We start from the raw sequence: 70,122 nt of genomic DNA on the forward strand, positions 1-70,122 counted from the left end.
TCTGCTCCAAAACCTAGTGAGGAAACTATACTTTGTTTAGTGTTGAATGAACTATGGCCACTTTTACTTCATCCAACATCCTGGATATATATATTTTGACCAAGCCAATCACAATGCATTGTGGGATTGTAAATGATCTCAATAAATCTTGCATTTGTACATTTGAAGAATAAGAGTCCTACAAAATTTGTACAGAGTTTGTACAAAATCCTACAAACTCCAATCTTCTGAATGGTGGTGTATGCACCATGATTATTATTATAATAGAATTATTAAGATAAAATAGTGTGTAGTGTATTTTAAGTGTATTTAAATTTCAATTGTTAGCTGTCAATTGCTGTCTCGTCATGTAGGAGGGTCAAAGAAGATGATAAATAGTATTTAGGGGGCCTCTTCTCTCACTGTTAAAGTTACTAACGACCGGTAAACTAAGATAGTTCTAGGTTTCTGAGACTGAGACAGGCAAGATGGATTTATCTTCAGAAGAATACGATCCCACTGAGTTTTGTTTTCCTGCAGTGAACAACTCTTGTCTTAAAGGCACACACCTTGTGTCCACTCAGACTGTGTTGTATCTCATATTGGTGTCGGCAATGACTGTGACTATTCTAGGAAATTCTGTGGTCATCATCTCCATAGCGCACTTCAAACAGCTCCAGACTCCCACTAACATCCTGGTGATGTCTCTGGCTTTTGCGGACCTGCTGCTTGGATTGGTGGTCATGCCTTTCAGTATGATCCGTTCTGTCGATGGCTGCTGGTACTATGGAGATGCCTTCTGTTTGCTCCACTCCACTTTTGACTTATTTCTCACATCTGTGTCTATTTTTCATCTCATTTTTATTGCTATTGATCGACATCAAGCTGTGTGTTATCCACTTCAATACCCTACAAGAATAACCATACCTGTCGCATGGGTCATGGTGCTGATAAGCTGGAGCATGGCTGCGTTATATTCATATGGTTTAGTGTACTCAAAAGCTAATGTGGAAGGACTGGAGGAGTTTATTGAATCCTTATACTGTATGGGAAGTTGCACTCTGTATTTCAATGCATTGTGGGGGGCTTTAGACACATTAATAGGTTTTTTCTTACCTTGTTCTGTCATGGTTGGACTGTATGCAAGAATTTTTGTGATTGCAAAAAAACATGCCAGAAAACTTGACGATGCAAACCAGCATGAAAAGGACAATGTGTTTAAAAGCTCTCGAAGATCTGAGCGCAAAGCAGCAAAAACTCTCGGTATTGTAGTGGGTGCCTTTATTATTTGCTGGCTGCCATTTTTTATTAACTCTATGATGGATCCCTACATCAACTTTTCCACCCCAGTTGCTCTTTTTGAAGTGTTTGTCTGGTTAGGGTACATTAACTCAACCATAAACCCCATCATATATGGCCTTTTCTATCCATGGTTTAGAAAAACCCTTTCTCTCATTATAACAATGAGAATATTTGAACCAGACTCATCTGATATCAGTGTTTTCACAGTTTGATTACATTTCTGATCTCACTGTGCAGCTCACTGATGCTTCCTTTATCCTTTTGCAAATCACATAAAGAACAGTGCAAAATCAAATGTATTTTGATTAAAAGGTGATCTAAAAAGTACAATACTGTGCATTATGCATGATATTAAATACACATTGTATCCTGAATGATGAAAAACATATTTAATATTTCAAACTTTTATTAAATGTGGATTTTAATCAGTTTTCAAATCACATTCAAAAGTGGTATGTTTGTGTGAAGCTTAGGGCATATTTCTTTAGTTGGTTTCAATAATTGTTTTTAACCCAAGTAGATCTATTAATGCCTTCCAGGAGAAAGGTAGCCTTTTGCGTATTTATTCAGCTCAATGGCATTTGCTCTGCTGGCCAGGATTCAAACACTTTGTATTGCTTAAATTATGAATTGCATCCTAGAGGGTAAGAATATAAAGCTTTTGCCTTCTTGTGCAGTTAACCAGTGATGTCTACTAAAAATGGGGTGATATGTTATGATCCGTGGCACTGCATTTTAATTCATAGGATTTATTTTTCTTTTTGGGAGACCACTAAACAGATCAGTACCATTATCAATTATGCTACTAACAGATGGATGGAATTTTAGATTTGCAATTGGATAAAATGGCATAGCTTTCATTAATACTGTAATTTACGCTTTATATTAAGTCATGGTTTTTAAAGTTAACTAAAACACTAAAGCTAAAAACTTTAGTATTACTTCCACTACTTAAATAAATTTAAAATAAATGTATCTGAAATAAAATATATACATTTAAAGCAAAATTTCGAATTTTCATTTAGTTTAACTTAAAGTTTTAGTTTTGAAATGTATGTAATTAATGACTCGTAAGACCTGTAAGATGTCCAAAAATATGTAAGATGTCCTCTTCCAGGTTTGTTTTCAGTCCTCCAATAAAGTTTCAAACGGTTATGAATCAGTGGATTGATTCATGATTCGGATCGCGTGTCAACAGTGTTGGGAGTAACGCATTACAAAAGTAATACATTACAGTAACTTATTACTTTATGCTCTACCGCAGTAGTGTACGGCATTACTAATCAATTTTCAGTAATATTTTACTCTGTACATACATGTTATGAAGGGACGAGGCGCATGCACGCAGTTAGCGGAGGCTCACGCTGTTGAGCCAAACTAAAGTATAAACAACACTTAATGGGTGAAGATGGCAGAAAAAGACTACTGTATATTAGGCTTGCTACGATAGTCGGTGTTGCCGGTGTTACCAGTGTTCAGACTCAACGCCGGTCACATCACATGCACCTTGACATCGTTGTTTTGATTTTTTATAGTAATAAAGTAATTTAGTTCAGTTAGAGAACTGATCGTTCAAATAAAAACAACGTGTCTGCTTAATAAAGCATGATCTGAACGAGTGTCGCAACACAAATGCAGCAGGACTTAGATCTCGAGCTGACAGACAAGATGATCGCGGGAGATTTGGTTTCAAAGTGAAATGCGGCAGTGCGAATGTTCGTTTCGGTTAGATAGAATTTGTGATTTAAAAGCCCAGATACCGTTATTACCGGTGTTTTCACATCAGACTTTTATTAACCGGTGGGAAAATTTTCACACCGTCACATTCGCAAGATGGACGCATTGCTTAAAGTTTGTCAGAGATATGGGCAAGAACGTAGGCTAAAAATCAAATGCAAATGCAGTCAAATGCAAACTTTGTCTAAAACCAAAATAAATCAATGTCGCAACAATAAGTAAAGAACGAATGCGCATATTGTCATGACATTAGAGTTTAATAATAACAATAATAATAGATTTTATTTATAATGCACTTTTCATTCAGAAGAATCTTAAAGTGCAACAAAGGGAAACAATAAAAAAATGACTAACAAGTAAAAATAAAGAATAATACAAAACAATCAACCAACACATAAAAGTTAAAAGCTTTTTTGAACAGAAAACAGAGCTGATGGTGGAAGTCTCTGTAAGCTCCGGAGCACACTGAGGTCCACTCCACTCCGTCCGTCTTTCGGATGAGACGTTAAATCGAGGTCCTGACTCTCTGTGGTCTTTAAAAATCCCAGCCATCCTGGCCATATTTGCCCACTGGCCTCTGTCCATCATGGCCTCCTAATAATCCCCATATCCTGATTGGCTTCACCTCTCGGCCTTCTCTCCACCAATCTGCTGGTGTCATGCCCTCACAGCCATCAGACACTGCCACACCCACTCGTTCCCCATTACTGGCATCATCAGCAACACTACTTAAGCACTCCTCACCTTCACACTCACGGTCTGGTCTTGCACCGATCCACCCATGACTACCTGTCCTTTATAGAAGCCTTCACCTGTAACCCTCTTCGTCTTCATCGTCATCTTCGTCTTCACCATCATCATCGTCTTCACCTACATCGTCCTTCGTTTGAGTGTCACCATCCAAGTATCACCTTTGTCCGTTACCTCTGATAATAAACTTTGCACTTGCACTAATCCATCTGTGTCCTCGTTTGTGTCTGACAGAAGACCAGACTGCATGCAGAGCTCTTCGGATACAGGCGGGGACCGCACAGCAGACCACTTCACCACGCTGGTTCACACTGTATGGTCCTCACTGGTTCACGACACTCCCTCCACCGCTATGCAAGTTAGCGTGTCATCACCTGCACCACCGGCACCCGTTACTTCGTCAGCTGCCTGTGTAAGTCCTTATTTATATGTATATGTATATGTATTTGGTCAACAAACTGCCAAATTATCTGTCCATGATCAACTGTTTTCTATTCGCTAAGGCAAAAAAGAGACAATGAGTTTCTATGCATTGCGTTTCCGCACGCTGGCCTGCATGAGCGGATGGAATGAATCAGCCCTCGTCACCACCTTTCACCACGGCCTCCTCACTGAAGTCAAGCAACTCATTGTGGTCTACAAGGACGCCATGAGCTTGGAGGCCCTCATCCAGAAAGCCATCCACATGTCTCAACGGTTATTTGCCTGTGGCCTCTCCTCACCCGCTGTAGATCCTCCGCCCGCTCAACCATCTGTCACACCTCCAGCACCTGAACCCATGCAGATCGACTCATACCATCTCACCACCACTGAACGCCAACACAGGATATCACAAGATCTGTGCCTGTATTGTGGGGGAGATGGACATGGTATTACGACCTGCCCCGTGCGACCCACTCGGCCAGCGGTGAGTACCATCCAATTACCTCCTTTAACGGCAAACCTTACCAAGACGCCAGTATTCCTTTAAAAATTCTTACTCATCTGTTGCAGCACAAGCCCTCATCGACTCCGGGTTGGCAGGAAACTTCATCAGTCAGCAAACCCTCGAAAAGCTAACCGCCCAATGTCAACGTTGTTCCGTCGACCTCAGAATCACCCCCATTCAGGGAAAACCACTGGGCCGAGGTCATGTCCGCCATTTCTTCCCCACACTTACACTACACGTTGGTCATCTGCATGAGGAAACCATCACGTTCATGGTGCTGGAGAAGTCTGCGGACATCATCCTGGGACGCCTCTGGCATATTTTACATCAGCCGCATATCCACTGGTCCACCGGAGAGATCCTGCAATGGGGTGAGAACTGCTTTGATCGTTGTATTCATCTTCCTTGCCAAAAAGGTCCATCATCGTCAGTTCCTTCATCATTACCTGTCCAGTCCACCTCAGTAGAGAGTCCCGGAATTACTGGGCGTTCCAGGATGAATTCAGTAAGCGGTTGGCTACCAAACTACCACCCCATCGACCATGGGACTGCGCCATCGACCTCCTGCCTGGGACTACTCTACCAAAGGGCCGTGTCTATCCTCTGTCCATCCCGGAACAGAAGGCTATGGAGGAGTACGTGCATGAAGCGCTACAACAAGGGTTCATCCGTCCATCGACCTTCGCTGCTGCTTCAAGCTTTTTCTTCGTGGCCAAGAAGGACGCAGGCTTGCGGCCGTGTATCGACCACCGTCACCTTAATTCTCAGACTGTCAAATTTAGTTATCCTCTTCCTCTGGTCCCATTCGCCCTAGAACAGCTCTGTGGGGCCACCATCTTCTCCAAGCTCGATCTGAGAAGTTCCTACAACCTCATTCGAAGACAGCCTTCATCACTCCCTCAGGTCACTATGAATATCGGGTGATGCCGTATGGGCTGTCCAACTCACCCTCCGTCTTCCAAAATTACATGAATGAGGTATTTCGTGAATTCTTAAACAAGTTCGTCATTGTCTATGTCAACGATATCCTCATCTATTCTAGTGACCTGAGGGAGCATGAGGAGCATGTTACTGGTGGCCCTCCATGCCTCGGGATGTCTCCCAATTCGTCAAGGAATGTTCAGTCTGCGCCATTGCCAACACCCCTAGGAGACTCCCCGAGGACAAGCTGGTCCCTCTTACGATCCCAGAGCGTCCCTGGAGCCATCTGGGGATCAACTTCATGACCAACCTGCCATCATCCCATGGATTCACTTGTATCCTAGTCATTATCGACCGATTTGAACCTGTCCCTTCTTCACCCACAGATCCTGGTGATGGTGCCATACCTCCTCCTCCTACCATCAACGAGGACCCATCTATCTACCGGGTGAGAGCCATCCTCGACTCGCGGCAACGGGGTTCCTGGATGGAATACCGGGTAGATTGGGAGGACTACGGTCCTGAGGAGCGGAGCTGGATCTCCAGGAACGATGTGCTGGACCCTAATCTTCTCACTCGGTTTCACCAAGACCACCCTGATCGACCCACTCCTCTGAGCCGTGATAGACCCCGTCACCACCCGTCCCAGCCGTCAGGAGCCGCCCGTGGAGGAGGGGGTACTGTCACGCCCTCAAAGCCATAAGACACTGCCACTCGTTCCCCATCACTGGCATTCTGATCCCCTGTGCACCATCACCAGCAAACCTTAAGCACTCCTCACCTTCACACTCACGGTCTGGTCTTGCACCGATCCACCCGTGACTACCTGTCCTGCATAGAAGCCTTCACCTGTAACCCTATTCGTCTTCATCGTCATCTTTGTCTTCACCATCATCGTCTTCACCTCCATCGTCCTTCGTCTGAGTGTCACCATACATCTAAGTATCACCTGTGTCCGTTACCTCTGATAATAAACTTTGCACTTGCACTTATCCATCTGTGTCCTCGTCTGTGTCTGACAGCTGGTGTGTGGTGAGGTATGTTGTGTGGTGAGGCGTCGCTGAGGCATGACAGCTGAAGACCAGATGATGGGGATCGCTGCAGCATAATGCAGGAGGCAAACAAAGTGTTCTGGGCACTTCTGTGAACACACCAGGGCCGGCGCAGAAGTCCAAGCTGTTCCACAGCCGCAGTGCAAGACGGAACAGCAGTGCAGCCGAGAAGCGGAACATACCAACATCATGCCGGACGCTGATGACACTGGCCCGGTGCAAACTTCAGTCAACATGCAGCTCAAGCACGAGGGAGACCACCAGTGAGCAGCCGACACCCAGAAGAGAGAGCAGCTGCAGCGAGCAACATCAAATGTCCTTCAAACAAGAAGCAACCGCAACAATTCATACAAAAACAGCAGAAAAGCGGAGAAAAACGGCGAACGGCAAACAACGTCCTCTCAGTTGCTGCCAGCAATCAGCAACTGTCCCAAATGTAGCTCTGACTTTTAGACTAGTCACAAACATATGAAAATAAAATAAAATCTACAGTTACAACGATTTGTGAGTGGAGAAGCGGCAAACAGACAACGCCAGCGTCCTATCCCCCATGTTGCCTAGTAAACTCAAGTTTGCACACAGTTCTGTTGTGTCTATGAACAGACCTAAGCTAGTCCTAGATAAGGCCAGATAATCACTTTAGCTCTACAATACTCATAACAGAATTGGATCGTTTGTGATTCTGTCTGTCATGATTTCTTACATTGTCTTGAACCTCACTTTCCCAATTCTCTATTGTTAGCCTGGATAGCCCACAGTCATTATGCTTCATCATATCGCCTTCTAGATGTAAAATGCTCTCTGGTAGCCAACATTTTAGAATGTTAAGAGCTACTTCTGTAGTTTTTTGGTGAAAGTAACTCAAAAGAAATACAGGAGTAATGTAACTAGGGATGTCCCGATCCGATCACGTGATCGGAAATTGGGCCTGATCATGTGATTTCAGATCGGAATCATATGTTATACCTCCCAATCAGGACTCGGATATATATGTATATTCTCATTATTTTTTTAACACATCCATAGTTATGTGGTGGCACAGAGTTAGACCCTTTTAACTCCACACAGAAACACCAACGCGTGGGCATGACGTCCCTTTTTGTTGTTAAATCAAGCCTGCAGCACCGGCAGCACCCCTCTCAGAAACTGAAGCCTCCACGCCTCTATCGCCCCCAGGTGACCGGTCCCAGTATAGCCGCACCTCCATGTTTTCTAATGGACGCGAGGTAAACTAAACAATCAAATTACACTTCAAATATTTTCCCCAAAGTTAGTTTATGTCATTGTAGGCAGTTCTCATAACGATGGTTTAATTTCAAGTGTTCGTTTTTTAAAACAAGTTTAGTTTTAGTTAGTTATTTGATGCAATAAAAATGGGTGTGTGATGTGATTGACAGCTGAGATCGACGTCTTCTCTGACTGAAGTTGTCACTGAGGCACTAACAGACTTTTTTTTGTTATAACATAGTATGTGACAGTCTAACTGGAAGCTACAAAGGGACACCGGCACATAGCACAGATAGCTCTTCGCAATGAAGCAAGCGCTCTGCCCGTGATAGGTGTGGCGACGAGACGCAGTGTCTCATTCCCTTTCTCAGGAAACATAGGGTTATAGTTTTCAAAATATTAATGAAAACTATGAAACTACATCCGTGGCAAAAAGTAACCATACTTTTAAATGGATAAAAATTAAGAATTATTAATACACAAATAGAAAATTCAAACAATGCCATGTCAGTCTGCATATTTATTTTTAACTCTTCATTTTTAATAAGTGCTTGATTGTAATTTGTTGGTCTGCTGATGTGGGAGGGTCAGAGATGAACATGATGTGTATTTAAAGCCCTAACTAGAATAATTGAATAGGTTCTTGTTTTCTGAGACAGGCAAGATGGATTTATCTTCACAAGAATACGATCCCACTGAGTTTTGTTTTCCTGCAGTGAACAACTCTTGTCTTAAAGGCACACACCTTGTGTCCACCCAGACTGTGTTGTATCTCATATTGGTGTCGGCAATGACTGTGACTATTCTAGGAAATTCTGTGGTCATCATCTCCATAGCGCACTTCAAACAGCTCCAGACTCCCACTAACATCCTGGTGATGTCTCTGGCTTTTGCGGACCTGCTGCTTGGATTGGTGGTCATGCCTTTCAGTATGATCCGTTCTGTCGATGGCTGCTGGTACTATGGAGATGCCTTCTGTTTGCTCCACTCCACTTTTGACTTATTTCTCACATCTGTGTCTATTTTGCATCTTGTTTGTATTGCTATTGATCGACATCAGGCTGTGTGTTATCCACTTCAATACCCTACAAGAATAACCATACCTGTTGCATGGGCCATGGTGCTGATAAGCTGGAGCATGGTTGCTTTATATTCATATGGTTTATTGTACTCAAAAGGTAATGTGGAAGGACTGGAGGAATATATTAAATCAAGATACTGTATAGGAAGTTGCAGTCTACTTTTCAGTAAATTGTGGTCAGTTTTAGACACATTAATAACTTTTTTCTTGCCTTCCTCGGTCATGGTTGGACTTTATCTGAGTATTTTTGTAGTTGCAAAAAAACATGTAAGAACAATCGGTGAGGCAAACCAGCATGAAAAGGATAATGTGTTTAAAAGCTCTCGACGATCTGAGCGCAAAGCAGCAAAAACTCTTGGTATTGTACTGGGTGCCTTTATTATTTGCTGGCTGCCATTTTTTATTTCTTCTCTGATGGACCCCTATATCAACTTTTCCACCCCAGTTGCTCTTTTTGAAGTGTTTGTCTGGTTAGGCTACATTAACTCAACCATAAACCCCATCATATATGGCTTTTTCTATCCATGGTTTAGAAAAACCCTTTCTCTCATTATAACAATGAGAATATGTGAACCAGACTCATCGGACATTACTGTTTTCACTGTTTGACTTTATTTAATTGCGATCTGACCTCACATAAATAAAAATCCCATGTGTTATATCTGTGAAAAAGATCAAAACATTGACCTATATAAAACTTTTACTTTTTCAATATTTTGAAGGGTGAAAAAAGCAGTCCATCTTAGTTCAGTAAGTTGTGAAGCAGGCATGACTGTATTTTAAACATAAACATACATATGTCATATGTCAAACATACATATATAAACATATCATGTCCAAAAACTCAATAATTGTGTACGCCCACTAATTAAGTAGGCCTATACAAAAGAAATGGGAAGCAAAGATTCTCACAGACTTATAAACCATATTTGCATAGAGTGTTGCAGTAATGATGTATTTTTGTAGGCAAACCCGGAAGTTAGCATCACCCTAGTTCCCTTGACAAAAAAAAAAAAAGTATGATTTTAAACTCATTTTGAGATATTACATACTTCTCTGAAATATACTTAAAAATAAAAATATACTTGCACTATAGAGTATCTTAATCAGTCTTATCAATTTTTTACAGCTAAAAATAGGATATAGGACATCCATAATTTTATGAAAGAAGTGGCATGTTTGGGGCTTTAACGTCACTCACCTCAATTCTGAGCACGTCTTATTCCTCAGAATCAAACCGCTAAAGCATCTGGTTCTCCACACGGGGCAATGAGCCACAGCGCGGGCTTCCGCACGGTGAAGGAGAACACCGGCAGCACCGAAAGCTGCCCAAGCTCCTGTACTTTATGAATGAAGCAGCGTGTTTGGGGCTTTAACTTCCTCCGCCTCGATTCCTCAGAATCAGACAGCTCAATCATCGGGTTCTCCACCAGGGGGAAGGAGCCACAGGGTGGGATTCCACACAGGGAAGGAGAACATCTGAAGTGTCAGACGAGGACTGAGAAGGTGCCTCAGCAGTCCCAGGACCTGCTGACATGTCCATCTGCAAGCCAACTGATCTACCCCACCTCGCTGCCTCAACAGACACGAGACAGAACCACGGGGCTCGCAAGCCTGCTGGCTTCACAAAATACTCTTTTTGGACAAACAACACCAAATAGACAAACAATTCATACACAGAGTGCCTTGCTGAAGAGTGAAACGCTATCTGCGCTATGTGCCGGTGTCCCTTTGTGGCTTCCGGGTATGCCATCACATACTACATTATGACACAGCATCAAGAACAGGAACATGAAGCAAAAAGGAAGCACATGACAGGAACTGAAACAACAATCCACCAGAGTTTAGCAAACACAAGGAGACTAAATAGGGAACAAACAAGTTAGGTAATGAAGGAGAACAGGTGGGGCAAATACAGTAAATAATCAATCAGATAACAAGAGGGGTGGGGTCAAGACAATAGACAGGAGAGCACATGGCACAAGGAACTCATGATAAGCCATGTGCTCACACCAAACATGTCAAACACAAGCACATGGCCAGCAATGACAAATACAAGCCATGTTCTCACACAAAGACAAGTGAATTGTGAAATCTTGGTTACTGAAGCTGTAGCAGGGTTGAGCCTGGTCAATACCTGGATGGGAAACCTCCTGGGAAACTAGCGGTGTGTCTGAGTAGGTACTATGTTTGAATATTAACTTACTTTGTGACCTTTAAAGGGTTATTCCAATGATTTAGCATTAAGCTTTGTATTTAAACTTGGTCATTTATGTAGTAGAAATGTGACATTTTTCATGAATTTGGTGCCTTCTAGACTGATTAACAAACAGACCATTTCTTTTTGTCTCATGGGAATAAAAGACAACAACTCCCAGAATGCACTTGCTTTGCTGCCCTATGAAACCACACTGTAAAAAAAATGGCAAATTTTGAACTTTTGCAGTACAATCGACTTGGATGTTTAAGTTATTTCAACTTAAATTATGTTAAACTGACTTTAAAAAATGAGTTACATCTTGTGTAACTAATAAAATCAAGTTTAACATTTCTTACCTTATTTTGATGAGTTAAAACAATGTAAAAACATATGTTGTCATAACTTATTGAACATATATTTTTTTTTACAGTGCACTCCCAAAGCCACCGCTACTGGATTACTGGATCAACTGCCCACTGCCCACTGCGTTCATTTTCATAAAATTATATAAGTTAGAGAACAGACACTACAACTAAAAACTGAAAATGTCTGTTCAATATAATGTGAGAGAGCCGCCAAGTGAGTGTCATGGCAGCAGGAGTCGAATTACTCCTGGGTTTCTGCTGATACAAAGCCATATGCTAAATCGCTGAAGTAACCCTTTTAAAAAGTATGATCTGTATAGTTTGAGTGTTTGTAGTATGAATTAAATCCGGACAAATACATCTGCCATGCTCTCATTATCATGTGATCTACCAGCGTCAGTTTTGTCACTTTACCTCCATTCATAAATCCACTCCCGTCGCCTTATCGGGCAGTAAAATCCATCGAAATGCACACTTCAGAATCTCACCGGAAGTAGCAGGTCTTTTTGCCTACTTTTTTTCACATACTATGTATTTGGACATACACTCACCTAAAGGATTATTAGGAACACCATACTAATACTGTGTTTGACCCACTTTCGCCTTCAGAACTGCCTTATTTCTATGTGGCATTGATTCAAAAAAGGTGCTGAAAGCATTCTTTAGAAATGTTGGCCCATATTGATAGGATAGCATCTTACAGTTGATGGAGATTTGTGGGATGCACATCCAGGGCACGAAGCTCCCGTTCCACCACATCCCAAAGATGCTCTATTGGGTTGAGATCTGGTGACTGTGGGGGCCATTTTAGTACAGTGAACTCATTGTCATGTTCATTTCCTTGCGGAGCTTTGTGACATGGCGCATTATCCTGCTGGAAGTAGCCATCAGAGGATGGATACATGGTGGTCATGAAGGGATGGACATGGTCAGAAACAATGCTCAGGTAGGCCGTGGCATTTAAACGATGCCATATTGGCACTAAGGGGCCTAAAGTGTGCCAAGAAAACATGGATCCATGTTCTCATTCTGTTTACGTCAAATTCTGACTCTACCATCTGAATCAACAGAAATCGAGACTCATCAGACCAGGCAATATTTTTCCCGTCTTCAACTGTCCAATTTTGGTGAGCTCGTGCAAATTGTAGCCTGTTTTTTCTATTTTTAGTGGAGATGAGTGGTACCCGGTGGGGTCTTCTGCTGTTGTAGCCAAACCGCTTCAAGGTTGTGCATGTTATGGCTTCAAAAATGCTTTGCTGCATACCTCGGTTGTAACGAGTGGTTATTTCAGTCAAAGTTGCTCTTCTATCAGCTTGAATCAGTCGGCCCATTCTCCTCTGACCTCTAGCATCAACAAGGCATTTTCGCCCACAGGACTGCTGCATACTGGATGTTTTTCCTGCACACCATTCTTTGTAAACCCTAGAAATGGTTGTGCGTAAAAATCCCAGTAACTGAGCAGATTGTGCAATACTCAGACCGTCCCGTCTGGCACCAACAGCCATGCCACCCTCAAAATTGATTAAATCACCTTTCTTTCCCATTCTGACATTGTGTTTGGAGTTCAGGAGATGGTCTTGAACTGGATCACACCCCTAAATGCATTAAAGCAACTGCCATGTGATTGGTTGATTAGATTATTGCAATAATGATAAATTGAACAGGTGTTCCTAATAATCCTTTAGGTGAGTGTACTTCTCTGTTGGTGTACACAGAATAGTTTGCTGCTGGAAGAGGTGTTAGTGAGGCCAGGAGAGGGTGCTCACCTGTGGTCTATGCTGCACATCAAGTGGATGCTGCACACTGGTGCTGCTTAAGGAGAGACCCCTGATATGAATCTAAAGCGCTTTTGGTGTACAGTAAGAAAAGCATTATATAAATGCCTCATTCATTCATCTATTCATTCCGATGATGTTTTTACTGACGCAAACGTGGAACAACCTGTCAGACAAATGAGATTACATTGTATCATAACATAACCTCCATTTCATGCAGACATATAAAAATATGAAAATAACAACTAATTCAAAATATTAATGAAAACTATGACACTATAAGTGGCAAAAAGTAACTGATTAAAACCATACTTTTAAATGTATGAACATGAAGAATTATTAATACACAAATAGAAAATTCAAATAATGTCAGTCAGTCTGCATATTTATTTTTAACTCTTCATTTTTAATAAGTGCTTGATTGTAATTTGTTGGTCTGCTGATGTGGGAGGGTCAGAGAAGAGCATGACGTGTATTTAAAGCCCTAACTAGAATAATTTAATAGGTTCTTGTTTTCAGAGGAAGGCAGGATGGATTTATCTTCAGAAGAATACGATCCCACTGAGTTTTGTTTTCCTGCAGTGAACAACTCTTGTCTTAAAGGCACACACCTTGTGTCCACTCAGACTGTGTTGTATCTCATATTGGTGTCGGCAATGACTGTGACTATTCTAGGAAATTCTGTGGTCATCATCTCCATAGCGCACTTCAAACAGCTCCAGACTCCCACTAACATCCTGGTGATGTCTCTGGCTTTTGCGGACCTGCTGCTTGGATTGGTGGTCATGCCTTTCAGTATGATCCGTTCTGTCGATGGCTGCTGGTACTATGGAGATGCCTTCTGTTTGCTCCACTCCACTTTTGACTTATTTCTCACATCTGTGTCTATTTTGCATCTTGTTTGTATTGCTATTGATCGACATCAGGCTGTGTGCTATCCACTTCAATACCCTACAAGAATAACCATACCTGTTGCATGGGCCATGGTGCTGATAAGCTGGAGCATGGTTGCTTTATATTCATATGGCTTATTGTACTCAAAAGCTAATGTGGAAGGACTGGAGGAATATATTAAATCAAGATACTGTATAGGAAGTTGCAGTCTACTGTTCAGTAAATTGTGGTCAGTTTTAGACTCATTAATAACTTTTTTCTTGCCTTCCTCGGTCATGGTTGGACTTTATCTGAGTATTTTTGTAGTTGCAAAAAAACATGTAAGAACAATCGGTGAGGCCAACCAGCATGAAAAGGACAATGTGTTTAAAAGCTCTCGACGATCTGAGCGCAAAGCAGCAAAAACTCTTGGTATTGTAGTGGGTGCCTTTATTATTTGCTGGCTGCCATTTTTTATTACTTTTGTGATGGATCCAATCAGCTTTTCCACCCCAGTTGCTCTTTTTGAAGTGTTTGTCTGGTTAGGCTACATTAACTCAACCATAAACCCCATCATATATGGCTTTTTCTATCCATGGTTTAGAAAAACCCTGTCTCTCATTATAACAATGAGAATATTTGAACCAGACTCATCGGACATTACTGTTTTCACTGTTTGACTTTATTTAATTGCAATCTGACCTCACATAAATAAAAACTGTGTAAAATCCCATGTGTTTTATCTGTGAAAAAGATCCAAACATTGAAATATATAAAACTTTTACTTTTTCAATATTTTAAGGGGGAAAAAGCAGTCCATCTTAGTTCAGTAAGTTGTGAATTAGGCATGACTGTATTTTAAACATAAACTTACATAAATACCATGTCCAAAAACTTAATAATTTAGTAAGCCCACTCATTTAGTAGGCATATAAAAAAAGAAAGGTCAACCAAAGAAGAGGAAAAAAGATTCTCACACACTTATAAACTGTATATGCATAGAGTGCCGCAGTAATTGTGTATTTTTGTAGGCTAACCTGGAGGTTAGTATCACCCAGGTTTCCTCGACAAAAACTCAATAGGATTTTTTCTTTTGGCTTTTGAATTATTGCAGACAATAAGCTCTGTGACTAAAGAAAGTTTATGGTTCTCACTTTTTTTCATCATGATAATCTTCACAATTGAACCTGACTTATACATTTTCATGTGTAAAGACAGTCGGCAGAAGTTAAAACAGTAACACTTTACAATACCGGTGCACTAATATGCATTAATTCATGCTTAATTAATGCACAGATGATCATGAGTTAATGTGTTACTAATGGTGAACTAAACCACTTATTTATGATCACTGCATCAGCAACTAATGAAGAATCTACATGATTAATAGATGAAGTAATCATTAAATTGTTATTAGTTAAATGTGTCATAATGTATTAATTCCTTACTAACATATTATATTAACTAATCATTTTAATTAACACATTAATTTACATTATTAGTTAATATAATTTGTTATTAAGGAATTCATAGATTATGACATATTTAACTTATAACAATTTAATGATTACTTAATCTATTAATCATGTAGATTCTTCATTAGTTTCTGATGCAGTAATTATTAATAAATGGGTTAGTTCATACATTAACTCATGATTATCTGTGCATTAATTAGGCATGAATTAATGCATATTAGTGCACCCGTTTTGTAAAGTGTTACTGTTAAAACCTAAACTACACCATGGTCGCATGACTTCAACATCAGTTTCTCATTTAGAGTTATAATGGGAAAATGGGTGTATAAAGTTATAATGGGTGCACGATTATAAACACATCTCGAGACTGCACTGAGTATACTTACATTTACGCATTTGGCAGATGCTTTTATCCAAAGCGACTTACATTGCATTCAAGCTGCACATTTTACATTGTTGTCAGTTCTTGCTTTCCCTGGGAATCGAACCCATGACCTTGGCGTTGCTAGCACCACGCTCTACTGGTTGAGCTACAGGAAAGCTAATACTTGGCAATACTTGACTTATACAGACAGAAATGTCTAAGTATATTTGGCCTATACTTGTACTCAGTCTTTTAATATGTACTTAAAGGTATAATTAATTATTCTATGTATAATTGGCTTGTAGTTGTTTACTTTTTTGATTGAGTAATCTAATAAATATTTTTTAGATAGTTTTACATCTTATAAACTTGCATTGTTTAAAAATATCGATTTATAAAGAAAACAGATATGTTCCTAATTATAGAGTATCTTAATCAGTCTTATCAATGTTTTTACTGTATGAGGCACTCTTATACATCTTCTGAAATAGTAAGGCAAGGCAAGTATGCTGAGGGTATCCATGATGAAGCTCTGCTCTGTATTCCATCTGGTTTGATAGTCCCTCAAGTAACTTTGTTTTAAGAACTGCAATCCTTTGTAAACATATTTGGCAGTCTGCACAGCAAGTAGATGTCACATGCCTGTCCTGTCTTGTGTGCCAATGTGGGTTTTGTTATTCATTTTCCTTTGTGTGTAACGTGACATAAGGATACGACAATACTAGGAGGACTCAGTAGGAGGTGTTTGTTTGTTTTTCTGGGGACTATGGATCTTAACAGACATTTACAGGTGATGCGGCAGGTGAACTCTAAGTACATCCATCAACAGGGGGCGGGTGTAAAAGAGTTTGCAATTCCTCAAGGAGATGCGTCACTTGTACCTAAATAAGACCGAGAAGGCAGAGGTTTTTAACTTCCGACGGAAGTTGAGAGAATGGGACGCCTGACTTTTGGGAGTTTGGGGACCGGCTGGACTCCAGCTAGCAGACCAATGTTTATATAAGCTTGAAGCCGAGTAACAGCCTCTACAACAAAACTCTCTATGTGAGGAAAGTCTGTATTTCCCTTATCGAGGGAACTCGGGCTGCGCCGGAACGCTGCGGGAACACCTCTGCGTGATTGTGTCATGAAGCACTTGTGAAATCTGTCCAATAGCGTGGCGATACATCATAGGCGGCTGACGTCATTGACCAGGAAGCTATAAAGCATCCCAGCACCAAACAGTGGCCTGGTGGCCACGAAGAGGCATTTATGGTTGGACTTATCTGATATAAAAGATTGCGATGAGAAGTACCTAATGGATGCTCCTATCACCACGGCCGGCCTCTTCGGCAACTCAGTCAATAGTCGTCGAGAGGTTCCAAGAGGCGAAGAAACAAGTGGCCGCATTCCAACGGTTTCTCCTCCGTAAATCTCATCCCTCTGGGGCTGCTGGGCGGGAGCAGACCCAGCCGAGTGCATCCTCCTCGCCCAGGGCGCAGCAGAAAGAGAGCGTGGCGGCCCAGGCTCCCCCACAGAGAGACTGGGGGTCAGGGCAGTGCTCTCAGCCAAAGTCTTCCTGAGGTAGGGCAGACCTAAGGTCTGTCATCATCTCCAGGAAGGCTTCGGGGAAGAAGCCCTGACGCCAGAAGCACAGGGCTTCCAATGACAGTCCCTCCGAGAGGGGGTGGTGCGCCGAGCTGCCCATACTCTCTCGGTGCCATCAGGGGGCCATTCTGCCAACCCTGCCATCTGGTGCTTCAGGGCGCAGCGGTCCCCAGCGAACACAAATCTCCATGTCCGTCCGTAAACGAAGTGCCGTGGGGATGTTCAGGCCCTCCAAGGGGGGCTCTCGGGAGGTCAGTTTGGTTGCTCTCTGCCGGTGCACCGTTTCAGGACACCTGAAACAGAGCAGTAATGAGATTAAAATTCAAGATGCTCACGCTGAAGCAGATCGTGTGTCAAATCAGGTCCGAGGACTGGTGTGTCACAATAGACTTGATAGACGCATACTTCCACGTCTCCATCCTTCTGCAGCACCAGAAGTTCCTCAGGTTTGCTTTTGGGGGCGAAGCTTACCAATATCGGGTTCTTCCGTTCTGCCTAGCTTTATCGCCCCGCACTTTCATGAAGTGCATGGATGAAGCCTTGGCTCCTCTGCGACTCCAGGGCATCCGCGTACTAAATTATATAGACGACTGGCTCGTCTTGGCGCAGTCGGAACAGCTGGCAATCCAGCATTCGAGATGCTGTCCTCGCCCACATGAATATGTTGGGGCTAAGGTTAAATTTAAAGGAAAGTGTTTTGGTACCTCAACAGAGCACTACTTTTCTGGGGGTAGTTTGGAACATGAGACTAATGAGAGCTCAGCTATCTCCACCAGGATAAGAGCAATCCTGGAAGCCGTAAACAGGGTAAAGGTAGGTCAGTCACTCACTGTGAAACAGTTTCAAAGACTTCCGGGTCTGATGGCAGCAGCGTTCAACGTGATACCTTTTGGCCTGCTGTACATGAGGCCTTTGCAGTGGTGGCTCAGGACCAAGGGCTTCTACCCGAAGGGGAATCCTTTTCGCTTAATCAAGGTCACACGGCAATGCCTACGTGCCTTGGTGATTTGGAAGGATCCTTAGTTCCTATCCCAAGGTCCCAAGGTCCCAAAAAAATGCTCCGGTCAGACAACACATCAGTGGTCTCCTTCATAAATCGCCAGGGGGGTGTAAGATCGGTTGTGGAAGCTGGCGCATCGGATGTTGCTCTGGGCCCAGGGGAAATTGTTATCAGTTTGAGCGATATGCATTCCAGGTTACCTGAAAGAGATGGCAGACTCCCTGTCGAGGCAGGGAGTGGTGCCGGGGGAATGGTGACTCCACCCCGAGGTGGTGGGGCTCCTCTGGGATCGCTTTGGGCGAGCGCAGGTGGATCTGTTTGCGTCTCGAGAGACAACTCATTGTCCCCTGTATTATTCCTTCACGCATCCGGCCCAGCTGGGGTTGGAGTCCATGGTACAGACATGGCTGAGGCTATGTCTGTATGCCTTTCCCCCTCTGGCGCTGCTCCCAGGAGTGCTGGAGAGAGTCCGCCGGTACGGAGCCCAGCTTCTATTAATAGCCCTGTTCTGGCCAGGCCGAGTATGGCTTTCGGACATTGTGTCTCTCCTCGAAGGTCCTCCGTGGGAGATCCCGGTCAGGAGGGACCTTCTCTCACCCTTGTCCGGAGATATGGAAACTGTGGGCTTAGCCGCTGAAGGGGCCCAGCTCGTAGATTCAGGTCTATCTACTGAAGTAATAGAAACCATGCTGCACTCCAGAGCACCTTCTACAAGGAGGTTGTATGCCCTAAAATGGAGAGTTTTTGTCGCCTGGTGCACAGGCCGTTCTTTAAATCCAGTTGACTGCCCGGTTGGTTCAGTACTCGATTTTATGCAAGAAAGTTCTCTTCAGGGTTATCCCCTTCCACTTTAAAGTTATATGTGGTGGCAATATCTGCTTACCACATTCCTGTAGATAATGCATCGGTGCGGAGACACCCATGGGTAACCCACTTCCTCCGTGGGACACTGAGGCTGATGCCTGCGGCACGATCGAGGGTACCGACCTGGGACTTGGTCATAGTATTAGAATGCCTAACGTTAGCCCCTGTTGAGCCTATTGAAGAGGTGCCAGAGAAGTTTCTCACACTAAAGACGGTATTTCTCCTGACCATTTCATCCCTAAAGAGAATAAGGGATTTGCAGACTTTGTCTGTCACGGTTCATCAATCCATCATCTCATTCTCTTTAGCTGCGTTTCCATTACAGATTTGCGAAAAACATTTGCGATATTTCTTAAATGTCGATAAAAAACTGTTGCGAAATGACAGCGTTTCCATAGCTGCAGTTATGCGACTAAAACATAGGCTATTACTTTTCTCTCGCGATAGGTCATTCCAAAATGATGGCACTTGGTAGGTTTGTATATCCCATCCACCACACTAGCCATTATTATTATTGGAAGGAGACGTGTGTGTTATCCAAGCATTAATGGCAAGGAAAGCCCCTTAGGTTACTTAAGCGGCACGGATATGAGGTGTGTGTGTGTGTGTGTGTGTGTGTGTGTGTGTGTGTGTGTGTGTGTGTGTGTGTGTGTGTGTATGTCAGATCTGCTTCAAGGTCTTCATGATAATGTAGCATTTCTGTATTTAGCATCCAGTATTACTGTAATCATACTGTCTTTTATGAGATTAATAAAAAACTCCTTGTCTTCTCTCCAAACAAACCGAACCCATCATCTGTAAAGAATGATCGACTTTTACGCGCGCCAGGTTGACGCATATAGAGTAGAGCAAAATGTTTGAATTTGCATGGTAACTCAAATGTTTTTTTGTTTTTTTTTTACCACTTTCGTTATTTTGGCTAGATATTTCGTTTGATGGGCATGTGAATTGAATTTAGAAATGCTTTGGAAAAGAAAAAAATGTCATTTAATAAACGAAATAATTTTTTTTAAATGAAGACAGCATTTGGAGTGAGTGCATGCAAAATAATTAGTTCCCTGAGTCCACAAATAAAAATAGACAGTTTATAGTTTATAATTATGTCTTGAACTCATCTGTATAGCTAAAAATGACAAGAGTATTGTGAATTGTTTCATCTCTCTTAAAGGAAGAAGGAAAAAATGAGAACGTCGGCGCTTTTATCGGCCGTGGGTTAAAGAAAACAGCCTACGGAACTAAATAGGCTACGTTTAGGCCTAAACATTAGCCTGTAATATTATTATTTTAATTTATATGTTGATTATGAAAAGTGAGCACCATGAGTAAGAATCGCAATATGTTTGAGACCTGGGGAGTCACATGATTTTGATCACTTCGAGTTTTATTTTCTAGAAAGTCTTTCTTAAAAAAATTTTTTCGTTTTGTATAAATTGTATTTTTATTTTTATCGATGTTTCATCAATTAATTGCCTGTTTATTAAATAAGAAGCAAACTAAGATCGTATGGAATGGATTGACGTGCGTAACTGGCCTGTGTCCTCGGCCTTTGAGTAAGGCTGAAACTATAGGCTAGCTCTTTCTGTTTTAATACATTTCTTGAATATATGTCTTAATTACAGTATATATAGCCTGTAGTCCTTATTAGGAGAAAATATATGTCCTTTTAACTACATTATCTTGTTATTATGACACAATTGAGTGGAAAATATAATAAATTGGCCCTATGTTGCAGCAATGCGTCACCGCAACAGGTGACATGTAAATGCGAAAAAAACCGTTTCCATTGCAGTTTTGCGAAAATGTCCTTTTTCGAATTGCCTGAAAAACCACCTCATGAGAGCGTAAAAACTTTTTTGCGATATATGGGAGTTTTTGCGAAATTGCCGCGTTTACATTGGGCGTGTTTTCGATTCGCAATTTCAATTTGCGCAATTTGAAGGGTAATGGAAACGCGCCTTTTGTGTTGTGAGGTTGTGTTGGGGGCGTGGTTTCTGATTATTGTCTGAGCACCATCACCTGCTGCACTCATCACCGCTGCCTTCATATACGTGTCACTGACAGCATTCATTGTCAGATCGTTGCTGGCTTCTGTGGTCCTTGGTGTCGGCCCTTGTTTCTCCCGGGAGATCGCCTCTGTTCTGGATTTCTGGATTCCTAGCATTCATCTGCCCACTGCTTCCCTGCATCACAAGCCCGCTGACCTGTTAACCGCCTGTTCACCATCTCCTTGGACTGCCTGATTGCTCTGTACTTTTCCTGCCTCTGTTCTTTGAGTATTCCCTGTGGTCTTTGGACTTTTTGTGAACATTGGGCAGTTCTGTCGAATAATAATAATAATAATAATTTATTTATTTTGTATAGCGCCTTTAAAAGCAGGTTTCTCAAAGCACTTTACAGACAAGCATAACAGCAAATGAATAAACACAATGTAAGTACAAGAAAATAAACGCATAAAATCAAGTTCATGTAAAAGCAATCCTAAAATAAAATGTTTTAAGAAGAGATTTAAAAGTCACTAATGAATTTGCTTCCTTGATATCGGCCGGGAGTGAATTCCAGAGCTTAGGAGCATAGACAGAAAATGCTCGGTCACCCCACGTATGAAGCCGTGTCTTCGGGACAACCAAAAGACCACTCTGAGAGGAGCGCAAATTGCGACGTGGTGTGTACGGGATTAATAAATCGCATTTGGATCTCTCAGTGTCCTTTTAGCACCTGACATTGTCGGTGTCTCCCTCTTGTCTCAAGTTCGTACCTGGGGTGGTGAAAGCTTTCTTATTCCTGAGGGAAGGTTATGTGCCTAATGTCCCCACTAACGTGGTGGGCCCTGTAATGTTGCAGGCCTTCTCCTCGCCTCCGTTCTACAACCCAGACCAGGAGAGATTGAATCTGCTTTGTATTGTAAGGGCTTTGGATGCATATGTCCACAGAGCTACCCTGTGGCGCAAGTCCGATCAGTTGTTTGTGTGTTTTGGATCACCGAGTAAAGGGAAGCCAGCATCTAAGCAGACATTGAGCAAATGGATAATTGAGGCTATCTCTCTCGCATATGAGTACGAGCCGACTCGACTAGGAGTATGGGTGCCTCTATAGCATTGGTATCAGGAGTTTTGCTCCAAGAAGTTTGTGATGCGGCAGGGTCACCCTCTCCGCTCATGTTTGTGAGGTACAAACAACCTTACAACCTTGATGTAGCCTCTACCCCAGGTTCCCAGCTATTTGTGGGATAGTGAGTACAATTTCACATATAAAGGCACTCGGGCCTATGGCGAACGTGGGCATTTCGTTCCCGCAGCGTTCCGACGCAGAGCGAGTTCCCTCGATAAGGACGAAATGTCTCGGGTTACGTATGTAACCATGGTTCCCTGAAAGGAAACGAGATGCTGCATCGCTTTGCCATACTCCCGGCATGCCTGTGACCGACTGTGTTCGACTTTTTCAGAAGCTAACACTGTTTGGTCCAGGGATGCTTTATAGCTTCCTGGTCAATGACGTCACCCGCCTATGACGTATCGCCACGCTATTGGACAGAATTCACGAGTGCTTCATGACGCAATCACGCAGAGGCGTTCCCGCAGCGTACCGACGCAGCGTTTCGTTCCCTCTCAGGTAACACATAACCCGAAACGTTTTTTAATGCTTAATTTTTAAAGAGTGCTTCACTGCAAAAAAATGCTTTTCTTACTTAGTATTTTTGTCTTGTTTCTAGTCAAAATTTCTAGCATTTCTTACATTAAGAAACATTTACTAGACAAGTAAAAAAATATTGTCTTGTTTTGGGGAAAAATAAATTAAGAGAGTTTTTTCATTAAAATAAGATAAATAATCTGCCAGTGGGGTAAGCAAAATTATTTTGTTTTAAAATTATTTTGTTTATCCCACTGGCAGATAATTTTTGAATATCAGAATACTTTGTTTATCCCACTTTTGAATATTTTAAGCACAATTACCTTTGCTTGTCTAGTAAATACTTCTTGTTTTAAGAATTTTTAGATATTTGGACTAGAAAAAGACAAAAAAATACTAAGCAAGAAAAGCTTTTTTCTGTAGTGTTGATTGTCATTTGCTGCTGTGTGATGATGTGGGAGGGTCATAAAAGAGTATGAAGAGTATTTAAGGGCCTAACTAGACTAAATAAAAAAACATTTTATAGGTTCTTGTTTCCTGAGTCAGGCAGGATGGATTTATCTTCACAAGAATACTATCCCACTGAGTTTTGTTTTCCTGCAGTGAACAACTCTTGTCTTAAAGGCACACACCTTGTGTCCACTCAGACTGTGTTGTATCTCATATTGGTGTCGGCGATGACTGTGACTATTCTAGGAAATTCAGTGGTCATCATCTCCATAGCGCACTTCAAACAGCTCCAGACTCCCACTAACATCCTGGTGATGTCTCTGGCTTTTGCGGACCTGCTGCTTGGATTGGTGGTCATGCCTTTCAGTATGATCCGTTCTGTCGATGGCTGCTGGTACTATGGAGATGCCTTCTGTTTGCTCCACTCCAGTTTCGACTTATTTCTCACATCTGTGTCTATTTTTCATCTCATTTTTATTGCTATTGATCGACATCAGGCTGTGTGTTATCCACTTCAGTACCCTACAAGAATAACCATAACTGTTGCATGGATCATGGTGCTGATAAGCTGGAGCATGGCTGCGTTATATTCATATGGTTTAGTGTACTCAAAAGCTAATGTAGAAGGACTGGAGGAATTTATTGAATCTATATACTGTATGGGAAGTTGCTCTCTGCTTTTCAATGCATTGTGGTCCATTTTGGACACAATATTAACTTTTTTCTTACCTTGTTCTGTCATGATTGGACTGTATGCAAGAATTTTTGTAATAGCAAGAAAGCACATTAGAACAATCGGTGATGCAAACAAGCATGAAAATGAAAGCACGTTTAGGAGCTCTCGACGATCTGAGCGCAAAGCAGCAAAAACTCTCGGTATTGTAGTGGGTGCCTTTATTATTTGCTGGCTGCCATTTTTTATTAACTCTATGATGGATCCCTACATCAACTTTTCCACCCCAGTTGCTCTTTTTGAAGTGTTTGTCTGGTTAGGCTACATTAACTCAACCATAAACCCCATCATATATGGCCTTTTCTATCCATGGTTTAGAAAAACCCTTTCTCTCATTATAACAATGAAAATATTTGAACCAAACTCATCTGATATCAGTGTTTTCACAGTTTGATTACATTTTTTGATCTCACCGTGCAGCTCACTGATGCTTCCTTTATCCTTTTGCAAATCACATAAAGAACAGTGTAAAATCAGATGTTTAATCTGTGATCAATTAAAGGGTGATCTAAACTCAGATCTCTGGCAAACTTGCAGTGTATTACTGTGCATTATGCATCACATTATATACAAATTGCATTAAATCATTTGTTTAGGAAGTTGCAGTCTACTTTTCAGTACATTTTGGTCAGTTTCAGACACATAATGAACTTTTTGCATGCGTTGTTCTGTCAATGTTTGGACTGTATGTGAGGATTTTATTTCTTTATTTCATTGCGATCTGACTTCACATAAATAAAGAACAGTGTAAAATCCCATGTGTTTTATCTGTGAAAATGATCAAAACATTGGCCTATATAAAGATTTTACTTTTTCAATGCTTTGAAGAAAAAAGCAGTCCATCTTAGTTCAGTTGTGAAGTTGCAAAAAAGACATGACTGTATTTTAATCACAAACATATAAATACATGTCCAAAAACTCACTCATTTAGTTAGACCGCTCATTTAGTAGGCCTATATGAGAAAAAAAGAAAGAACACTCATAAACCATATTTGCATAGAGTGCTGCAGTAATAATTTATTTTTGTAGGCTAACCCGGAAGTTAGGATCACCCTGGTTCCCTCGACAAAAACTCAATAGGATTTTTACCATTGGCTTTTGAATTATTGCAGACAAGAAGCTCTGTGACTAACAAAAAACTATTTATGATTCTCATGTTTTGTTCATCATGATAATCTTCACAAATTAACCTGACTTATACATTTTCAAGAGTAAAGACATTCGGCTGAAGTTAAAACCTAAACTACACCATGGTTGCATGACTTTAGCATCACCACCAGCTTCCAGCAACTCTTTTAGTCTTTTTTTAAAAACATTTTATATGACACTTATAGATTTACTTATAATAGTTTGCAAGAGCATGTTTTAAACACATCCTGAGATATTATATACTTCTTTGAAATATATTTAAAATTGCACTTAAGTATACTTGGCTTATACAGACCCAAATGTCTAAGTATATTTGGCCTATACTCGTACTCAGTCTTTTGATTGATATACTTAAAGGTATAATTAATTATACAATGTATACTTGGCTTGTAGTTGTTTACTCTTTTGATTAAGTAGCCTAATAAATACTTTTGCACATAGTTTTACGTCGTATAATATATACAGTATATTTATGAAGAAAACAGATTTGTTCCTAATTATAGAGTATCTGATTTTTGTGTAGGCTAGTCCACTAGTAATGTACATAAGAATTTACTTCAGATCTATTTTACTCGTTCCCCACTGTTGACAGAATTTTTCTGTCATCAGTGTTTTTACTGTAATATAGAGATTATTAGGAACACCTGTTCAATTTCTCATTAATGCAATTATCTAATCAACTAATCACATGGCAGTTGATTCAATGCATTTAGGGGTGTAGACCTGGTCAAGACAATCTCCTGAACTCCAAACACAATGTCAGAATGGGAAAGAAAGGTGATTTAAGTAATTTTGAGCGTGGCATGGTTGTTGGTGCCAGACGGGCCAGTTTGAGTATTTCACAATTTGCTCAGTTACTGGGATTTTCACGCACAACCATTTCTCGGGTTTACATAGAATGGTGTGAAAAGGGAAAAACATCCAGTATGCAGCAGTCCTGTGGGCGAAAATGCCTTGTTGATGCTAGAGGTCAGAGAAGAATGGGCCGACTGATTATAGCTGATAGAAGAGCAACTTTGACTGAAATAACCACTCTTTACAACCAAGGTATGCAGCAAAGCATTTGTGAAGCCACAACACACACAACCTTGAGGTGGATGGGCTAAAACAGCAGAAGACCCCATCGGGTAACACTCATCTCCACTACAAATAGGAAAAAGAGTCTACAATTTGACATGAGCTCACCAAAATTGGACAGTTGAAGACTGGAAAAATGTTGCCTGGTCTGATGAGTCTCGATTTCTGTTGAGACATTCAGATGTTAGAGTCAGAATTTGACGTAAACAGAATGAGAACATGGATCCATCATGCCTTGTTAACACTGTGCAGGCTGGTGGGGGTGGTGTAATGGTGTGGGGGATGTTTTCTTGGCACACTTTAGTGCCAATTGGGCATTGTTTAAATGCCACGGCCTACCTGAGCATTGATTTTGACCATGTCCATCCATTTACGACCACCATGTACCTATCCTCTGATGGCTTCTTCCAGAAGGATAATGCACTGTGGCGAGGTGGACGAGTGAGAGACATGGGAGGGAGGGAGCAAGACCGTGGCGTGAGTGCAAATGAGTGTCACCTGCCAGCCACACCGGTCTCGAGTCCTCTCCCGAGGGAGCTCGGAGGCATATAAGGACAACCGACACTAGTGAAGGACGAGAGAGGACCAGGCCCTGACTTTCAGTTATGTTTTGTTTATGTTTTATTATCAATCATTAATCAATCAACTTTATAATTTTTTACAATGACGATTGTTTCAAAGCAGCTTTACAGTGTTAAACAGGACAATATTGCAACAGAATTTGATTTGGCTGTACAGTTACTTCGGCAAAAACGTACTTCCTGGAACTAGTAAGAATTTGCGCTGCTGCATTTTGTACCAGCTGGAGTTTGTTTATTAAGCGAGCAGGGAAACCACCCAGTAGAGAATTGCAATAATCTAGCCTGGAGCTCATGAACGCATGAAGTAACTGTTCAGCATTTGCATTGAAAGCATGTGCCGTAATTTAGATATATTTTTAAGATGGTAGAATGCAGTTTTACAGATGCTAGAAACGTGGCTTTCATATGAAAGATTGGTATCAAAGAGCACACCCAGGTTCCTCACTGACGACGAGGGCTTGACAGAGCAGTCATCAAGTGTTAGACAGTATTCAAGGTTACTACTTTTGGAGCTTTTCTGTACAATAATTAAAAATTCAGTTTTATCTGATTTAAGATGCAGGGAATGTATATTCATCCAATTTTTTATATCAGCTATGCATTCCATTAATCTTGTAAATTGGTAGGTTTCGTCAGGGCATGAAGAAATATAGAACTGAGTATCGTCAGCATAACAATGAAAACTAATGCCATGCTTCCTAATGATATCTCCCAGTGGTAGCATATACAGGGTGAAGAGCAACGGTCCTAACACTGAGCCTTACGGTACTCCATACTGCGTGATAGCAGGAGGCTGAGGCCTCTCTGGACTCTGCACACGGACGGGAGCCCTCTCTGGACTCTGCACACGGACGGGAGCCCTCTCTGGACTCGGCACACGGACGGGAGCCCTCTCTGGACTCGGCACACGGACGGGAGCCCTCTCTGGACTCGGCACACGGACGGGAGCCCTCTCTGGACTCGGCACACGGACGGGAGCCCTTTCTGGACTCGGAACACGGACGGGAGCCCTCTCTGGACTCGACACACGGACGGGAGCCCTCTCTGGACTCGGCACACGGACGGGAGCACTCTCTGGACTCGGCACACGGACGGGAGCCCTCTCTGGACTCGGCACACGGACGGGAGCCCTCTCTGGACTCGGCACGCGGACGGGAGCCCTCTCTGGACTCGGCACGCGGACGGGAGCCCTCTCTGGACTCCTAGTCAGTGGCTGGAGGCTCAAGAAAGTCTGCTGAGACGACACGAGGATCTGGAAGCTCTGCTGAGACGACACGAGGTTCGACGGCCCTCTTGTCAGAGGACACCGGCTCAGCGGCTCAAGGAACTCATTCAGGGACCCTCGAGGACCATCACAGACAAGTTTGCTTTGTAACTGTTTGTTGAGTCCATGGCAAAAAAAAGTCAATCAACATAAAGTCCGGGAGGTTGATGAAGTTTGCAATGTTCAGAAAGTCTATGATGTGGTCCTCGAGTGAGTGAGTTCCCTGGCATAGACGGACAAGACATACTGCTGTTGGTGAAGTCTTCTGTAAGGAACTGCTCTGAGACAGAAGGTTGGGTTGAAGATCCAAACGCAGTATTTATTTAAGGGTAATCCAAAGTCGTAGTCCATAAAACAGGCAAGAGGTCATAACAGGAAATCAGTCCAATCAAGCAAACAAAACAGAAGAAACAGGCAAAAGGGTAATCCACAGAGAAGGCAAGAAATCAAGGCCCAAGATACATGAAACCAGGGAAACGCTCAGATATGCAGTATACACTAAAAAAAGACTTCACACTGAATGACTGAGTGAACAAGGTATATATAGGCAGAGGTAATGAGTTGATGAGGCACATGTGTAAACAGTGAGTGCTAATGAGTCCTAGGCAAAGGATTATGGGTAATGTAGTTTGTGATGGAGAGACAGTCCGGGGTGGAGTGCCCTCTAGTGGTGATAATGGGCACTCACACTGGTGATTTGTGACAGTCATTTCAGTCTGTATATTTTTATTTGTCATTTTTTAATGAGCATTTGATTTTCATTTGTTACTCTGCTGATGTGGGAGGGTCAGTGAAGAGCATGAAGAGTATTTAAGGGCCTAACTAGACTAAATAAAACACCATTTTATAGGTTCTTGTTTCCTGAGTCAGACAGGATGGATGTATCTTCACAAGAATACGATCCCACTGAGTTTTGTTTTCCTGCAGTGAACAACTCTTGTCTTAAAGGCACACACCTTGTGTCCACTCAGACTGTGTTGTATCTCATATTGGTGACGGCAATGACTGTGACTATTCTAGGAAATTCTGTGGTCATCATCTCCATAGCGCACTTCAAACAGCTCCAGACTCCCACTAACATCCTGGTGATGTCTCTGGCTTTTGCGGACCTGCTGCTTGGATTGGTGGTCATGCCTTTCAGTATGATCCGTTCTGTCGATGGCTGCTGGTACTATGGAGATGCCTTCTGTTTGCTCCACTCCAGTTTCGACATATTTATCACATCTGTGTCTATTTTTCATCTCATTTTTATTGCTATTGATCGACATCAGGCTGTGTGTTATCCACTTCAGTACCCTACAAGAATAACCATAACTGTTGCATGGGTCATGGTGCTGATAAGCTGGAGCATGGCTGCGTTATATTCATATGGTTTAGTGTACTCAAAAGCTAATGTGGAAGGACTGGAGGAATTTATTGAATCTATATACTGTATGGGAAGTTGCACTCTGTATTTCAATGCATTGTGGTCCATTTTGGACACAATATTAACTTTTTTCTTGCCTTGTTCTTTCATGGTTGGATTGTATGCAAGAATTTTTGTAATAGCAAGAAAGCACATTAGAACAATCGGTGATGCAAGCAAGCATGAAAATGAAAGCACGTTTAAGAGCTCTCGACGATCTGAGCGCAAAGCAGCAAAAACTCTCGGTATTGTACTGGGTGCCTTTATTATTTGCTGGCTGCCATTTTTTATTAACTCTATGATGGATCCCTACATCAACTTTTCCACCCCAGTTGCTCTTTTTGAAGTGTTTGTCTGGTTATGTTACATTAACTCAACCATAAACCCCATCATATATGGCCTTTTCTATCCATGGTTTAGAAAAACTCTTTCTCTCATTATAACAATGAGAATATGTGAACCAAACTCATCAGATATCAATGTATTCACTGTTTGACTTTTTTCATGTCACTTTGATTTGTTGTTTTGCTCTTGCATGTTGTTTTCCACTCTAATGCATGCTTTCTTACTAAAATTGCTTTTAATTGTGCTCAAATAATGAACATTGTAAAATACATTTTTCTCCGTACATAAACGCAAAAACACATGCATTAAAAAAAATGCCAATTTAGACTTAAATAAACACTTTAAATAATATGATCCCTGTATAGTGTTTAAATCTGTGTAACATTAAATTGAGATCTATAATCTTAAATATATAAATTGTCAAAGTTAATTCAGTCAGTCCAACTAGTGGCTTCTATAAGAACTCAGGGTTACAAGTTTTTAACATTGACAAACTAAAGCAGGTCAACATAAGGTTAGATGAATGTCACAAGGGGATATAGGCCCACGTGGCCACATGAAGTGAAAAGCTTAAAAAATAGGATTAATTAAAAGCTTTTTATAATGTCAAATTTCATGCACTTGTAACGGCCACCTAATGTTAAATACTTTTCATGACATAAATGTTGATGTGGATTTAAGATGGTTTCGTCTATGGTGTACAGTGGGTTATTGTAGGTATGCTGTTCTTAAAGGATTAGTTCACCCAAAAAAGAAAATTATTATTTTATTAATTACTCACCCTCATGTCGTTGGACACCTGTAAGACCTTCGTTCATCTTCGGAACACAAATGAAGATATTTTTGTTGAAAGCTGATGGCTGAGAAAGGCTTCAGAAAGGCCTTCATTGGCATTCAGTACATTCCCACTCACAAGACCCATAAAGGCACTAAAAACAGCAATACAAAGTCCATCTCACTACAGTGGCTGTACAATAATATTACAATGTGACGCCAATAGGTATTGTACGCACAAAAATCAAAATAACGACTTTATCCACCAAGTTATTGACGTGAACTCGACGCATGCGCGAGAATATGACGCAGATCTGCCATTCAGATACATGACCCGGAAGAGGAGGAGCGCCGCTATCGTGTGAGTTCACGTCCAAGACCTACACGGAAGACAATAACTTGGCGGATAAAGTCATTATTTTGATCTTTTTTGCGCACAAAAACTATTTTCGTCGCATTGTAACATTATTGTAAAGCCACTGTAGTGAGATGGACTTTGTATCGCTGTTTGTAGTGCCTTTATGGGTCTTGTGAGTGGGAATGTACTGAATGCCAATGGATGCCTTTCTGAAGCCTTTCTCAGCCATCAGCTTTCTACAAAAATATCTTCATTTGTGTTCCGAAGATGAACGAAGGTCTTATGGGTGTCGAACGACATTAAGGCAAGAAATTATTGAAATAATATTCATTTTGGGGTGAACTAACCCTTTAAATTCAAGAGCTAATTTTTTTTAACCGACAGATTGTCTTCTTCAGGTCAAAGCAACACAGAGAATGAGAATGACACCAACTTATAAGTTGAACCCCACCCATAGACCGAAAACATTAAATTAGCCTAATGAGGCCAAATAAAATCAATTAACCAATAAGGCAATCATGTCTGCAGGATTGGGGAAACCAAGGTAATGAGCAAATAAAAAAGAAAAATGAGAAAACAGGATCTAAAAAGTTATTTCTGTGTATCTGGCGTGGCGTGGTAGACCATGTCGTGATGAGACGAGACTCTGGTGTGGCGAACATGATGTGATGAGACGAGACTCTGGTGTGGCGAACATGATGTGATGAGACGAGACTCTGGTATGGTGCCAATGATATGATGAGACAAGACTCTGGTGTGTCGGCCATGACGTGATGAGATGAGACTCTGGCGTGGTGGCCATGATGTGATGAGACTCTGGCGTGGTGGCCATGACGTGATGAGACGAGACTCTGGTGTGTCGGCCACGACGTGATGAGATGAGACTCTGGCGTGGTGGCCATGATGTGATGAGACGAGACTCCGGCGTAGCGGCCATGACGTGATGAGGCGAGACTCTGGTATGGTGCCAATGATATGATGAAACAAGACTCTGGTGTGTCGGCCATGATGTGATGAGATGAGACTATGGCGGGGTGGCCATGACGTGATGAGACGAGACTCTGGTGTGTCAGCAGGTGTCACTAGGGAGCACTTCATCTCTACGCCAGAGAGATACTCGGGTGAACCAGAGATGTGTCAATCTTTTCTGACAAGATGCTCTTTGTTTTTCTCACTCCAACCAGCAACATTTTCCACAGAGAGTTCCAGATTGGCGTTAGTGCTGAACCTCCTGTCTGGACGTGCAGCTCGGTGGGGAGCAGCGGTGTGGGAAAACAAGGATCCATGCTGTTCCTCGTTCTATGCACTTGAGGAGGAGATGAGACGGATGTTTGCCCGGGCAGTGGCGGGCCGTGGGGCGGCCCGGAAAACTGTCTGATCTCCATCAAGGCAAGCATTCCATCTCTGACTACATGATCCAGTTCCGCACCTTAGCTGCTGAGTGCCGCTGGAACGAGGAGGTGCAGTAGGACCGATTCCTGCATGGGCTGGCTGACCGCATCGACCGCCAGCTGAGAGTAACTACAACATTGGCAACAAGGAATTGTTGGAAGTTAAGCTTGCATTGGAGTGTGTTTTGGATGTTCTACTCGTTGCTCCGGAGTCCCGTCTCCCGCCGATTCAGATAGCCCATTCAGCCCTGCATCACACCCCCGGCGTGCTCTCTCTGCCTGCCCGCTCTGCTGGTGCCTGATATTCAGCCTGCCTGTCCTATTGTGTTCCTGAGTATTCGTCACGTGTCTTCCAGCGACCTGTTTGTGTTCATACTGAACTTGAGTATAATAAACTGTTTAAATCTCGCACCTGGATTCTGTCTTTTTCCACCAGCGACCGTAACAGCTGAAAAATTGCAAATGATGACAAAATTAATATGTTTAATTAATAAATGGTGTATGCTTAATTTCATGTGTAGTAAACACATAACAAAAGTGCAATTCATTGTGATTTAAAAAAAATCATTTGACAGCCCTAATTCTGTGTTATTTTCTCGTAGCATAAGATGAAAAATTAAATAAAGCCGTTGTCCCTGAGTTTAAGAAGGAACAATGAATTGATTGATATTTTTTTATTTTTTTATCAATATGACAACATAAGATTAGCATTACATAATAGATTGTAGTTGCATGATAATTGAATGCATCTGAATCTTACTCAATTTTAAAGTAGGCCTACTATTTAAAAAATCGAAATCCAAAGCTGTTATGTTCACTTTTAACATAATATATCAACATAACTTTTTTTTAGATTTAAGAATTTAAAAGATCTGACATTTATTTCTTAATATTTAACATAATATTATTAAAATTTCTTCAAAATAATTTCTCTAGCAACTTTTTAGATTCTGAATCAACACTAGTCATGTTTAGTTATAGCACATATAACAAAATTAAGAGGCCACAAACTCTCATGACTGGCTGATGTAATTCTTGGTCACTCCCATAAACAAGACCCTTTATTTTAATATATAAGCAACCTTGCATTGAAATCATCTTTAGGATTTTGGATCTGCAGCCTTGAACATGAACATGGGCACTGAACATTAGACTTTCTCAATGGAATTTCTTGAGGGTCACTGCTTTCCCCTCTGGAATACCAGCTGTTCTTTTGACTTTCATTTGAATTATGTCAATATGTTGTTGTTTTTGTACATATCTGCAATCTCTGTGCTGACGGTGTGTGGAAACTTCCTTGTAATCATCTCCATAACCGTTTTCAAGCAGCTTCACACACCAGCCAACCTTCTCATCCTCTCATTGGCCTTATCTGACTTCTTGGTGGGAGTTTGTCTGATGCCGGTTGAAAGCATTAGGAGCATTAACTCGTGTTTTTATATGGGAAAGTCACATTGTACTATCTTTCATATAATTATGTCCATTCTTGGGTCTGCGTCCCTCATCAACATCATGCTTGTGGCTATTGATCGTTATTTTGCTGTATGTGATCCACTCCAGTATATGTCCAAAATGACAATGAGAAAAACAATGATCTGCATAAGTTTGGGATGGACTGCATCCATCGGTTATAATCTTGTACCAGTGTATTTAGGAAACTCAAACCGGACAGGGGCAATTGTGATCTGTCTAAGGGAATGTGCAGTGGCTGTCAGCAGCGCCTGGGGTCCGGCTGACTTAATAGTGAGCTTCATTGCTCCATGTTTAGTGATGTTAATTCTGTATGTAAAAATTCTCACAGTTGCCTTGAGACAAGCAAAAGTCATCTCCAACTTTGCAAAGAAAAGAGTATCTCAGACAAATCTAAAATCATCCAGGAAATCGGAGATGAAGGCAACAAAAACATTGAGCACAATTGTTTTTGTGTATTTCATTTGCTGGGTTCCCTGGTATATATCTATGCTTAATATGAAACAGTTTCAGACGTCATCTGTGAGCCTCTCTGCTTTACTGTGTTTATTTTACACTAATTCGTGCATCAACCCCTTTATATATGCAATATCTTACCCCTGGTTCAAAAGGTCAGTGAAGCTTGTGATTAGCCTAAAAATACTGCAGGCATCACATAATCAGTTAAACTTATTTCCTGAAAGCTGTTAATATGCATTACAACAATTGTGTTGCATTGGTGATCTTTTTATAAAAGGGGGACTTCTATCTTTATAGGCCTACGTCCTTCATTCACTTTGTTTAGAATGACAGTTCAGATAAAACATTAGAATTAGCAGATATTAGAGTGTGAAGAGTATACTGTAGCTGTATGTCTGCGTTATATCTGTAACTAGTTTGCAAAAATGTTTAAAAAAAATAATAATAATAATAATAATTGGTGTAGAATAAATAAAAGGTAGGCCTAAGTGTTTAGAAGCAGCTACATAAATATTTTCAAATGTTTTATTTTCAACAAAAGAGCATGTATAAAGCCATATCTCACTGTACAACAAAACACATTTCACATGCCTCAACAAGACGGAACAAGAAAAAAAGAAAAGAAAATAGACAGAGGGTAGGCTATAAACATACAAATATTAGGCTATACATTTTGTACTATTACAATGGAGTGTTAAAACAAAAAATATACACTGAATGTAAGCACCATTATATAATTTTATTTTATGTTATTTTTTTTAAGGAGGAGTCTATATTAATCGTTTTAAGTGCTTTATTGTTTTTAGATTTGACATCACATCTATATACATTTTAATCTCTTTTTCAAGGACAATAAAAAGAGGTTTGCTATTTGTAACTTGCATTTATGAATGTGAAATTTACATACAAATCTAATAAAATGTATAAAGTAGCCTACAAATGCTCATGTTTCCGAGCGCACGCGGAAGATTGAACAGACATCACGTGACTCAGGCGTCAAGAAATCAGCTGAGGGCTCGGAGTTTCACTCAGGAAATTCAGGTAAACTGGACAACGAAAGTAACTTTATATATCAAATTAAAAGACGTGTCATTATACACAGTGCAAGTGTGTTGACTTAATTCATAATAATCTTATGGGGGGACGTCAGTGATGAAATTGACAAGAGTCGCTGTTTCTTAAGTTCATTCAATGTGAAAGTCTGTGACAGCTCGTGATCTGAACATTTATTTAACACAATACGGCAGTTTCACATCCCTGACCATTCTTGGCGTATTTGTTGTTTGTTTCAGTAAATATAAGAACTGCCTAGTTTTATAAATGAATATGTTTGGGCGCTGTGATTTCCGCATTCTTTCGTTTTACAGGTGCAGGTCGGTAAACATTACTAGTTAGCCTGCTAACGTATGAACAACACTATTCTAGCTTTTTCGCATTCATATCTAACTACTAAGAGTTATTTCAGTAAAGCGAGGTACAAAGTCACACTATATGGGGTAAGTTGTCACACTGGGAACCATGAAGTAGGCTAACACATTATATGCTTTAAAATAAATGTCAACAGTAAAATCATTATGGTAAAATAGCAAACGATTTGTTACCGCCTGTCCCGACAAAATTCAACATCTTTATTATACTCTTGTATGAATGTATGGACTATAGTACACACATGTAAATGTTATTGGAACAACAGAATTCACAAAACAATATTTTATGTTAATGTTAATTAAATATATGTGAAAAATTATAGTATATGATCATATCATATAAATTTATATCTTTAAAACAGCTGCTATGTATACAATTCATACAGAAAACGAGATAGTAGCCCTGAGAGTAAATGTGATTTAACATCTGTAATCTTTCTAGGTTTGGTGACTCATTCTGGGATCTCCATCATGTCTGGGTTAAGCGGAGTTGATGCAAATTTGCTGGCACAGTCTATAAGTTCAAATATCCAGAGAATAACACTGCTGAGTAAGGCAATTTTACTCAATACCTGCTTATGTATGTGATGTATAGACTGTTTGCATAAATGTTACATTAGAAGTGTGAGTATGAATCACTCATTTGGCCAAATACATTGTACATAACCATCCATTTTGGACTAAAACTGTCTGGAAGGTTGCTGGTTCAGTCCTTCTTAAACTTTCATTATTGTATATCTAGAGTAGTCTTCACTTGGGTCTTCAACCCTACCAGAAAGTTTCTATTGTCACAAATAAGTTCCTTGTGCAGTTGGCGTGCATTGCGCATAAATGTCCTTTGTATTTATGTAATGCAATTTAATGAGACTAGCCACATCTACAAATAACAACATATCAAATATAAGAGGATTCAAGAATAAAAGGATGGTTATGAAAAACCATAATACACACTTTTACATAACCTGATATCAGGGAGATGTGCTTAAAGGGATGGTTGCCCCTAAAATTAAAATGATCCAATAATTTACTTGTATACAATTGTAAATGAAATCTTCTCAGCCAAATATAATCAGGGTTATATTAAAACATGTCCTTTCTAATCCAATGGCAGTGAATGGCAGTCCAAAATTTGAAGCCAAAAAAAGTGTATCCAACTTACGAAGAAAGTGTAACTCCTCACACTGTTCAAAGCCTTTACGCTACGTCCGATGTAATCTTGGTGCCAGTTTTTCTTTTTCCTGTAAGTTGAATACGAAAGACTGGTGGAAGCTAGATATTTTACTTTATAACTAAAATGTTAATATTACATTTTAAATATGGATATTTTTCTAACACAAACCCATTGATTCGCTTCAGAAGGCCTTTATTAAATCCCCTGGAGCTGTGTGGATTACTTTTATACTAGATGGATATACTATTTTTGGGGGCTTCAAATTTCAGGCTGCCAATATTATGCTTGGAAGAGCCAGGAGATTTTTTTAATATAACTCCGATTTTATTCATCTGAAAGAAGAAAGTCATATACACCTAGGATGGCTTGAGGGTGAGTAAATCATGGGGTAATTTAAATTTTTGGGTGAACTATCCCTTTAAAAGTGGTTATCCAGTTTGTTTAGGTTTTGCCTTTGTTTTTACCAGCTAATGAAATCCAGCAGATGATGAGACATTTTGGGACAGCACAAGACACGACTGTCCTGAGACAAACATTGTGAGTCAAATACAAGCAGCTAGTTCAGTTGCCTTCAATTTATCATGCATAAAATAAACAAAAACAGTTATATTATGTTAATTAAAATATACTTGTTTGTATTTGTCAAAACATACAGACGGGAGAAACAGCAGAATGTCAATCATCTCGCTAAAGTGACAGATAAATACATGAAAGATTTCAGCTCTTTACCTGTGACCACAGAACAGGTACACAATTCATGCTGGCCCACCATATTACCATATTTCAGCACATAGACGTATGCAATAATTCCCATGAAAGTACTAGTATGTTAAGATAGGCCTTAAACATTATTTATTATTATTTAACACATTAGATAAACACCAAAAAAGAAAATTCTATTATAATTTACTCACCTGTGTAACACAAAAAAATATATTTTGAAGAATGTTTTGGTTACCATTGACAGATTGTAATTTTTGGGGGAACTATCCTTTTCTTACACAGCGGCAAAGAAAAATCCAGCGAGAGCGTCTCATCGCTGAATTCTCCAACGCACTGGGCATTTTCCAGAAAGTTCAGCGCGAAGTAGCAAATAAAGAGAAGGAGTTTGTGGAGCGTGTCCGTGCAAGCTCAAGAGTTTCAGTAAGTTTCTTCTTTTACAATTGTAATGAAAGAATTACATGAATAAATTGATATTATCACCCAAAGTAGGTCAAATAGTTTATATAGTACATAGGGGTGTGGACAAGAAATTTAGTAACTTTTTAGACTTTCAGCCAACAGTCCGTGGGCATGATGGCTGAGACTAGGCTACATCTAATTTAGTATGACTGATAATCACAATTTAGTTGCAGTACCATTCCATACTGCAGATGATAGTTTGTTTGAAGCATAAGTGTTTGGGTTTTTTTTGTAATAAATGGTGGCATATTGGCATGTTGTGATTTTCTCTAAGAATTTTCTCTTCCTGCCCACAGGGTGGTGATCTAGATGATGGCTTTGGAAGAATTGCATCACCCTTTAAAAGGTTAGACATTTTGAGAAGTTTTCTGCGCTGTAAAAGCAAATCCACTTTGCACGCACTTCAAAACAATGAGGACTTGTGCACTAATTGATATGGTAAAACCGACCTAATCATTACTTTTTTTTTACATTGTGTTTACGAGTGCTGAGCAAGCCCCTGGAGTCAAAATTCAGATATGTAATGGCCGTATCATTTTTAACACAGCACTATAAGTGTTCAACTAATCACAACAGGCTAAGCCATCTGACCAATAAGAACAGAGCAGGTGGTCGGAAAGCAGGGGTTTAGAGAGAATGATTTATCAAAAAGTTTCAGACACTGTGAGAAAAGGGGTGATGCTGAAATGTATATTATGAGGAAATGAAAGTTGACTTGAATCGGAGGCATGTAAACCTATTGTAGGAGATCTCAAAATGAAAACCCTTTGAAATGGTATAATAGGACTTTAAATGCTTTTCCACCATCTTTGCTGACCTGTCACGTTTATGCATAACAAATAAATAAAAATGAACTTGAATGTGTGTCTCCAACTGTTCTCTGTGTGTGTTTTTAGTGAGATTCAGGCTCAAACTCAGAGTTATGAGGAGAACATCACAGAAGAAGATCTGCAGCTCATTCAGGAGAGAGAATCAGCAATCAGACAGCTGGAGGTGAGACTCACTAGCTGCTTTTCCACTGTCAGGCCGGTGCAGGCCAGGGTTTTCAACAGGCCAAGCTGGGCGAATAGCTTCGTACCTGTAGCACCGAGCCCAAAACCACACTGCGTTTCCACCGTCAGGCTAGAAACTCTGCAGTGCTTCATTAAAACTCGGCTGTAATACACATCTCTGGAACCGCCCTTCGGATGAGACGTTAAACTGAGGTCCTGAGGTCATTAAAAATCCAATGGTGTTACCCCGGTGTCATGGCCAAATTCCCTCGATTGGCCCTTACTAATCATGGCCTCCTAATAATCCCCATCCGATGAATTGACAGTGGAAATGCGACTGGCCCTGGCATGCACTAGCACACCCGATTTGGGACCGACAGTGGAAACGCGGCTAACCCCAATTCATCAAAGAAATTCTAATCTACGTGACAAGCATTCTGATAATGTAATTATAAATTATAAATATGTGTGCAAGGTTTAGACATGTGTAAAACTCTTTCTTGTTTTTCAGTCGGACATCACAAATATTAATGACATCTTCAGAGATCTGGGCATGATGGTGCATGAGCAGGGAGACATGATTGGTGAGATATAACTAGATTTTTACACTTTCAACTGTGTGAGTGGCAACCTTGCAGAACTCTGGCACGATAATAGGATATACGCAAAGGTTGCGAGGGCATTGATAAATGGTTGCTGACCCAAGTTGCCCCCCGAATCTGTATTAGGCCTATATTGCTTTCTTTGAAATAGTGAGCCCAAATAAACAAATGTTTCAAATGTTGTCTTGTGGACACAAGTTTGAAGGCTAAAGCATTAACTAAACAAACTGAACACTGATGTCTAACCAACTTGGCTCACACCAAATACTTTAATGTGCTGATATATTTACTTTAATTGTTAAAAAGTATACTAATAAGCCACAATCGTATGGGCAGTAAATAAGTATCTGCTTCAGTTAGTGTTAGAGGTATTTTGGATTTTAGGAAATTGGAATTTTTATAACAATATTTTGCCTTTTTTCCCCCTGTATAATTGCAATTGTTTAGACTTGGCTCTGAGGGTGTGTGTGTGTGTTTAGTGATGAAACTCTTGGACAGGAAAGTGCAATTAAAGGTGTTAAAGGGAAAAGCAGATGCTGATAATGAAGACCTGCGAGGCTTCACACACACCAGCTCAGTGGGACTGTTTGTTCAAGCGCTAAACTTTTAATGACATGAGCTATTAGCAAGCACCTATTGGTGTTGTTTACATGTGATATTTCATCCAATTTACAACAGTTTGCATCATTGTTTCTGCTGCCCTCCAAAACATTGAGATGCATACCTGAATGATGAAATATTGCTCACTAAGGGATTTTGAATGAAGTTCTGACAATCTGAGGGACTGTGCATTATCCTTAAGCAACATTTTTATTTTAAACAGAATCATAATTTTTTGATGCAAATAACGGAGTCTGAATATTTGATTAGTTCTCTACAAAACTGTAGGAAAGAAATGCATTTTGTTTAACTCCGAGATGTTTTATCTCCATCCCCTCTTGCAGACAGTATAGAGGCCAATGTATCGAGCTCAGAGATCCATGTGCAGTCAGCAACACAACAGCTGAATAGAGCAGCAAGTTACCAGGTACATCACTCACCCTCACGTTAGCCTAAAGCTGTGTGGCTTTAATTCTTCTGTGGAGTACAAAAGGAGAAATTTAGCCCAAAGAAAGTAGATAGACACTATCAAGCTCCAAAAAGTTCAAAAAAAAAGCACCATGAAAATTGCCTAGATGACTTCTGCACTATATTCCAATTTTTCACAATACCTTCCAATACATTCAATAGCTTTGTTTCAGAAAGCGCATGCAAATTTAAGTTGTAATTTGCACTGATGTGTTTGATATGTTATACTTGTATGGCCTATGCTTATGTTACTTCAATGCTTTTACTTTTTTATATTTCAGCTCAAGTAGATGTCAATTTTTTAATGAAATTACTATTCAATAATTACTACACTCCTGAACAAAATCTTAAGACCAGGGATGCATTTCAAGTTTTACACATTTCGCACTTGTGGATCATAACCGGGTTGTAAGTGCTGCTTCAAAATGCCAAAAGAAGATCAAGATCTCCTGATTGCTTGTGCAGCTCAACAATCCTGCCACGTTCAAAGAGAGAAAGCCTTTTTGCCTTTGCCATCAGGAGATCTTGACAGTATGACTGCTTGAAGGACAAATGACATGAAAGCCATATTTTTGTGCAGATTTTACCTTTTTATGGCTATAGTCTTAAACTTTTGATCAGCTGATGAACAGCCTGTTTGAGTTTAAATGCAGTTTTCAATAAATTGCCTACTCTCTATTTTTTTGTCTCTTGCTCCTGTTTCTTCTTTTGGCATTTTGAAGCAGCACTTACAACCCGGTTATGATCCACAAGTGCGAAATGTGTAAAACTTGCAATGCATCCCCTGGTCTTAAGATTTTGTTCAGGAGTGTATAGTTAATTAAATATACTGTTTTTGAAATGCTAAATTGACAACCATTAATATTATACTGATAACTAATTTCTTCTCCTTCCTATAGACGTCATTCCGCAAGAAGATATTCATCTTCATCGCTGTTCTGGTTGCGTTGGCTGTCGTTATTGGTTTGATTATCTGGGCTTCTGTGAAAAAATAAGTGTGTCAACTCAATCTGATGCCCCACAGCATTTGCACTGACATGTTTTTAATGACAGAGGTTAGTCACCAAGATAAAATGCCTTGACGACTTTTTAACTGCAGTTAAGATATTGGCATTGGAATATTTAATAATAATTCAACTATGAACACAACAAAATTATTTTTGCTTTAGTTTTTAAAGCAAACAAATGCAGTGGGTTCCAACATTCCCCAGAGTTTGTACATAGAGCTTAAAGGAATAGTTTAAAAGGGGTAGTTAAAATAATGTTATCGGTTAAAGGTACAATATGTACGATTTTTCGGATTAAAATATCCAAAAATATTGTTATATATTTTGTTGACTTGAGTACTTTGATCATCCCAAATGTTTCCAAGAATGTTTAAATCTAGAGAAATAAGCGGATCGTGTCCATGCATCGCCATGGCATCATACCCACGTTCCCTCCATTGCCGGTTTTATTTTGTAGAAAGCATGGAAACACCAAAGACGTTTTAATATATTATGTATTGTATTAGACAGGTGAGCAACTGTTTGGAGACATTAATCGACAGAAAACAAATCATTGTTATAGCTCAACACAGTTAGTCTTATTGTTTAAATCTAATTTTCTGGAATTATCGCGAGTACCATGTTTTACCATGCCTAATATTGATCTAACTTACTGGAGTGTGAACAAGTGTCTCAAAGCAGCTGCTGAGCGAACGCACAGAGTAGCATTATAACATAACTTTCAACACACTCAAATAATGTATCTAATATGATGAAACATCGCTGCGTTACCCCACATACGCATGACCATACGTGGAACCGTATAATAAAAGTATAATATTGTGGCTTTAAACAAGTTAAAGAGATTTTTCACCCAAAAATTAAAAGTCTGTCATCATTTACTCATCCTCAAGTTCCAAACCTGTATGAGTTTCTATGTTTTGTTGCACACAAAAGAGGGTATTTTGAAGAATGGTAGTCGACAGTAGCCACTGACTTCCGTAGTATTGTTTTTTCATTCTATAGAAGTCAATGAGGCCTATCAACTGTCTGGTTAACATTCTTCAAAATAAAATCTTTTGTGTTCAACAGAAAAAAGATAAACTGTGAGTAAATGTGAGTAAATGATGACAACATTTTCATTTTGGGGTGAACTATCCCTTTAACTTGTTTTCCTTCTAAAAAAGGAAAGCATTCCTCTTAGTAAAATGCACTAAAGATAAGATATCTATGGTTGAAAATGGCACAGGTTAATGTTTTTATCTCTGTCAATCAGTATAAAGCTGCTGCTTTAAAGATTTATAAGACGTCTTGACTTTTAAACTGCTCTCAAACACTTTATTTAAAGAAAGACACTGATGATAATACACTGCCTGTCAAAACCTTAGACGCTTGAATCCATTTCTCAACATCTTAAACTTTTTGATCTAAAGGCTTTTGCTTAAATGGTCAAAATGTGTTTTGTCGACAAATAGAAATTGTGTTATACATAAATATTTATGCAATACTAACATTTTTATAAAATGTCTTCCGAGTTTGTGTAGATAGTGAAGGAAAAGCAGCCACAAGTGTCCCTCAAATAGAAATGGCTCTCCCAAATAGTGTTTTAAAAGATTCCCAGGAATCACCTTGTGATGTTGTCCATAGTGAGCAAATCTGGAATCTAGACGACTTAAATATGCCTAAATATAACGTTTTCTTTTGTTGAACATTATGGTCACTAGTGCTACACAATTCCCATACTTCCATGTGTCATTTCATAGGTATGATTACTTTACTATTAATTTAAAATGTATAAAACAGTCATAAAGAATGAGTAAACCTGGCTATATATATATATATATATATATATATATATATATATATATATATATATATATATATATATATATATATATATATACAACTTCTGTTTTTTTTACAAATTAATAATTATACATACTGTATGTGAATCTCAAAATATATGTTCAGTTAATTATATTCCCCTGAAAAGTTTCTCATATCTAGGAGAATGTAAAGATACTGCTGATGGTACTTAAATTAATTCTTACCTCACGTGGTGTTTCCCAATTTCTTTTTATTCTTATTCATCATGAGCCATGTATTTAGTGTCACTGTGCCAAAACATCTTTGTAAAAATATCTGGAAATGAATGCTGCAATGATTTACTATTTACAATGTCACTACATTTTTGTCAGTAGATTTATGTCTCTATCATATTGTTTTAAATAAATGTTATATAGCCTAAAAATAGTACAGTGTTGAACAGGTAGTCACTAAAGGGAGCTAAATCAGGTTTACCCAGGTAAATCGTTATGATAGGAATTAACCACTAGATGGAGACATTATCAAATGTGGAGTTGTGTATTGAGCTTAGCTCTAATGGCAGACGGTTCACCTTTGACCTGCTCACACACAGGGTTACTTTCCATAACATACTCAAATGAGTAACAAATGCAAAATGCTTGCTAAAGAGCTGCTTAATGTAATTTGTGTAGGCAATAAATAATCTTGTTGTCATTAGTTAAATTTGAAAAATATTTCATTTATTCCACATTTTGCATTGATTTAAGTTATGTAACTAATGTCGAATCAAAAGCTTAAATGCTGCTGTGGGAATAAATAAAGGCAAATACAAGTTTAGTGCTCTAGATGTGTTTCTTTAATTCTGAAATTATAGTGAAACTCAATTTGGGGTCTGAGTAAATGTTAAGTAAGCTAAGGCAGAGATTAATATTCAAAAAGAGCCAATACATGTCCATAATATCTACATAAACTTATTATTACACAGCTTACAGGAATAACTGTATATTTGTGCCACTTTCATGTCTTTTTATATCATTCTGTTCTCTTTCTTCTAAAATTCTTCTCAAATGGCTTTGGATGGAAGTGTCAGATCAGATTAAAATGAATTCCCATCAAACAAGTTGTGTTGTAAAACACTTCCAAACTGCACTGAGTTTGAAATTCAAGATACAATGATACAATAATGAAAAAAGTGACAGAGAGTATGTATAAAAATCTTCCACCTAACTGGGAACCATGCAAACCCTTTACTCTGAGGATCGAATGAGACTCATTCTGCTGGAAATACCATTTTTACCCACAACACACTTGATGTCTCTCCAAAGTACTTGAGTCAGGAATCTCACAGCAGTGAAATAAACTGATGGCTGTCAAGTATATATTTGTGTCTAGAGAGATCTGTAGATCACTATCAGTTTCAATCTCCCAGCTGTATGTTCTTCTCCCTTGATGCTGCTGGTCTTGAAAAGAGTCAACATGTCAAGTGTATAAAAAGGCAGAATAGATTGTGGCATGTCTTTATTTTGGATCCTCCAGGAGTTGACTATGTTTCAGTGAGGAGCCGTTCAGAGCTGTTGGAGAAACAAATAGCATCTTCAAAGATCTTTATCTGTGGTTACGCATGTGACTATATGAAGGAAGTCACAGGGAACAATTCTCTGTTTGGATGTTTCTTTCAAGTACTTAAGAATGAATCTGACAGCAATGAACCAAACGAATGGCTGTCAGGAATATTTCTGTCCAGAGAGATCTGTTTCTTTATCTGTGTATGTGATTCTGTATGTGGCCGCAGCAGCTGTGGCTCTTCTGACCGTGTGTGGAAACCTGCTGGTCATCATCTCTGTTAGTCACTTCAAGCAGCTCCACACACCTGCTAACATCCTCATCCTCTCTTTGGCTGTGTCTGATCTGCTGGTCGGAGTTTTTGTGATGCCACTTCATTTATCTTGGCTCATCGAGTCATGTTGGACTTCTGGCCCAGTGATGTGCTCGGCTTTTAATTTTGTGACTTTTCAAGCGACAAGCGTCTCTGTTCACACTGTGGCTCTGATCGCAGTTGATCGGTTTTTGGCTTTACATTCTCCTTTTTTTTATTCAGAGAAAATCTCACCCACTGTAATCTGCATAACAACTTTATTTAACTGGCTGTTTTCACTCTTTTATAACTTCACTCTTCTCTTTCTTAATGGAAACTTCACTGATGTTATGTGTCCGGGACAATGTCTTTATATTATTGATGGGGTTTCATCCCTCATTGATCTCCTGGTTGTGTTTCTTATGCCGTGCACGCTCATTATCCTATTATACACACATGTTTTTGTCATTGCTAGGAAACATGTGACTGCTATAAGAGCTCTTCAGGTTCACAACATCAGAGAATCCTCTAAAAACAGAACCAGTGATAAATCAGAGCGAAAAGCTGCATTAGCTCTTGGGATTCTGGTCTTTGTGTTTCTTTTGTGTTTACTGCCATATTATATTTTTTCTTTAACAAATTTCTTAAGAGATTACTCATTTTCTAATATTATTAACAGTGTTTTGATTCTCTTTTACCTTAATTCCTCTATCAATCCGCTTATTTACGCTATTTTATACCCTTGGTTTAAGAAAAGTTTAAAAATAATTCTAACTCTTAAAGTATTTAACACCGACTCCTCTCTAATTAATGTGCTTTCTGTAAGCTCTTAATAAGGAATAGTCAAACGGATGTCTTTCTTTTGCTGTTTATTTTGTTTTTCATCATTATTGTTAAAATGTTAATATATTATATTTTGATGAATAAATCAAATTATTCAAGAAGCATTAGCTTATTATCTGCATTGTTTATCAAAAGTAAAGTATTTTTTGTTTAGTATGTTTTTTTTGTGAACTTTCTAAATGTAGTCAACCTTTTCAATTTCTTCATGATTTTTGATCATGTAATACAGATGCTTAATTTTAGATTTACAGTGTTTTTACGTACTTTGGCCATCAGCTCTTTCCTTCTTTTTAACATTTAACTTGTTTAATAGTCTAATTATTTTTATAAGTATCTAATGAATGTCCATTTATTGTGGGATGAGTGTGTTAGTCTGTCATCCTAATGATGGAACAGATCAGATAAGACATACTGTTTGGCTTTACACAAAGAAGGCAAACACAAAGTTATATGTGCATACATAAATATATACAGTGAGGCAAAAAAAAGTATTTATTCAGCCACCAATTGTGCAAGTTCTCCCACTTAAAAAGATGAGAGAGGCCTGTAATTTTCATCATAGGTACACTTCAACTATGAGAGACAGAATGAGGAAGAAAATCTAGAAAATCACATTGTCCGATTCTTAACAATTTTATTTGCAAATTATGGTGGAAAATAAGTATTTGGTCACCTACAAAAAAAGCTAGATTTCTTGCTTTCACAAACCTGTAACTTCTTCTTTAAGAGGCTCCTTTGTCCTCCACTCATTACCTGTATTAATGGTTCCTATTTGAACTTGTTATCAGTATAAAAGACACCTGTCCACAACCTCAAACAGTCAGACTCCAAACTCCACTATGGCCAAAACCAAAGAGCTGTCAAAGGACACCAGGAACAAAATTGTAGACCTGCACCAGTCTGGGAATCTGCAATAAGGTAAGCAGCTTGGTGTGAAGAAGTCAACTGTGGGAGCAATTATTAGAAAATGGAAGACACACAAGACCACTGATAATCTCCCACGGTCTGGGGCTTCATGCAATATCTCACCTCGTGGGGTCAAAATGATCACAAGAACGGTGAGTAAAAATCCCAGAACCACACAGGGGAACTAGTGAATGACCTGCAGAGAGCTGGGACCAAAGTAACAAAGGCTACCATCAGTAAAGCACTATGCAGCCAGTGACTCAAATCTTGCAGTGCCAGACGTGTCCCCCTGCTGAAGCCAGTACATGTCCGGGCCCATCTGAAGTTTGCTAGAGACCATTTGGATGATCCAGAAGAGGATTGGGAGAATGTCATGAAACGTGGCTGGGTCTTTCAGCATGACAATGATTCCAAACACACCGCCAGGGCAACAAAGGAGTGGCTTCATAAGAAGCATTTCAAGGTTCTGGAGTGGCCTAGCCAGTCTCCAGGTTCAACCCCTTAGAAAATCTTTGGAGGGAGTGAAAATCTGTGTTGCCCAGCAACAACCCCAAAACTACACTGCTCTAGAAGAGATCTGCATAGAGGAATAGGCCAAACTACCAGCAACAGTGTGTAAAAACCTTGTGGTGACTTACAGAAAACATTTGACTTCTGTCATTGCCAACAAAGGGTATAACAAAGTATTGAGAACTTTTGTTATTGACCATATACTTATTTTCCACCATAATTTGCAAATAAATTCTTTAAAAATAAGACATTGTGATTTTCTGGATTTTTTTTCCTTCTCATTCTGTCTCGCATAGTTAAAGTGTAACTATGATGAAAATGACAGGCCTCTCATCTTTTTAAATGGGAGAACTTGCACAATTGGGGGCTGACTAAATACTTCTTTGCCCCACTGTAGTTGTGCAATCTGTCTCTCACCTCAAGGCTAAAACAGTCAAACATCTCCATGAGCAAGGGCAGCAAGACATTTGAGGAAACCAAAGCATGCCATTTTCAAAGCCCACGTGATCTTGATTGTGAATTGTAATTTGTTGGCTATACATATGTCCATAGACTACATTTGTCTTCATGTAATTTAGCTTAGTTATTTAATTTAATTAATTTGGATTTGTAAATTTAAGATACATATTAATGCAAAGCACACATTTTTGGAATCATAATTCAAAAATTATTTAGAATGAACAGAGGCTCTAGTTTGATTTGAAGTCACCGCTGTGGTGATTAGTGTTTCCTTTAATTGGGCTCTGGACTTCTGCCAGCTGTAACAGTGTCTTTGTAAAAAACTTTGCAATAGCACAGAAAGCCAAGGCAAAATATGATCAGGTGATTTTTGCTTACTGCTGATAGTAACTATTGATGTAATTATTGTTATGATCTGGCCAACAGGAGCAGACTGCCATAGTGCCATCATTCCTCTTGGTATGTGGGCTGAATTAAGGCCATGTCAGGTATCTAGGTATTGAATGATAGTGTCTTATTTGAAGGCCACTTAAAAGTAGTTGAATAATTTTTATACATATACTGTACATTGCAAATATTCCATCATCTCTGTTACTCATTCCAAGCAGCTCCACACACCTGTTAACATCCTCATCCTCTCTTTGGCTGTGTCTGATCTCTTAGTTGGAGTTTTTGTGATGCCACTTTATCTTGGCTCATCCAGTTGGATTTGGGGACCAGTTAGGCTGTCTGTGAAAGTTGCCTCTTTGGAAAATTGCTAGGACGTAGTTAGGCCTCCTCTTGCTTTAGAGAGTCATTATGCTGAAGCCTCCGTCCTCAGGGCTTGACCAGGCAGTGGTGTTGAGTTGAGCGTTGTCTGGCCTTCTCTCTCCAGGGAGTTATTATTAGCCTCCACTCCATATGAGCTCTGCCTGAATAACGGTCTGGGTTGTTATAGGCTCTATTAAGTCTCTCATGGGAATTTGTTTTGGTTTGGGGCGTAGCTAGGCCTGATCTCACTTTAGATAGTAGTCATGATGAGGCCTCCGTCCTTTGAGCTTGGCCAGGTACTGATCCCTATGTTGTCTCTTTGTGAGCCTCCTTGGGCACTGCTTTAGGCCTGGAGCATTGTTAGGTCTTCCTTTGAGGCGTCCGCTGAGATAATTCAGAGGATTTATGCATGATAATAATTCAAATGTTCTGAGCATAGGATGTAGTTGGGCCTCCTCTCACGTTGGGAGTCATCATGGTGAGGCCTCTGCCTAAAAGACCATTGCTTGGCCTTCTCTTTCCTAAGTGAATTGTACAAATTAAGTCCTCCTCTCCCCCTAGAGCTCTGCCTGAATAGCAGTTCTAAGTTGTTATGCTCTATTTAAGCCTCCTTGGAAGCTGCCCTGAGCACAGAATATAGTTAGGCCTCTTCTTACTTTAAAGCCTTGCCATACTGAGGCATCCGTTCTCAGAGCTAAGTTATGCAGTAGCACTGAGTTGTAGTGAACCTTCTTTGGTGCCTTTTACCATTTTTGTCCATCTAATGATAAATGGGGATCACTTACTGTAGTTGTTCATGTCTATAATGCATTTGCCTGGCTATTTTCAATGGTATAGGCTTAATAAATTACTTGTACATAAATAATCACTTACTATCAGAGTAGGCTACAATGAAGCACTTATTTTGTGGCCGTAAAATATAACTAAGTAGCTGTGGTTGTGTGAACACAATCCAGACATATTTTTACATCTGCCATGTTGGTAATGTTAGTGATTTAAGCTACTCTGACATTTACGAACCTTATCTTGTGGCCTTGTGATAGAAAAGCATAGTTAAGTTATTTTCACATTCTATATCAAAGGAAAGTGTGCATATCTGAACACAGTGATGATTACATACATCAGGATTTAATGTAAAAAAAATGTTAAAAGCCCATATAAGTCCATCTATGTTTTTTGTATGACACTTTCTAAATCAGGTGATCTCTCAGCTGTATGTTCTTCTCCCTTGATGCTGCCAGACTTGGAAAGAGTCACCATGTCAAGAAGAGTATAAAAGGCAACATATTAACATATTCATATCTTTTTAGTGGATCCTCCAGGAGTGACTGTTTCAGTGAGGAGCTGTTGGAGAAAAAAATAGTAGAGATCTTCATCTGTGGTTACGCATGTGATTATATGAAGGAAGTCACAGGGAACGATTCTCTGTTTGGATGTTTCTTTCAAGTACTTCAGAATGAATCTGACAGCAATGAACCAAACGGATGGCTGTCAGGAATATTTCTGTCCAGAGAGATCTGTTTCTTTATCTGTGTATGTGATTCTGTATGTGGCCGCAGCAGCTGTGGCTCTTCTGACCGTGTGTGGAAACCTGCTGGTCATCATCTCTGTTAGTCACTTCAAGCAGCTCCACACACCTGCTAACATCCTCATCCTCTCTTTGGCTGTGTCTGATCTGCTGGTCGGAGTTTTTGTGATGCCACTTTATCTATCTTGGCTCATCGAGTCATGTTGGACTTCTGGCCCAGTGATGTGCTCTGCTTTAAAAATTGTAAATTTCCAAGCAACAAGCGTCTCTGTTCACACTGTGGCTCTAATCGCAGTTGATCGGTTTTTGGCTTTACATTCTCCTTTTTTTTACTCAGAGAAAATCTCACCCACTGTGAACTGCATAGCAACTTTATTTAACTGGCTGTTTTCACTCTTTTATAACTTCACTCTTCTCTTCATTAATGGAAACTTCACTGATGTTGTGTGTCCAGGAGTTTGTGTTTATATTGTAGGTGAGGTTTCATTCTTCATTGATCTCCTGGTTGTGTTTCTTCTGCCATGTTTACTCATCATAATATTATACACACATGTTTTTGTCATTGCTAGGAAACATGTGACTGCTATAAGAGCTCTTCAGGTTCACAACAGCAGAGAATCCTCTAAAAACAGAACCAGCGATAAATCAGAGCGAAAAGCTGCGATGCTTCTGGGGATTCTGGTCTTTGCGTTTCTCCTTTGTTTACTGCCGTATTATATTTGTTATTCAGTGATCCCGTACAGTAATGCTGACTTGTTCTATGTCAGAGATGTTACTGTAATATTTTTCTTCCTGAACTCCACAATTAATCCGATCATCTATGCCTTATTTTACCCGTGGTTTCAGAAAAGCTTAAAATTAATTTACACATTAAAAGTGTTTAATAAAGACTCTTCCCTGATGAATGTGATGTAAGTTATTGAATGTAAGATTAAAACGTTTCTCCTTTTTTCCTTATTTTTCATATATACTTTGTCTAGGTCAATGTATTTTTCTAATATTAAACACACTGTAAAAAAATGATATGTTCAATAAGTTATGACAACATATGTTTTTACATTGTTTTAACTCATCAAAATAAGTTAAGGAATGTTAAACTTGTTTTTATTAGTTATACAAGATGTAACTCATTTTTTATAGTCATTTATCACATGTGATATTTTTCTCCAATAACAGAGAAGTAATAGGCTATATTGAGATATTAGCTTTAGATCTGGAGCATTGTTAGGCTTTCACTCGATATAAGAGCATGCCAGACCTGGTGTCAACTTCTCAATTGTGACGCAAGAGTTTGGGATCATTTATATGTACGCCCCCAACATTTGCATCTGTCCAAACATGTGCATTGTCAGGCGGAACTGACGGAGCCGAATCATCGGAACTGCAGATACACTGGGTTAAAAACAACCCAATCGGCAACTCAGCGCTGGGTAAATATTGGACAGAACACATGCTGGGTTCAATTAACCCAGTGACATTTTAACAAAGCAGGCTGGGCTGTTGAGAAAACCCAATATGTAGTCAATTTTTACCATTAATGGATTTGCTGTTCTGGGTGATTCTTGCTGGGTTGTTCTTAAAACTTCTCCTGTGCATTAGCCTACTGTAAAACTAGACAATCATGAAAGAACAAATGAAGAATGCATGTTTAGACTGTTAAAACAATAATTTGTATTGCTTGTCAAATGGTACAACACACAAATGTGTTCAAATTGGCAACAATGACAAAAACCTATACTCTGTCAATTTATTCACGTTTAAATCGAACTTTTATTTTGAAGGGTTGACGTGATTTGAGTGTCTGTGATCATGATATGACAAATTTTCTCAAATGAAACGGTAAATTCTCATGAAGTGACGGTTTATGCATTCATGTCCTCAAATAATGACAGGACAGAGGCTAAAAAGACAGCGAGCCTGTGTGGCCTGTGTGTGTGTGTGTGTGTGTACGTACGTGTGTATGCGCGCTCGCGCGCGCCCCCGTCATTCACACAGAGATGCAAAACATGGAAGAGTAATATTTAAAAATAGCATTTAAATATACACAGACACTGGTATATTCGGCTACAGTCTGGAGCCCTGCGTGACGTGACCGGTCTATGAACGCAGCTGCGGGACCGAACATTCGTATTACTTGTGAGTCATGCTACATAGAAGGCTATCGTCACATTTTTAAAATGTCATTATAAAAGTTACTTGGTACCGAAGTACAGGTAGGCTACTTGTGACATCCCTACATAAAACCATGGTTAATTTTCGTAAGGGGATCATGGTTCCATTATATAAATAATCACAAACTGTATTAATCTATCATCTTAAGTAAGGTCAGTAAGGTTACATTGCATCAGATTCTGAGGTAAAAGTTTTGTCGTCTTAACGTCATGTAAGCTTAAGAATTGTTGCCGCAAAGTAGAAAAAAAACTATAATTATGGTAATTAAAATAATTATTAATGAAAACATTATATGAACTTATCTTAAACTTATCTTAAAACATCTGCAATCAGTGGCTTTGCCTTTGGCATTGTCCTTTCAAAATGACAGTTTGGGGGTGAATTTAAACTAATCGAGGCGGGAAGCACGTGAAACAACCAAGCGCTGTGTAGAATCAACCAAGCATTGCGACCCAGCAGGTTTAACCCAACAACGGCTGAAAATTTGAAACTACCCAATGGTGTTTAAAATGTGATCAAATAAACCAACAAAAATTACCCAACAGTCTTTAAAGGTCCCGGTCTTTGCGATTCCATCTTTCAAACTTTAGTTAGTGTGTAATGTTGCTGTTAGAGCATAAATAATACCTATAAAATTATAAAGCTCAAAGTTCAATGCCAAGCCAGATATTTTATTTAACAGAAGTTCCCTTTCAAAGCCTACAGCGAACTGCTGCTGTAATGACGTCACTAGAACAGTTTGTTGACTAACCCTCTGCCCACAAGTACACGCAAAATAGGGGGCGTGGTCTCGCTGCTCTCCCACGTGGAGAAGAGCGCATTCAGCGCTTGCATCTCCCCATTATGGTAAGAGGCGGGACCTTTCCGGGCAAAGTGCACTAAGCTGCTGTCCAATCACAACACGGGAAGCGCTGGCCCAATCAGAACTCGTTACATGTTTCTGAAGGAGGGACTTCATAGAACAAGGAAATCATCAGGCCGTTTTTAGGACAGAGAAAACAGCGCTGTACAGATAAGTAAATTGTGTGAAAAATACTGTGTTTTTTTACATGCGAAACATGAACTCGTTATATTGCACACTGTAAACATCATCAAAGCTTCGAAAACATGCGAAGAACGGGACCTTTAACCCAGCATTTTGGGTTAAAAAACAACCCAGCATTATCTAGAGTGTAAACAAGACACTTGAGGATAGTAAAAACGGCAGCTCTCATGGACACATATGTCATGTTCCAGGCTGTGCAGGAGATGTGAGGACTTTTCATATGTCAACAGTCATGGTTGAGGTTTATTTTAATCGGATACCACAACAATTTAATTCAAAATCGTTCGTTTGTTCGGCCCATTTCAAGTAAGCTTCGCTCAGCGTCTTAAACTAAAGAAAGGGGCAACTGTATTCCTGCAAGCAGTAAGTAGTGATTTATCCACTTATTGACTAGCTGTTTAAACAATTTCTGATTAAATTGAAAATTTGTTAGAGAGACCGCATTGTCTAGATGACGCACGATGCTGGTACAGGAACAATAGGAAACTCCAAGTACCATACAAAACTAAATAGTGTGTCTAATGACAAAGGTTAATATTATTTTGTATTACAAAATACAACTGTAGATACGTTTCTTACAGATCGTTCACTCGAACCTTCTAGCAAAGTCCCCTTTTCCAGCATATAAGTTAAAACAATAGTCATTTGACAAGGCTATTCGTTTTGTAAAAATATAAGTTATATATTTACATTTTTGAGAACTGAAGTAGGCCTATGATGTTTTTGCATGCTTGTATAAGGAGTACATCACAGTCACTGCGTATAAGGGTTAGTTCACCCAAAAATGAAATTTCTTTCATTAATGACTCACCTCAATGTCGTTCCACACCCGTAAGACCTCCGTTCATCCTCAGAACACAGTTTAAGATATTTTAGATTTAGTCCGAGGGCTTTCTGTCCTTTGAATGTAAGTGTATGCCCACTTGCTGTCCACGTTCAGAAGGGAATGAAAACATCCTCAAAGTAGTCCATATGTGACATCAGTTGGTTAGTTAGACTCTTTTGAAGCATCGACAATACATTTTCGTCCAAAAAGAACAAAAAATACAACTTTATTCAGCATCGTCTTCTCTTCCGTGTTCCCCAAAAAAGAATCAAACGGTCATGATTCAAGATTCGGATCACGTGTGTCGAACTGGCAAACTGCTGAAATCACGTGACATTGGCGATACCAATCACGAATCAATCTGCTGATTCGCGACCGTTTGATTATTTATTTGAGGTTTGAAAACAAATGCGGAAGAGAAGACAATGCTGAATAAAGTCGTATTTTTTGTTATTTCTCATTAATGACATAAATTTCCTTTTAGGGTGAACTAACCCTTTAAATGCTATCACATGGTAGAATCATTCAAACTGACAACTCAGGCCGTGTGTGAATCAGATCAATCCAAAGGAAATCTATGAGAAAAAAAGAAAAAAATTTGTATATGGTTTTATGTTCACAAAAAGTAACGCTGTGGAAAATTAGGAGTGTAGAAGTTGGGAGGGGCCAGAAGAGGAGCTCGGGTAGGGGTGCAGGCCGCAATGGCGGTCCTGCATAGGGGTCAGGGGCCAACTGTTGATTGGTCCTTTCAACTTTCTCGGGCAGTTGGGAGGAATTTGTGTTTGACCAATGGGTTTTGATCACAGTAACTCATGGGTACAGACTGCAGTTTCATTGGCGCCCCCCTCCCTTTTCGGGGTTCCGAATGACTCGGACACCCTTCACCACATCACAACATGTTAGACGACAAGCTCATATTGCTGGAGGAAGTACAACAGGGTTTTTTTTCAGAGGTGCCCCCAGCACAGAGCAAACTGGGTTTTTACTCCACATACCTCATAATTGTCCCCAAAAAATTCTAGTTACCGGCCCATTCTCCACCTTAGGCATCTCAACCAGTTCTTGAAGATATTTCCATTTGAAATTACTCACAGAAAAACAGTAATGCAGTCCATAAACGCAGAAGGGTGGTTTACTTCCTTCGACCTGAAAGAAGCATATTTCCACATTCCACTTTGTCCAGAGCACCGACCCTTTTTCCACTTTGCTTTCCAAGGCAAAGTTTTCTAATTCAGGGTTCTACAATTTGGATTGTCTCTGGTATTTGAAAAATAAAGAAATATTTTTTGACTGTTTTATAGTTTTTATTTTTTTTATACATTTTATGTACTGTAAGCCCACTTATGCTTTTTGTATGAATTTGATGTGACACTAATCAGTTGATCTCTCAGCTGTATATTCTTCTCCCTTGATGTTGCCGGGTTTAGAAAGAGTCAACATGTCAAGTGTATAAAAGGAGACATGGGCTGTAGCACATCTTTATTGTGGATCCTCCAGGAGTGACAGTGAGGAGCCGTTCAGAGCTGTTGGAGAAACAAATAGCATCTTCAGAGATCTTCATCTGTGGTTACGCATGTGGTTATATGAAGGAAGTCACAGGGAACGATTCTCTGTTTGGATGTTTCTTTCAAGTACTTCAGAATGAATCTGACAGCAATGAACCAAACGGATGGCTGTCAGGAATATTTCTGTCCAGAGAGATCTGTTTCTTTATCTGTGTATGTGATTCTGTATGTGGCCGCAGCAGCTGTGGCTCTTCTGACCGTGTGTGGAAACCTGCTGGTCATCATCTCTGTTAGTCACTTCAAGCAGCTCCACACACCTGCTAACATCCTCATCCTCTCTTTGGCTGTGTCTGATCTCCTTACAGGACTTTTTGTGATGCCATTTCACTTGACTTTGCTGATTGAGTCATGTTGGACTTCTGGGCTGGTCATGTGTTTGGTTTTCAATTTTGCGACTTTTCAAGCATCAAGCGCCTCTGTTCACACTGTGGCTCTAATCGCAGTTGATCGGTTTTTGGCTTTACATTCTCCTTTTTTTTACTCAGAGAAAATCTCACCCACTGTGAACTGCATAGCAACTTTATTTAACTGGCTGCTTTTACTCCTCTATAACTTCACTCTTCTCTTCTTTAATGGAAACTTCACTGATGTTATGTGTCTAGGACAATGTCTTTGTATTATTGATGGGGTTTCTTCTGTTATTGATCTCCTGGTTGTGTTTCTTGTGCCATGTTCACTCATCATAATATTATACACACATGTTTTTGTCATTGCTAGGAAACATGTGACTGCTATAAGAGCTCTTCAGGTTCACAACAGCAGAGAATCCTCTAAAAACAGAACCAGTGATAAATCAGAGCGAAAAGCTGCGATGCTTCTGGGGATTCTGGTCTTTGCGTTTCTCCTTTGTGTACTGCCATATTATATTTGTTCTTTAGTGATCCCGTACAGTAATGATGATTTGTTCTATGTCAGAGATGTTACTGTAATATTTTTCTTCCTGAACTCCACCATTAATCCCATCATCTATGCCTTATTTTACCCCTGGTTTCAGAAAAGCTTAAAATTAATTTTCTCATTTAAAGTGTTTAATAAAGACTCCTCCCTGATGAATGTGATGTAAGTTATTAAATGTAAGATAACAATGTTTCCCAGTTTTTCATATATACTTTGTGTAGGTCATTGTATTTGTATACATTTATTTTATCATATTAAACAAGGGTCTTGACTATAAAACGTCTAGTGAATATTTCCTCAATTATTTTAGAGATATAGTTAATTTATTGCACATTGATATTTTTGACAATCTCCAAAAACTGAGTACTAAAATATTGAGTTGTAGCCCTTGTGACAACTTCTCAATGTGACAAATAGACACCCCTCTATAATTAATTTCTTTTAAAACCTTACTGGATCAAGAAAGACTTGGACTTAATTATGATGTAATAAGGTTTGAAGGAAGTCATCTAACATGTTGTGATGTGAACACCAGTCATGTGATTGTAGCTGTTTCAAGTTTTTTAGCAGAATGCTCCTCACCAGACTTCATTTTTCTAGCTAACTAACTGTCATTGAATGGCTTGAAGTAACAGTAACGTTAGGCAACTTAAGCTGTATTACTGATGTCTAAGCATTGCTTGAGCGATTATATGAAATATTATATATTTTGATAAGTTGTACTGTATCTTTTAACATACTTTCTGATGTTCGTTCAACATGTTTATTTCGTGATATAACTGAAGATTACAGTCTCTCCATCAAGGAGTGCCAAAACAGTTTTTTAATGATTAATTTTCATTGGAACATCCTTCCAGTAAAACAAGGTGTGCCATTCCCATACCCAGTTAAAGGTAGGGTAAGCAATTTCAGAGCGGCTAGCAATAACAAGCTAGCTTTGAAATCCCACCCTGCTGTCAGAGCACTCTCCAAAGTCACGCCTCATCCAAAACACATGAACGCGCAGGTCACACACAGCCAGAATAGATTCAGCAAAGCGTCATATGAGACGGCGTTAAATTACCTCATGACCACAAGCACATAACATTACAATAATGAATGTAAACCCCTTCTAGAGCGCTTACTTGGACCACCTGACTGCTGCAGATTAATTTTGCCGTTGATAGTGTTGCAAGAGAAACGTGAACAACCCCGGGTAGGTTGCCATCTCTAAATTACAGTTACAGGTCCCATGGCATGGATTTTTTATTATTTTCATTTTATAATTTTTCCTGATGTGTAGCCTACTTATATAGGTAGTATGGTTTTTACATTAAATAATTTCATAATTTAGATATAAATGGCTTTTTTCTATACTGATTTTAGCCCTCTGGCTTGAATGCTCTATTTCAAGGGGTGTGTCTGCTGTGAGACTTCAGTGAAAACACCCACTGTTGTGATTGGCTGACAACTTTGCATTTGAAATGAGATTATGTGTCGGAGGGGGCGTGGTTTAGTGAGGAGCAAGTAGCAGCTGCCAGTCCAGAGAGAGACGGAGAGCTGGGGAAAGATTGCTGAGAAGTGTTATTGTACCGAGTTGTTGAGAGCGCTGTAAGCGTGAGTTTATTTTGTTTGTATCTGAGAGCTCTGGGTAAATACGAATGAACTTTGCAACGTTATTTCTCTCACAAAATGCTTTCACCACAACTAACAACAAACACAACACCGACATGAATACAGTAAGAGCTTCTGTTGTGCAGTTTGGAAAAGTTTGCACTGCAGATATACGTGTGATTGACAGATCCAAATAACACCATTATTACGAGTGTTATTTGATCGCTCTCTGTAGTATAATAATTTAAATATCAGATTTATTTCATGCTACTAACAGAAACAATGTGAAGTTGATCGTTTTAGTCACTGGCTTGATTCATTGATGCATCAAAACGGCCAACGGTGGGACTGACTGTATTAAACAATTTAGAAAGAAAGTCTGTGTGAACTTGAATGATTATACACGTCAGAACTCACTGATCCCAGATCAGGCATTAATGAACACTTTTACTCACTGTTTGTGGCAGTGCTGTCAAATCCATATGGTAAAGTCTGTGCTGAGATTGCGACTGATAAACTGAATCGATTCTCTACTAATTCTCTGGGCGGGCAAAGCAGAGGAAGGGGAGGAAACCTTTCCTTGTATGACGTCATAACAGGAGAATTCAAGATCAGCTGGGCTCTCATTTTCTCAAAGGCAGAAAAAGACAGCCTGAAGTCGGTTTACACCAATCAAAATTTCTAGCCACTTGGGACAATATTCAGGCTAGGGGAACTCATTAATGTTGAAAAACCTCATAAAATGAAAATGTCATGCCATGGGACCTTTAAGACATGGCATGAATTCAGCATAAGCTTGTTGTTTTGGTTCAGGAGAAACTGTAAAAGGTGGCTAACATTTGTTTGTGGCGCTCAGTGACTGTCTGTGTACAGCTCTTCATGGACCTCGTGGAACGCGCTGATGACGTGTGATGTCAGCACGAGCAGGGTGCGCAGGCAGTTAGGTCATATTTCATATAGGGCAGTTATGAAATTCATATAGGGCAGTTAGGTCATATTTCAAACCTCTGCGTTGCTGGCTGTTTATGTGCCTGTTTTTAATGTTAAACAAAAAAGATTAAGATTTTTAAAGTTACTGTAGTTGTTCATATTTCAATAATAGCTATATACATTTAAAAGTTAACAAATTACTTCACTAAATAATCCCATTCTGTCAGAGTGAAGTACTTTGTGATAGGTGAAAATTAACCTGTTTCATTTGCAACACTGGTATTTGCCTGCTTACTGCAAATCTGTCTATGTTCTATAAAGTTGTGTTTAAACACAATCCAGATTCTGGACATTAATGCAACGTTGGCAAACATTTATTTGCTTGCTTACGTTGCTTATGGGATGCCTGCCTTTATATGTACATGAACTTTAATGACATCTCATTCATAATCCATAGGGTTTAATATTGAGTTGGCCCATCCTTTGCAGCTATAACAGCTTCAACTCTTCTGAGAAGGCTTTCCACAACGCTTAGGAGTGTGTTTAGGGGAATTTGTGTCTTCTAGAAGTGCATTTGTGATGTCAGGCACTGATGTTGGACGAGAAGTCTTGGCTCGCAGTCTCCGCTCTAATTCATCCCAAAGGTGTTCTATCAAGTTGAGGTCAGGAGTCTGTGTAGGCCACTCAAGTTCCTCTAGTTCCTCCACACCAAACTCCACAACAAATTCACTGAGCTCCTGAGAGTGACCAATTCTTTCACAAATGTTTGTAGAAGCGTCTGGATGCCTAGTGCTTGATTTAATACACCTGTGGCCATTGAAGTGATTGAAACACTTGAATTCAATGATTTGTAGGGGTGCCCTAGTACTTTTGGCAATATAAGCTGTGTCCCAAAGTGAAGGGTGCGCACTTCGAAGGCCATGCACTTCAAAGGCCAGACCAGGCCACGCCTTCAAAGTGCACGAAGTGCACGAAGCGGCACGAAGGGCAAACCGAGGAACAGGGTTGCCAGGTATGAATAATAAAACCCCTCCAACTGTTATTCAAAAGTATCGGAATCACAGCCAGAAGGGGCCAAAATATCCCAAAATGCGGGGCCGGGCAGTAGAAATATTGCTTAAGTAAAGACAACTTAACCTGTGGACTATAGGCTACAAACACCCCAAAGCAACAGTCGCCTAAATGCAACCCCATTCCAGACTTGGCAACAATGAACCAAAGCGCCGTTAATGGACAAGCAGGTTCTGACAACTGACAGCGGACGTTCGTGAGGAGATTTTAAAAAGAGAAATGGAGCATATACTACTACTACTATATATATATATATATATATATATGAGCTTTCTATTGGGTTTTGACATGCTTCAAAGCCTGCGACGATGGGCTGGACCATAAGCATGTAAATCTGTAGCCGGTTAAATATTGTCAAATTGCAAATATTAGTTAACAGTTTATTTCTTATGTTAAATGTAACTGTTACAATATATTTTAAACATTTAGCCTATATACGTCCAAGTTTTTTTTTTTTTTTAAGTAGGCCTACTTATTTTTATTCAACTCATCATCTCAGATGCATTTTTTATGGCATGCCATGCAGCCGTCGACCGATTCGGCCCCGCAAAGCTGCGGACAGTGGAAATATGCACTCATCCCAGAAGATGATGTCCCGCTCAGGCCTTACCAGAGTCTCTATTGTGCATTATTCCCCATCCCGGTCCAGCTCCAGCTTCTCCCGCTCAGCGCAATGAAAGTGTTGAAAAGTGTTTTCTTCTGGTTTGGCTGATAATAAAAATTTGTTGTTTCTAATGTTAAACTTAAGTTATTTTATTGGTCTATAAATAGGCTATAGTTGTAAAAAGCCTAAGTAGGCTAATAGACCAATTTATTTTCGTTTACACATTTTAAACTACATGACAAGAAAATATATGTAGCCTATAAACATAAATGTGTTTAATGTAGCTACAAATTATAACGTGCATTACAAAAAAAAAAAAATACAATAGCTAGGCTATAGAAAAACCACTTCTCTTTAATTTAGCCTACGTTTGAAGTTAACGAAAATGAACAATAGACAACAGTTAGTTTAATTTAGCCTACAAATAACTTGCATAAAAAATAATAAGCTAATATCCATTTAAATTGTTCTGTGTCGGCCACGCATCCAGCCTTTGGAGGATCGATGTTTCGTTGACCGTCGTCAGTGAACATTCATTCTTTCATATAAAAAAAGCTTTATTTTAGCATCTAAGTCAGCAGTTTTCGTTTGTTTGTATTTTTTCTTATAATTCTGAGTGACAGATGTCACATTTGATTTAGCCTATTTTTCTGTGATATTTGTTTTAGTTACGGTGTTGACATAGGCTACAGCCTATAGGCTGTAAGAAAAATAAATGATTGCACGGACAATTCCTATCCAGTGTCTCTCTTTCTGTAAGGGAAATTTAAAAGATAGATTCTGGAAACAAAATCTAAATTTAGCTGGATCAGTCGGGTCGGTAATAAAATAATTTATAGCGGGTGAGCACGGAGAGAATTTTGCGCGAGCGGAATGGTGCGGAATAGCGGGAGCGGGACGAAAATACAGCGCCACGCAGATTATATTTTGAAGGCTATTTAAAGAAAGTGTATGGGAAAAAAGAAACAGGGAAAAGGGAAATTAAAGTTTATCTTGCTCAGGGCAGGGAACTGGGAACTGTGTGAATGCGCTGTTGTGTTCAATAGTACCCAGGCTACACTTGAGTTACCGACCGCTACCGTCTTTAACTGGAATCTGATCGAGTGGCGCGGGAATGCGGACCAGTCAAATCCTGTAGTCACCAGTGTGCTATGAATTCTGGGATAGGGAAGGCTGCGAAGTTATGGGAAGGTCCCATCTGCTGTACCCTTCCTTTGCCTGAGAACCGAAGGGCGCATTTTGAAGTCGCTCATGAATTGCGGCAGCCTTCGTCGCACCGCTGTGACGCAATCGCACTTCAAATGCGGCCTTCAGAGGTGCAGCTTTCACTTTGGGACAGCCTACGTAGTGCCGCTGTGGCGTAATCGCACTTCAAATGCGGCCTTCAGAGGGTGCAGCCTTCACATTGGGACAGTCTTCGTAGTGCAGGTATGACGTAATCGCACTTCAAATGCGGCCTTCGAAGTGCGCGCACTTCACTTTGGGACACAGCTATAGTGTATGTCAGGGCTATTCAAATCTTACCCTGGAGGGCCAATGCGGTGCAGAGTTTAGCTCCAACCCTAATCAAACACACCTGAACATGCTAATCAATGTCTTCAGGATCATTAGAAAATCACAGGTGGGTGTGTTTGATCAGGGTTGGAGCTAAACTCTGCTGCGCATTGGCCCTCCAGGGTAAGATTTGAATAGCCCTGGTGTATGTCAACTGGAAATAGGCATATTCAAACATAGATATGATTGTATTTACATCAGAAATTTTTGACTGTTTTATAGTTTTAGTTTTATTGTATACATTTCATATACTGTAATTTCATATACTTACGTTTTGTGTGAATTTTATGTGACACTAATCAGTTGATCTCCCAGCTGTATGTTCTTCTCCCTTGATGTTGCCGGTATTGGAAAGAGTCAACATGTCAAGTGTATAAAAAGGCAGCAAAGATTGTGGCATGTCTTTATTTTGGATCCTCCCGGAGTGACTGTGTTTCAGTGAGGAGCCGTTCAGAGCTGTTGGAGAAACAAATAGCATCTTCAGAGATCTTCATCTGTGGTTACACATGTGATTATATGAAGGAAGTCACAGGGAACGATTCTCTGTTTGGATGTTTCTTTCAAGTACTTCAGAATGAATCTGACAGCAATGAACCAAACGGATGGCTGTCAGGAATATTTCTGTCCAGAGAGATCTGTTTCTTTATCTGTGTATGTGATTCTGTATGTGGCTGCAGCAGCTGTGGCTCTTCTGACTGTGTGTGGAAACCTGCTGGTCATCATCTCTGTTAGTCACTTCAAGCAGCTCCACACACCTGCTAACATCCTCATCCTCTCTTTGGCTGTGTCTGATCTGCTGGTCAGAGTTTTTGTGATGCCACTTCATTTATCTTGGCTCATCGAGTCATGTTGGACTTCTGGTCCAGTGATGTGCTCGGTTTTTAATTTTGTGACTTTTCAAGCGACAAGCGTCTCTATTCACACTGTGGCTCTGATCGCAGTTGATCGGTTTTTGGCTTTACATTCTCCTTTTTTTTACTCAGAGAAAATCTCACCCACTGTAATCTGCATAGCAACTTTATTTAACTGGCTGTTTTTACTCTTTTATAACTTCACTCTTCTTTACAGTAATGGAAATTTTACTGTCATGTGTCCAGGAATGTGTGTTTATATTGTAAATGAGGCTTCATTCTTCATTGATCTCCTGGTTGTGTTTCTTGTGCCATGTTCACTCATCATAATATTATACACACATATTTTTGTCATTGCTAGGAAACATGTGACTGCTATAAGAGCTCTTCAGGTTCACAACAGCAGAGAATCCTCTAAAAACAGAACTAGTGATAAATCAGAGCGAAAAGCTGCGATGCTTCTGGGGATTCTGGTCTTTGCGTTTCTCCTTTGTTTACTGCCATATTATATTTGTTCTTTAGTGATCCCGTACAGTAATGATTACTTTTTTTTTGTCAGAGATGTTGCTGGAATATTTTTCTTCCTGAACTCCACCATTAATCCCATAATTTATGCCTTATTTTACCCCTGGTTTAAGAAAAGTTTAACATTTATTTTCACATTTAAAGTGTTTAATAAAGACTCCTCCCTAATGAATGTGATGTAAGATGAAAATGTTTCTCCTTTTTTCCCTGTTTTTCATACACTCTACTCTACACTTTAACCCAGCATTCTTTAGAGTGTATATACTTTTTCTAGGTCAATCTATTTTTCTGCAATATTTTATGATATTAAACAAGGGTCTTGACTAAACAGCATCCAGTGAATATTTCCTCAATTATTTTCTCCAAGATAACAGTACTAAAATATTGAGATATTAGCTTATGGTCTGGAGCATTGTTAGGCTTTCACTCGAAATGAGAGCATGCTATCCCAGTATTAACTTCTCAATGTGACAAATAGTCACTCCTTTTTAATTCATTTTAAAACTATAAGAAAATTGTAAAACCTTACTGGGCCAAGAATGGTTTATATATGATTTTATAATATTTAAAGGTTGTCATCTAACATATTGTGATGTGAATACCAGTCATGTGATCATAGCTGTTTCAAGTGTCACAAACCCTACATTGGCCTTGCCTATATAATAGGAATACCGGTTCAGTTCCCTATAAGTCACACAATCATTCAGAGAATTTAGCTTTCTTAAATGCTATCACATGGTAGAATCATCCAAACTGACAACTCGGGTTGTGTGTGAATCAGATCAATCCAAAGAAAATCTATGAGAGAAAAAAGAATGGACTGCCTTCATTAATAATTTTGTATGGTTCCCATTCAGTCCGTCACTTTCAACGCCATGTCGGAGTTCCGATGAATAGGAGTCTCAATTAGAGTGCGGATCGGGCCGCATTTTTCTGTCCGAGCCCGACCCGCGTCCAACAGAGCAGTAACCAAACCCGACCCGAGCCCGACAGGCATTCAAATATTTATGTCCGAGCCCGACCCGAGCCCGACAGTTAAAATCAATTTTTTCCCCTCATATACTAATGACACGTACGTTTGTTTGTGTGGAAAGCCCGCTTTTATTAAGCAGCTGTAGGAAGGCATTCTGAAATGTTTACAGACGAGCGCATCAGCGCGCACACGGGGCATCAACGTTACACAGAGCCCAATCAAATAGCCAACTGAAATGAAATGAACAAAGGTCTGCTAAAAATGGCCCAAGCTAACAGAACAAAACATTAACGTAACACAATTGAAATGCTTATTGAAATGAAAGTCATCTTACCAATTTTCTCAAACTGTATGTTTCCTAAACTGCAACATGGGATCTATTTACATAATCTATCCATCAAAGTTTAGGCTAATCAAGGTTTTATGCAGGTTTAAAAGAATTGCATCAACTGTGGATGGCTTCAAGGCTGTCCTCCTGCCAGCAGCGCTGAAGTTGCGCTCACTGGAATGACAAGGATGCCACGGGCAATATGCACGCACGTGTTGCGCGTTGTTGTCATGGCGACATAAACAAATTTCCGCATGCAGGAAGACGGATGTTAGGGTAATATTATGCATGTATTTTAATCATAAAAACAAACCATTGCATCAACTTAAACAGACCCATTGGCTACTTGCATAATAAGCAGTTTTAAATTTAAAAGTTACAATGCCTTATCGCGCTGACGTGACCGAGCCCGACCCGAACCCGAACGTCATTTCTAAATATCTGTCCAAACCCGGCCCGACCCGTCGGGTACCGTCGGAACCCGTTGGGGGGGTCGGGTCGGGTATCCATCCTCTAGTCTCAATCGCGAGAGCCAGTCTACTTTGAGTATAACTGAACGAGCCAATGCACATTGGTATGCAATGATTGCACCAGGTTCTCATGCCACGTGACTCGTTTAAATGAGACACAGGTGATTACATCAAATTATCCTTTTGCTTCGGAGCTGAGTGGTATAGGGTTATGCCAGATATCACTCTTCACTTTTAAGCCTGCCTTTTGGAAGAGATCTCTTCAGTCGGTGTTGGTGTGACAACACAGCAGCGGGTCGTGTGTACTTCGGTTCATCTCTGTTTGTTGTTTGTAAGAGCAACCATAAAGGCTGTTCTCACAGCTGGTTCAGTGGTGCGCTAGGGAGAGAGTACTAAAAAGCCATTCTTATGGATGGTAAGAGAGCGCCTTCGTGAGAGGGACTTTCCTTACTTTGTCACCACGGCCCCACCCCCTGCATGTTTCAGCACCAAGGAGAATGTCCTTCTAAAAGATCATCACAGATAGATTGTGTGTTTCTGGGTGCGGTGGTTACCTTTCACTGCGGGATGATCACCAGCGCTCTATCTCATGTTTGGGCATTCAGCACGCTGAGGCAGCGCTGGTGGATGACTCATGTTCTTACTGCAGGAAACTTCGTCTTGCAAAAGGCGGAGTCCCCGTGCCTCTAACCCTCCACAATGGGTTACTTCGGGCAGAATCGCGGCTAATATGAGGGTGACGGTGAACGCGCTTCCCCCAGGGAACCCTCACCATCCCACACTCCACAGCCCATAGAGCTGCCGTTGCAACTCAGTGGGCCGGCTCCCAGTGATGAGGAGATGTCCATCGCTGCATTGGAGAGAGGGTCAGATTCTTCCATGGATGACATGTTGATGCAGGGGGCTCCTTCGGGAAGATTCGCTGTGCTCGATACTGATCCGGAGATGATGGCTTTGCTTTCCCGGGCCACCGGAAGGTCGGGCTCATGTGGAACCCTCCACCGGCTCCCGAACCATCAAGGCTGGATGACTGGTTTCTCGGGGTGGCCCGTGCTGGTTCTTAGCACCCTACCCCGGTTCCTTTCTTTCCGGAGGTGCACTAAGTGCTCACTAGATCATGGACGCCACCTTTTACTCCCCAAAACTGATCTAGTGGATCCTCCTCCCTTACCACTCTCGATGGCGGACCTGCAAAGGGTTACACACGTGTCTCCCCTCCTGGTCCTGTGGGTACTCCTCCGATCTGATCGGGAAGGCCTACCAGGCTTGCGGAGAGGCAGGCTCTGCCTTACACGCTATGGTGTTGTTGCAGGTTCATCAGGCCCAGGCCCTGAAGAACCTACACGAGGGGAGATACAATCCCGCAGTTTTTCAGGAACTGAGGACCACAACAGGCCTCTCGCTTCATGCGACAACGGTTACGGTGCGGGCTGTGGGTTGTGTAATGTGCACTATGGTGGTCCAGGAGCGCCATCTCTGGCTGTGTCTGGTGGGCATAAGGGATGCAGACAAGATCAAGTTTCTCAATGCCCCCGTGTCCCAGACGAGGCTCTTTTACGTCCAGAACTTCTCCCAGCAGTTCTCGGCCATACAGAAGCAGACTGAGGCCATCAGTCACATCATGCCACGGCGGACAGCTGCTGCCTCCACCAATCCGCCGGCCGCGCCTCAGCCTGCTCGTCACCGAGGGCAGCTCCCTGTGTCTACCTCCACTCCCGCATCGCAGCAGTAGCCTCCACCCAAACGATGTTGTGGAGCTGGGCGCAAGCAGACCGCCACGCCCATCCAGCCTGCTCCGAAGAAAGTCAAGAGCAAGCGGCCCTGAGACGGGCGATGCAGAGATAAGGAGGACTACTCTTCAGGACACGTGACTGCACCGCTCCATCCCCCAGAGGAGGGCTGGACGGAGATTCTTTTGTTCCGTTTTGTTTCTGTTTGGTACTCAAATTTTCAATAAAAGAGTAGTTTCCTTCATCTCCGGGTCCGCAGGGGGCTCGGAGAGTTGTGGTCGGTCAAACGCTGGACCACACTCATCCTCCTCCTGTTTCGCCAGCAGGCATCAGTGGACGATGTGCAGACGCATCGCAGCCTACTTGCAGACCCTCTGTCCATCCGTGGAATCAGGTATGTGTTGCAAAGCACACTCACACCTCACTGCGGGCCGCCTCCACGAGACAGCCACCCCAGGCCGCTGCCTGCATTCCACCTCACTGCCCCACTGTGGGTATGCCAGTGGTCCTGATGGTCCCGCTTGTTTGGTCTCTGCGAGCCTGGTCAGAGCTCCCCAGTCTGTCTAGCTGGCTCATTCAGGCCCCAAGGTTCACCGCTCCACTTCGGTGAAAGCTGCAGATGCCCATGTTCTGCGTGCGGAGATCGCAGTCCTACTGGCGAAGGAAGTGATAGAGCCGGTCCCTCCAGCCAATATGAAGACAGGCTTCTACAGCCTTTCATTGTACCCGAGAAAACTAGTAGGTTACGGATTATCTTGGAACTGCGAGTACTGAATTTGAGCCTTCACAGGTTACCGTTCAAGATGCTCACATAGAAACACATTTTTGAGTGCACCTACCCTTGTGCCCATGAGAGAGCAGGGCGTTGCATTCTCAAATGCATTGGCATATAAATTGCCTCGAGTTGCTGGCAGTACACCGTGTTCTGAGCCGCCTCAAAGGCCGGTTACTGGCCAAATATGTATTGGTCCATAAGGGCAACACTGTGACCGTTGCATGCATCAACCATCAGGGTGGTCTACGTTGCATGACGCCTGCTATCTCCTCCTCTGGAGTCAGAAGTGTACGGTCGCTTTGGGCCATTCATTTCCCTGGTGTGCACAACCGTGTGGCCGATGAGCTGTCACAACCTGAGCTCCCGGGAGAGTGTCGACTCCACCACCAGGCAAACCAGGGGTTTGCCTCCCAAGAAACTTCCCATTGGCAGTGGTTTTATTCGCTGACCGAGGGCACACGCACTTGTGCACAACTGGCCCCAGGGCCTGTGCAAATATGCATTTCCCCCAGTGAGCCTACAAGCACAGACACTGCAAGGTCAGGGAGGACAAGGAGCAGGTCCTATTGGCGGGGTGGCCCAACCTGATTTGGTCCCCAGAACTCATGCTCCTCGCAGCAGCCCCTCCTTGGCAGATTCCTCTAAGGAAGGATCTTCTAACTCAGAGACTGGACACCCTCTGGCACCCACGTCCACACCTCTGGAAACTTTATGTCTGGTCCCTGGATGGGATGCGGAGGTTCTAGGTGACTTACCCCAGGAGGTAGTTAACGCCATCACTTCGGCTAGAGCACCACCTACAAGACAGTCCTGTGCCTTGAAGTGTAACCTGTTCGTCGATTAGTTTTATTCCCGCGAGAATACCCCTCCTGAAGATGTCCGATCGCGTCTGTGCTTTCCTTCCTGCAGCAGTGGTTGGAACATAGGCTGTCACCCTCCACCCTCAAAGTTTACATTGCTGCTATTTCTGCCTATCATGTAGATGGTAAGTCTGTTGGGAAGCATGACCTGGTCTTCAGGTTCCTTAGAGGGGCGAGACAGTTAAATCCTCCTCGAACTCCCTCAATACCCTCTTGGCATCTTACTCTGGTGCTCCGAGCACTTCAGAATAACTCAATTTAAGCCTTTGCAGTCAGCAGAGCTTAAGATTCTGTCCATGAAAACTTTGCTGTTGGCTGTATTGGCCTCCATCATAAGGGTAGGGGACCTGCAGGCATTTTCAGTCAACACATCGGGTGACACCCACGTGGTACTGAGTCGCTGGCCTGGCTATGTACCCAAGGTTCCCACCACTCCCTTCAGGGACCAGACGGTATATCTGCAAAAGCTGCCCCTGGAAAAGGCAGACCCAGCCCTAGCTTTGCTTTGTCCCATCCGTGCTCTGCGGATCTACGTGGATAGAACTAAAAGCTTCAGGACCTCAGATCTATCACGGAGGCCAGCAGAAGGCAAAGGCTGTCTCCATGCTGAGGATGGCCCACTGGGTAGTGGATGCCATCACCTTGGCTTAACAAGCACAAGGTGTGCCCTGTCCACTCAGGGTGCGAGCACACTCTACTAGAAGT

General features: G+C 40.6%; 11 protein-coding genes and 1 non-coding gene across 14 annotated transcripts; 11 read left to right on the plus strand and 1 right to left on the minus strand.

Annotated features, from left to right (window-relative positions):
• Positions 1-467: 467 nt before the first annotated feature.
• taar13e (trace amine associated receptor 13e) lies at positions 468-1,493 on the plus strand. The gene has a single exon (XM_067418725.1). It carries the CDS (start codon positions 468-470, stop codon positions 1,491-1,493), a length of 1,026 nt encoding a protein of 341 aa, XP_067274826.1.
• Positions 1,494-8,560: 7,067 nt separating this feature from the next.
• Positions 8,561-9,586, plus strand: taar13a (trace amine associated receptor 13a). Its single transcript, XM_067418726.1, has one exon. The coding sequence runs from the start codon at positions 8,561-8,563 to the stop codon at positions 9,584-9,586; it is 1,026 nt and encodes a 341-aa protein (XP_067274827.1).
• A 4,261-nt stretch (positions 9,587-13,847) lies between these two features.
• LOC137042041 (trace amine-associated receptor 13c-like) lies at positions 13,848-14,870 on the plus strand. Its single transcript, XM_067418727.1, has one exon. It carries the CDS (start codon positions 13,848-13,850, stop codon positions 14,868-14,870), a length of 1,023 nt encoding a protein of 340 aa, XP_067274828.1.
• A 1,262-nt stretch (positions 14,871-16,132) lies between these two features.
• Positions 16,133-16,207, minus strand: trnaa-agc (transfer RNA alanine (anticodon AGC)). Its single transcript has one exon. It is a non-coding gene; the product is annotated as a tRNA-Ala (tRNA).
• A 7,451-nt stretch (positions 16,208-23,658) lies between these two features.
• LOC137042042 (trace amine-associated receptor 13c-like) lies at positions 23,659-24,684 on the plus strand. Its single transcript, XM_067418728.1, has one exon. It carries the CDS (start codon positions 23,659-23,661, stop codon positions 24,682-24,684), a length of 1,026 nt encoding a protein of 341 aa, XP_067274829.1.
• Positions 24,685-29,236: 4,552 nt separating this feature from the next.
• On the plus strand, positions 29,237-30,262 carry LOC137042043 (trace amine-associated receptor 13c-like). Its single transcript, XM_067418731.1, has one exon. It carries the CDS (start codon positions 29,237-29,239, stop codon positions 30,260-30,262), a length of 1,026 nt encoding a protein of 341 aa, XP_067274832.1.
• A 3,533-nt stretch (positions 30,263-33,795) lies between these two features.
• taar15 (trace amine associated receptor 15) lies at positions 33,796-34,794 on the plus strand. The gene has a single exon (XM_067417010.1). The coding sequence runs from the start codon at positions 33,796-33,798 to the stop codon at positions 34,792-34,794; it is 999 nt and encodes a 332-aa protein (XP_067273111.1).
• A 724-nt stretch (positions 34,795-35,518) lies between these two features.
• On the plus strand, positions 35,519-42,330 carry stx7l (syntaxin 7-like). 2 transcript variants are annotated; one of them, XM_067418732.1, is made up of 10 exons: positions 35,519-35,604; positions 36,433-36,540; positions 37,629-37,698; positions 37,817-37,907; positions 38,167-38,304; positions 38,640-38,689; positions 39,240-39,336; positions 39,847-39,919; positions 40,882-40,964; positions 41,905-42,330. In XM_067418732.1, the coding sequence occupies exons 2-10, from the start codon at positions 36,462-36,464 to the stop codon at positions 41,998-42,000; spliced, it is 777 nt and encodes a 258-aa protein (XP_067274833.1). In that variant the 5' UTR covers positions 35,519-35,604; positions 36,433-36,461; the 3' UTR covers positions 42,001-42,330. The 2 variants fall into 2 exon arrangements, with proteins under 2 accessions (XP_067274833.1, XP_067274834.1); XM_067418733.1 differs by lacking the exons at positions 40,882-40,964; positions 41,905-42,330 and adding an exon at positions 40,417-40,684.
• A 2,797-nt stretch (positions 42,331-45,127) lies between these two features.
• LOC137042045 (trace amine-associated receptor 13c-like) lies at positions 45,128-46,496 on the plus strand. The gene has a single exon (XM_067418734.1). The coding sequence runs from the start codon at positions 45,487-45,489 to the stop codon at positions 46,483-46,485; it is 999 nt and encodes a 332-aa protein (XP_067274835.1). The 5' UTR covers positions 45,128-45,486; the 3' UTR covers positions 46,486-46,496.
• A 3,980-nt stretch (positions 46,497-50,476) lies between these two features.
• Positions 50,477-51,386, plus strand: LOC137042046 (trace amine-associated receptor 8a-like). 2 transcript variants are annotated; one of them, XM_067418735.1, is made up of 2 exons: positions 50,477-51,119; positions 51,218-51,386. In XM_067418735.1, exons 1-2 carry the CDS (start codon positions 50,577-50,579, stop codon positions 51,272-51,274), a joined length of 600 nt encoding a protein of 199 aa, XP_067274836.1. In that variant the 5' UTR covers positions 50,477-50,576; the 3' UTR covers positions 51,275-51,386. The 2 variants fall into 2 exon arrangements, with proteins under 2 accessions (XP_067274836.1, XP_067274837.1); XM_067418736.1 differs by having other exon boundaries at positions 50,477-51,123; positions 51,218-51,359.
• Positions 51,387-56,225: 4,839 nt separating this feature from the next.
• LOC137042047 (trace amine-associated receptor 13c-like) lies at positions 56,226-57,319 on the plus strand. Its single transcript, XM_067418737.1, has one exon. It carries the CDS (start codon positions 56,333-56,335, stop codon positions 57,317-57,319), a length of 987 nt encoding a protein of 328 aa, XP_067274838.1. The 5' UTR covers positions 56,226-56,332.
• A 6,037-nt stretch (positions 57,320-63,356) lies between these two features.
• On the plus strand, positions 63,357-64,463 carry LOC137042048 (trace amine-associated receptor 13c-like). The gene has a single exon (XM_067418738.1). The coding sequence runs from the start codon at positions 63,480-63,482 to the stop codon at positions 64,461-64,463; it is 984 nt and encodes a 327-aa protein (XP_067274839.1). The 5' UTR covers positions 63,357-63,479.
• Positions 64,464-70,122: the final 5,659 nt, after the last annotated feature.

The sequence above is a fragment of the Pseudorasbora parva genome, chromosome 15, assembly GCF_024679245.1.
Source record: "Pseudorasbora parva isolate DD20220531a chromosome 15, ASM2467924v1, whole genome shotgun sequence".
NCBI classification, from domain to species: domain Eukaryota; kingdom Metazoa; phylum Chordata; class Actinopteri; order Cypriniformes; family Gobionidae; genus Pseudorasbora; species Pseudorasbora parva.

What these genes read in the sequence shown, in the direction of transcription:
- taar13e (XM_067418725.1), top strand. Translation starts at nt 468, where the DNA reads ATGGATTTATCTTCAGAAGAATACGATCCCACTGAGTTTTGTTTTCCT.
- taar13a (XM_067418726.1), top strand. Translation starts at nt 8,561, where the DNA reads ATGGATTTATCTTCACAAGAATACGATCCCACTGAGTTTTGTTTTCCT.
- LOC137042041 (XM_067418727.1), top strand. Translation starts at nt 13,848, where the DNA reads ATGGATTTATCTTCAGAAGAATACGATCCCACTGAGTTTTGTTTTCCT.
- LOC137042042 (XM_067418728.1), top strand. Translation starts at nt 23,659, where the DNA reads ATGGATTTATCTTCACAAGAATACTATCCCACTGAGTTTTGTTTTCCT.
- LOC137042043 (XM_067418731.1), top strand. Translation starts at nt 29,237, where the DNA reads ATGGATGTATCTTCACAAGAATACGATCCCACTGAGTTTTGTTTTCCT.
- taar15 (XM_067417010.1), top strand. Translation starts at nt 33,796, where the DNA reads ATGGAATTTCTTGAGGGTCACTGCTTTCCCCTCTGGAATACCAGCTGT.
- stx7l (XM_067418732.1), top strand. Translation starts at nt 36,462, where the DNA reads ATGTCTGGGTTAAGCGGAGTTGATGCAAATTTGCTGGCACAGTCTATA. An exon ending in CCAGAGAATAACACTGCTGA is followed by an intron (nt 36,541 to 37,628) that starts GTAAGGCAATTT and finishes TGTTTTTACCAG; the next exon opens with CTAATGAAATCCAGCAGATG. An exon ending in TACCTGTGACCACAGAACAG is followed by an intron (nt 37,908 to 38,166) that starts GTACACAATTCA and finishes TTTCTTACACAG; the next exon opens with CGGCAAAGAAAAATCCAGCG.
- LOC137042045 (XM_067418734.1), top strand. Translation starts at nt 45,487, where the DNA reads ATGAATCTGACAGCAATGAACCAAACGAATGGCTGTCAGGAATATTTC.
- LOC137042046 (XM_067418735.1), top strand. Translation starts at nt 50,577, where the DNA reads ATGAATCTGACAGCAATGAACCAAACGGATGGCTGTCAGGAATATTTC. An exon ending in CAGGAGTTTGTGTTTATATT is followed by an intron (nt 51,120 to 51,217) that starts GTAGGTGAGGTT and finishes TGTCATTGCTAG; the next exon opens with GAAACATGTGACTGCTATAA.
- LOC137042047 (XM_067418737.1), top strand. Translation starts at nt 56,333, where the DNA reads ATGAATCTGACAGCAATGAACCAAACGGATGGCTGTCAGGAATATTTC.
- LOC137042048 (XM_067418738.1), top strand. Translation starts at nt 63,480, where the DNA reads ATGAATCTGACAGCAATGAACCAAACGGATGGCTGTCAGGAATATTTC.